Below are 72,089 nucleotides of genomic sequence, written 5' to 3' on the forward strand. Positions count from 1 at the left end.
GTGAAAGATGGAGAAATCACGTTGCTCGCTCCAAACCCATTACTGTAATAACACAATATTGATGACACCAACAAGGTCTTCTCTCTCTCTGTCAGCTCTCCCATAGCGCACCAGCAGTCAGATATGCCTAGATAGGTCAGGGTTCCCCAACTGGCAGAAATCAGCTCCAAGTAATTTAAATTGAAGAAATCTGTTCCCAAGTATTCCCACGCATAAAAGAGAGACGTGATCGTATATATATGTAAGCAAGGTTTGAAACCATTATGTTTTAGTCAAACATATCTATTTGGGCTTCCTGAGGTCAATTTGCAGTCTACAAATGATTTGTAATTGTGTTCCGCCCACCGACCATCCGCTCAAGAAAAAAACAGCCCGCGGCTGTCATGTCCTGACCATAGAAAGCCTTTATTTTCTATGGTAGAGTAGGTCAGGAAGTGACTAGGGGGGTTGGTCTAGTTTATATTGTCTATGTGGGGTTCTAGGTTGTTTTTTCTATGTTGGGGTCTTGGTATGATTTCCAATAAGAGGCAGCTGGCTACCATTGTCTCTAATTGGGGATCATACTTTAAGTAGCATTTTTTTCCACCTGTGGGTTATGGGATATTGTTTATGTTTGGAGTTAGTGCACATAGCACCTCAGTAGTCAGGGTTTGTTTGTTTATTGTTTTGTTAAGTTTCACTAATAATAAAGTATGTGGAACTCATATCGCGCTGCGTCTTGGTCCGACCATTATTACGAACACCGTGACAGCGGCTGAATCTAGTTAATGATCCCTGGGTCTTCTATCAGCCCTGGATCATTGTTGACAGAAAGATAAACGGTACAAATCCCACTGCCTTTGACTCTGGACTTGGCCTCGTTACCTCTCTGCCGCTATTACTGAGGATCGGCTCCTACTTTATGAGCTCTCAATCAATGCACCACTCCAGCTATTTCTGCACAGCCAATGCCAAACACTATCACAGCTTACGGTGGAATAGACACAAATTACTTACAAATTCAAAATTCATGATTGGCACAGGAAGTCCAGTACACAATTTTTGCATGCAATGCATTTCACTCACAGATAAAGACAGTAGGTTACTTAAGGCAGAAACGATAGGGTCTAGGGTCTAGGTCTAACGAAGGTCTAGCAACCCAAACGTTGCATGTTCAAATCAAGCTTTATTTGTCACATACCCCGGACACACCAGGTGTAGAACCTTGCAGTAAAATGCTTACTTATACAAGCCCTTAACCAACAGGGCTTTAAGAAGTTAAGAAGAAAAGCGTGTTAAGTAAAAAAAACATTTTTTTACAATAAGTGTAACAGATAATTAAAGAGCAGCAGTAAAATAACAAGCAAGGCTATATATAGAGTGTACCGGTACAGAGTCAATGTGTGGGGGCACCGGTTAGTCAAGGTAATTGAGGTGATATGTACATGTAGATAGAGTTAAAGTGACCATGCGTAGATAAAAAAAAACAGAGAGTAGCAGCAGCGTAAAAGAGGGGTCTGGGTAGTCATTTGATTAGCTGTTCAGGAGTCTTATGGCTTGGGGGTAGAAGCTGTTAAGAAGCCTCTTGGACCTAGACTTGGCGCTCTGGTACCGCTTGTCTTGGGGTAGCAGAGAGAAAAGTCTATGACTAGGGTGGCTGGAGTCTTTGACCATTTTTAGAGCCTTCCTCTGAAACCGCCTGGTATAGAGGTCCTGGATGGCGGGAAGCTTGGCCCCAGTGATGTACTGGGCCGTACGCACTATCATCTGTAGTGCCTTGCGGTCGGAGGCCGAGCAGTTGCCATACCAGGCAGTGATGCAACCAGTCATGATACTCTCGATGGTGCAGCTGTAGAACCTTTTGAGGACCTGAAGACCCATGCCAAATCTTTTCAGTCTCCTGAGGGGGAATGGGCTTTGTCGTGCCCTCTTCATAGTGTGTTTGGACCATGATAGTTTGTTGGTGATGTGGACACCAAGGAGCTTGAAGTTCTCAACCTGCTCCACTGCAGCGATGGGAATTGGGGGCGTGCTCTGTCCTCCTTTCCCTGTAGTTCAAATCAAATCAAATATGTTTACTGGTCGCGTACACAGTTTAGTAGATGTTCAACTCACATCATGGACAACTTTAGCATTATAGCAAATGAGCAACTTTGCAACTACTTACCAATACTACTTTTTAACTACTTAGCCAGCATGTTAGCTAACCATAACCTTAACTATTTAACTACTTAGGTAGCATGTTCCCTAACCCTAACCTTAACCCATAACCCATAACCCTTAACCACTAACCCTAATTTTAACCCCTTGCCTAGCTAACATTAGCAACCTAGCTAACGTTAGCCACAACAAATTGGAATTTGTAAGACAATTTTGTAATATACACAAATATGTTCTGAAGAAAATTGTGTACTGGACACGAAATCAAATACTTTTTGGTGTGCCTGTCACAAATGTAATTTGTGTCTATTTCACAATAAGCTGTGATAGTGTTTGCAACCCAACTTGTGTTCTGCAGGAGTGGATGGAGGACTTCATTAATCTTGCAATGTTGCTATTTAGATGTGTACTAGTTGAAGAAGGCTGTATTACTAGTATTACTAGTTGAAGAAGGTGTGTTCCTTGTTCTTCATGATGCTCTCTGCGCTTTTAACGGACCTCTGAGACTATCACAGTGCAGGTGCATTTATACAGAGACTTGATTACACACAGGTGGATTGTATTTATCATCATTAGTCATTTAGGTCAACATTGGATCATTCAGAGATCCTCACTGAACTTCTGGAGAGAGTTTGCTGCACTGAAAGTAAAGGGGCTGAATAATTTTGCACACCAAATTTTTCAGTTTTTGATTTGTTAAAAAAGTTTGATATATCCAATAAATGTCGTTCCACTTCATGATTGTGTCCCACTTGTTGTTGATTCTTCACAAAAAAATACAGTTTTATATCTTTATGTTTGAAGCCTGAAATGTGGCAAAAGGTCGCAAAGTTCAAGGGGGCCGAATACTTTCGCAAGGCACTGTACCTACTAGAGCGTGTGCTACAGGTGCGTGCTGCTATGGTGACCAGTGAGCTGAGATAAGGCGGGGCTTTACCTAGCAGAGACTTGTAGATGACCTGGAGCCAGTGGGTTTGGTGACGAGTATGAAGCGAGGGCCAGCCAATGGGAGCATACAGGTCACAGTGGTGGGTAGTATGTGGGGCTTTGGTGACAAAATGGATGGCACTGTGATAGACTGCATCCAATTTGTTGAGTAAAGTGTTGGAGGCTATTTGTAAATGACATCGCCGAAGTCGAGGATCGGTAGGATGGTCAGTTTTACGAGGGTATGTTTGGCAGCATGAATGAAGGATGCTTTGTTGCGAAATAGGAAGCCGATTCTAGATTTAATTTTGGATTGGAGATGATTAATGTGAGTCTGGAAGGAGAGTTTACAGTCTAACCAGACACCTAGGTATTTTTAGTTGTCCACATATTCTAAGTCGGAGCCGTCCAGAGTAGTGATGCTGGACGGGCGGGCAGGTGCGGTTAGCGAAAGGTTGAAGTCAAGCAGAGAAAGATGTTGAATGTTGGCAAGCAAGTCTGTTAGAACACAGAGCTAGCAAGCATCTTAGTTGCTAGCTGTTGCCACCCAAAGCTAGTAGTAGGCCTTGTAATAGTAGTAGAAGTAAAAAGTAGAACAACATTCAGCACTGAACTCTCTCCTTACCTTAGCTTTGAGGTCTTTCCCTATATCATCCATAATGTTTCTGTAGTGCAATTTAAGAGTGTAGCATATGTTATGTTGCTCATGTATTGTTGACCCTCTTTCCCTATGGACTCTGTCCCTGCTTGAATCCTCTTGCACCTGTTATACTGTTGACATGTTACCACCTCAGCCATGTTACCACCTCAGCCATGTTACCACCTCAGCCATGTTCCCACCTCAGCCATGTTCCCACACCAGCCATGTTCCCACCTCAGCCATGTTACCACCTCAGCCATGTTACCACCTCAGCCATGTTACCACCTCAGCCATGTTACCACACCAGCCATGTTACCACCTCAGCCATGTTCCCACCCCAGCCATGTTACCACCTCAGCCATGTTACCACCTCAGCCATGTTACCACCTCAGCCATGTTACCACCTCAGCCATGTTCCCACCTCAGCCATGTTCCCACCTCAGCCATGTTACCACCTCAGCCATGTTCCCACGTTCCCACCTCAGCCATGTTCCCACCTCAGCCATGTTCCCACCTCAGCCATGTTACCACCCCAGCCACGTTACCACCTCAGCCATGTTCCCACGTTACCACCTCAGCCATGTTCCCACGTTCCCACCTCAGCCATGTTCCCACGTTCCCACCTCAGCCATGTTACCACCCCAGCCACGTTACCACCTCAGCCATGTTCCCACGTTACCACCTCAGCCATGTTACCACGTTCCCACTTCAGCCATGTTACCACCTCAGCCATGTTCCCACATTCCCACCTCAGCCATGTTACCACCTCAGCCATGTTCCCACCTCAGCCACGTTACCACCTCAGCCATGTTACCACATTCCCACCTCAGCCATGTTACCACGTTCCCACTTCAGCCATGTTACCACCTCAGCCATGTTACCACATTCCCACCTCAGCCATGTTACCACCCCAGCCACGTTCCCACCCCAGCCATGTTACCACCACAGCCATGTTCCCACCCCAGCCACGTTCCCACCTCAGCCATGTTACCACCACAGCCATGTTCCCACGTTACCACCTCAGCCATGTTACCACGTTCCCACTTCAGCCATGTTACCACCTCAGCCATGTTACCACATTCCCACCTCAGCCATGTTACCACCCCAGCCACGTTCCCACCCCAGCCATGTTACCACCACAGCCATGTTCCCACCCCAGCCACGTTCCCACCTCAGCCATGTTACCACCACAGCCATGTTACCACCACAGCCATGTTACCACGTTCCCACCTCAGCCATGTTCCCACCTCAGCCATGTTCCCACCTCAGCCACGTTCCCACCTCAGCCATGTTCCCACCTCAGCCATGTTACCACCTCAGCCATGTTACCACTTCAGCCATGTTACCACCTCAGCCATGTTACCACTTCAGCCATGTTACCACCTCAGCCATGTTCCCACCTCAGCCATGTTACCACCTCAGCCATGCTCCCACGTTCCCACCTCAGCCATGTTCCCACCTCAGCCATGTTCCCACCTCAGCCATGTTCCCACGTTCCCACCTCAGCCATGTTCCCACCTCAGCCATGTTACCACCTCAGCCATGTTACCACCTCAGCCATGTTCCCACCTCAGCCATGTTACCACCTCAGCCATGTTACCACCTCAGCCATGTTCCCACCTCAGCCATGTTACCACCTCAGGCCATGTTCCCACCTCAGCCATGTTACCACCTCAGCCATGTTACCACCTCAGCCATGTTACCACCTCAGCCATGTTACCACCTCAGCCATGTTACCACCTCAGCCATGTTCCCACCTCAGCCATGTTACCACCTCAGCCATGTTACCACCTCAGCCATGTTACCACATTCCCACCTCAGCCATGTTACCACCTCAGCCATGTTCCCATGTTACCACCTCAGCCATGTTACCACCCCAGCCACGTTACCACCTCAGCCATGTTCCCACGTTCCCACCTCAGCCATGTTCCCACGTTCCCACCTCAGCCATGTTACCACCCCAGCCACGTTACCACCTCAGCCATGTTCCCACGTTACCACCTCAGCCATGTTACCACGTTCCCACTTCAGCCATGTTACCACCTCAGCCATGTTCCCACATTCCCACCTCAGCCATGTTACCACCTCAGCCATGTTCCCACCTCAGCCACGTTACCACCTCAGCCATGTTCCCACCTCAGCCATGTTACCACCTCAGCCATGTTACCACCTCAGCCATGTTACCACCTCAGCCATGTTACCACCTCAGCCATGTTACCACCTCAGCCATGTTCCCACTTCAGCCATGTTACCACCTCAGCCATGTTACCACCTCAGCCATGTTACCACATTCCCACCTCAGCCATGTTACCACCTCAGCCATGTTCCCATGTTACCACCTCAGCCATGTTACCACCCCAGCCACGTTACCACCTCAGCCATGTTCCCACGTTCCCACCTCAGCCATGTTCCCACGTTCCCACCTCAGCCATGTTACCACCCCAGCCACGTTACCACCTCAGCCATGTTCCCACGTTACCACCTCAGCCATGTTACCACGTTCCCACTTCAGCCATGTTACCACCTCAGCCATGTTCCCACATTCCCACCTCAGCCATGTTACCACCTCAGCCATGTTCCCACCTCAGCCACGTTACCACCTCAGCCATGTTCCCACGTTCCCACCTCAGCCATGTTACCACCCCAGCCACGTTACCACCTCAGCCATGTTCCCACGTTACCACCTCAGCCATGTTACCACGTTCCCACTTCAGCCATGTTACCACCTCAGCCATGTTCCCACATTCCCACCTCAGCCATGTTACCACCTCAGCCATGTTCCCACCTCAGCCACGTTACCACCTCAGCCATGTTACCACATTCCCACCTCAGCCATGTTACCACCTCAGCCATGTTACCACCCCAGCCACGTTCCCACCTCAGCCATGTTACCACCACAGCCATGTTCCCACCCCAGCCACGTTCCCACCTCAGCCATGTTACCACCACAGCCATGTTACCACCACAGCCATGTTACCACCCTAGCCATGCTACCACGTTCCCACCTCAGCCATGTTCCCACCTCAGCCATGTTCCCACCTCAGCCACGTTCCCACTTCAGCCATGTTACCACCTCAGCCATGTTCCCACCTCAGCCATGTTACCACCTCAGCCATGCTCCCACGTTCCCACCTCAGCCATGTTCCCACCTCAGCCATGTTCCCACCTCAGCCATGTTCCCACGTTCCCACCTCAGCCATGTTCCCACCTCAGCCATGTTACCACCTCAGCCATGTTCCCACCTCAGCCATGTTCCCACGTTCCCACCTCAGCCATGTTCCCACCTCAGCCATGTTCCCACCTCAGCCATGTTCCCACCTCAGCCATGTTACCACCCCACCATGTTACCACCTCAGCCATGTTACCACCTCAGCCATGATACCACACTCCCCCTCTAACTAGCAGCTTGGCTTGCTAATAGAAGCAATTGCTCACCAATTGACAGCTCCTGCAGTATCTGGCTGCTTTTCATTATATCTTGGGATTTCTTTAACCCTTGAGCCCCTGCAAAGTTAGTATTCTTCACAGCGAAGGCCTTTAGTTAACATTGTCTTCTTGTTGATTTTAAAGCTATTGGAAGACTCATCACATCTCTGTTCCTTCAATTACTTACTTGCAATACTATTTTGGTATAATAACACATAGTTGATCTGTGTTCACTAAGTTATATATTTATATCTAATACAAAACCTCTAATTACCATTATAGGAGATTATTGTGGACTACAGGAAAAGGAGGACCGAGCACGCCCCCCAGTTGCCTGGAATGGCAACTGCTCGGCCTCCGACCGCAAGGCACTGCAGAGGGTAGTGCGTACGGCCCAGTACATCACTGGGGCCAAGCTTCCTGCCATCCAGGACCCCTATAACAGGTGGTGTCAGAAGAAGGCCCTAAAAATTGTCAAAGACTCCAGCCACCATGGGTAATAGACTGTTCTCTCTGCTACCGCATGGCAAGCGGTACCGGAGCACCAAGTCTAGGTCCAAGAGGCGTCTAAACAACTTCTACCCACAAGCCATAAGACTCCTGAACATCTAATCAAATAGCTACCCAGACTATTTGCATTGCCCCACCCCCCTTTTCTACGCTGCTGTTACTCTCTGTTATTATCTATGCATAGTCACTTTAATAACTCTATTTGCTCTGAAAATGATCAAAAACGTATATTTTTTTAAGGTGGTCTTTGAAAACATCAGCTCTTCCTAGCTTCTTTGCTAAAAGTGCAATTTAAACTTCTTGTGACTCCCAAACCCGCATGCGGGAGCGTAATCATCGCCTGAAACTAATTAGTATAATGCAACGGACATAAATATCCCTAGAAAATATTCCTATTCATGAAAATCACAAATGAAATATATTGAGACACGGCTTAGCCTTTTGTTAATCACCCTGTCATCTAAGATTTTCAAAATATGCTTTACAGCCAAAGCTAGACAAGCATTTGTGTACGTTTATCGATAGCCTAGCATAGCATTATGCCCTGCTGGCAGCAGGCAACCTTGTCACGAAAATCAGAAAAGCAATCAAATTAAATCGTTTACCTTTGATGAACTTCGGATGTTTTCACTCACGAGACTCCCAGGTAGATAGCCAAAGTTCATTTTTTTCCCAAAATATTATTTTTGTAGTCGAAATAGCTCCGTTTGTTTTTCACGTTTGGCTGAGAAATCGCCTGGAAATTGAGGTCACAACAACGCCAAAAAATATTCCAAATTAGCTCCATAATATCGACAGAGACATGGCAAACGTTGTTTAGAATCAATCCTCAAGGTGTTTTTCTAATATCTATTCGATAATATATCCTTTGGGACAATTAGTTTTTCAGTAGGACCGATTGGAGTAATGGCTACCTCTGTATTTTACGCGAGAGTCACCCTGGGAGCCATCATGTGACCACTTATGCAATGTAGCCGCCTACGGCTATTCTTCAACATAATTGCGTAAAACTACGTCACAATACTGTAGACACCTTGGGGAATACGTAGAAAGCGTAAGCTCGTTGATAGGACATTCACAGCTCAATAGGGACTCATTGGAACGCAGCGCTTTCAAAATATGGGGCACTTCCGGATTGGATTTTTCTCAGGCTTTTGCCTGCAACATCAGTTCTGTTATACTCACAGACAATATCTTTACAGTTTTGGAAACGTTAGAGTGTTTTCTATCCAAAGCCGTCAATTATATGCATATTCTAGCATCTTGTCTTGACAAAATATCCTGTTTAAAATGGGAACGGTTTTTTTTTCAAAATTGAAAATACTGCCCCTAGAGTCGCAACAGGTTTTAAGAGTGAAGCATAAGCTGTGTAGCTCGTATTATTGTTGACTCTCTTTCCCTATTGACTCTGACCCTGCTTGAATCTTCCAGCACCTGTTATACTGTTGGCATGTTCCCACCTCAGCCATGTTCCCATGTTACCACCCCAGGCATGTTACCACCTCAGCCATGTTCCCACCTCAGCCATGTTACCACCTCAGCCATGTTCCCACCTCAGCCATGTTCCCACCTCAGCCATGTTACCACCTCAGCCATGTTACCACCTCAGCCATGTTACCACCTCAGCCATGTTACCACCTCAGCTATGTTACCATGTTACCACCTCAGCCATGTTCCCATGTTACCACCTCAGCCATGTTCCCATGTTACCACCTCAGCCATGTTCCCATGTTACCACCCCAGCCATGTTACCACCTCAGCCATGTTCCCACCTCAGCCATGTTACCACCTCAGCCATGTTCCCATGTTACCACCTCAGCCATGTTCTCATGTTACCACCTCAGCCATGTTCCCATGTTACCACCCCAGCCATGTTACCACCTCAGCCATGTTACCACCTCAGCCATGTTACCACCTAAGCCATGTTCCCATGTTACCACCTCAGCCATGTTCCCATGTTACCACCCCAGCCATGTTACCACCCCAGCCATGTTACCACCTCAGCCATGTTCCCACCTCAGCCATGTTACCACCTCAGCCATGTTCCCATGTTACCACCTCAGCCATGTTACCACCCCAGCCATGTTCCCATGTTCCCACCCCAGCCATGTTACCACCTCAGCCATGTTCCCACCTCAGCCATGTTACCACCTCAGCCATGTTCCCATGTTACCACCTCAGCCATGTTACCACCCCAGCCATGTTCCCATGTTACCACCCCAGCCATGTTCCCACCTCAGCCATGTTACCACCTCAGCCATGTTCCCATGTTACCACCTCAGCCATGTTACCACCCCAGCCATGTTCCCACGTTACCACCCCAGCCATGTTCCCATGTTACCACCTCAGCCATGTTACCACCTCAGCCATGTTCCCACCTCAGCCATGTTACCACCCCAGCCATGTTACCACTCCAGCCATGTTACCACCTCAGCCATGTTACCACCCCAGCCATGTTACCACCTCAGCCATGTTCCCATGTTACCACCTCAGCCATGTTCCCATGTTACCACCTCAGCCATGTTCCCATGTTACCACCTCAGCCATGTTACCACCTCAGCCATGTTCCCATGTTACCACCTCAGCCATGTTCCCATGTTACCACCTCAGCCATGTTCCCATGTTACCACCCCAGCCATGTTACCACCTCAGCCATGTTCCCATGTTACCACCTCAGCCATGTTACCACCTCAGCCATGTTCCCATGTTACCAACTCAGCCATGTTCCCATGTTACCACCTCAGCCATGTTCCCATGTTACCAACTCAGCCATGTTCCCATGTTACCACCTCAGCCATGTTCCCATGTTACCACCTCAGCCATGTTCCCATGTTACCACCTCAGCCATGTTACCACCTCAGCCATGTTACCACCTCAGCCATGTTCCCATGTTCCCACCTCAGCCATGTTACCACCCCAGCCATGTTCCCATGTTACCACCTCAGCCATGTTACCACCTCAGCCATGTTCCCACCTCAGCCATGTTCCCATGTTACCACCTCAGCCATGTTACCACCTCAGCCATGTTACCACCTCAGCCATGTTACCACCCCAGCCATGTTACCACCTCAGACATGTTCCACACTCCCCCTCTAACTAGCAGTCTGGCTTGCTAGTAGCAGCAATTGCTCACTAATTGACAGCTCCTGCACCCACGGCTTAACCTCCAAGTCTCAGTTGGCCATTTCATCCACAATAATGTTCGTTCTAATTGCAGTGTCTAGTTAAAAATGCTCACGCACCAATGTGTATCTGTCTGCTTTTCTTTATATCTTGGGATTGCTTTAACCTTTGAGCCTCTGCAAAGTCAGAATTCTTCACAGACAGGGCTTATAGTTACAGTAACAATTTCTTCTTGTTCATTTCAAAGCTTTTGAAACACTCATTACATACATTTTCCTTCAATTACTACTATTTTGGTATAATAACACATAGTTGATCTGTGTTCACTAAGTTATATATTTATATCTAATACAAAACCTCTAATATACCAGGACCTCTATTGATTATCATGAGGAGATACGCCATAATGTGTAGATGACCATGAATATTTTAAATATAATGTATTCAACTTATATTATAAGTGGAAGAATACTAATTAAAGGTACATTCCTTAAGATAACATACTGCTAAAGTCATCTGAATAATCTGACACATAGAAGAAGGCTTATGAAAGATGTCAGAACATCTGCCAAAACATTATATTCATGCACATGAACGTTTTTTTTCTCCCACGTTACAATTTAGAATCCAGACACTGTTACGTCCGCCTTCGGGAATGAGACCAAAGCGCAGATTGGTAAGCGTACATCTTTCTTTATTTTAGATGAACACCAAAAAACAACCAAAGATAAACGACCATAACGTTCTGCAGGCTACACAGTAACTGTGGAAAACAGGCTGCCTAAGTATGATCCCCAATCAGAGACAACGATAGACGGCTGCCTCTGATTGGGAACCATACCCGGCCAACAAAGAAATAGAAAACTAGAATGCCCACCCAAATCACACCCTGACCTAACCAAATAGAGAAATAAACAGTCTCTCTAAGGTCAGGGCGTGACAGACACAGAATAAAGATATACTGTATAGTGGATACAGAGCTCTAACATCAGGAGTAAAATCCTGTGTTTGCTCTATAAATTGTACAGCTATCTGCCAGTGCCACCCGACACGTTGTTTCAAACAGGAAACGGTATGGACTGTGCCTTTAAGACCCCATACATGATTTAGCTTGTATTTCTGGCCTGATTTGAAACTGAAAGCTCTTGACTCTACAGGAAGTGAAAGGCCCCTTGTGCAAGTTGCTTTCTATGTCAGAGACTGTGGCCAGAGAAAAAGGAAGGGGAGGGAAAGCAGCACGGTGGTTGATGTCAGAGATCAGTGGAGCGTCTGAAAGTCACCTCCCACACACACACACACACACACACACACACACACACACACACACACACACACACACACACACAGACACATACACACACACACAGACACACACACACACAGACACGCACACACGTACACTCGCACAACACAGCACTTGGAGAGAGCACAGCACCACAGGAACCTCGACTGATTTCTTTTCTCCCACCCGCAGATGCAGAAACGCCAGGTTTTTGAGTCAGACCTCTCATTCAGTCCAGAATAATTAGTGACGGTAGCTAACCACATGGTTGCTAGAGTGCCCGCATCAAAGCGCCATGTGGTGCTATTTGAATAGTGATGATTATCTCCTGTCTGAAACCAGTTTTTTTTTTATCCATACAGATAAAGGGCAGCGATTATTCGTTGTCAACTCCGGTTACAGTCCGTCATCGCCGTCACTTCAATGCGTCATCACCGTCACTGAGCTGACGGTAATGGTAATGACAATGTCACAGAGTGGTTACATCGCATGCATAAGGCCTTACCTTGGGTCTCCCGATCCAGCTCGCTGTGCTCCCCTGGCCTACATCTGGAAATCTGATGCACATATCTGAAGCCTCCTCGTTGTGTGGAGCTAGGCTAGCGTTTCTGTCTCGGGGGGCTTTGTGGCTGGGCTATAATTGGATAGCGGCACGTTTCGTGCTTTGGAGCACTCTGATTTGCAAGGCATTGCTATCAAGTGACTATCTTGTGCTATCATGTGTGCCTGCAAAGGGAGATCCATTTTGTGTGAGGTTGGAAATGATGCGTGCTGCCATTTCCTCCCTGTTGGATGGGTTGTAATTTTACCCAGTGGGGGGTGTCATTCAAGTGTCCCAAGCCACCTGAGTGTTGACGATGCAGGAATGAGTCAGACGATAATGATGCCAGTGCACAGAACAAGGAAAAGACAGATGGTACATTTGGGCACATTGTGGAAGATTAAAATAATGATTGAACACAACTCCTACTGTTGTACACATGAAATAGCTTCGTCTCCATTGTAGTGTTGAGTCGACTCTCTGACCTTGCTGCTACATTTAGTCGATATTCTCTGTTACAAATGTTCTCCTGAGATTGGCGCCCCAAACCTATTGTTGTCCAAGTGTAACAATGTGTCTTCTTAAAAAAACCCGCGGCTGGGAATCTACTAAGCTAACATATGGAATTTGTAAGATGGTCACACCAAGGATCATTTGGCTGTTTGATTTAAATTATTAGGACCCCTGTAGGTATCCCAACATGGAATTTGGCCTTAGAAACACTATGAATAACATATTCATGCATGGCAAAACAGATGAAGAGGGAGCGACTAGTGGTGGCTATTTTCTATATTATTATACTATGTTACTATGATATGTTATTATGCTATGTTATTATACTATATTACTATGCTATGTTATTATGCTATGTTACTATGCTATGTTATCATGCTATGTTATTATGGAATGTTATTATGCTATGTTATTATGCTATGTTACTATGCTATGTTATTATGATATGTTATTATGCTACATTATTATGCTATGTTACTATGCTATGTTATCATGCTATGTTATTATGGTATGTTATTATGCTATGTTATTATGCTATGTTATTATGCTACGTTATTATGCTATGTTATTATTCCATGTTATTATGATATGTTATTATGCTATGTTATTACGTTATCTTATTATGCTATGTTACTATGCTATATTATTATGCTATTAAATGATTATGCTATTATGGTATGCTATTGCCATCTATACAGGTGGTCTGGGGGTAGAAGCTCCCTGATGATCTTCTTGGCCTTCCTGAACACCTGATGTTGTAGGTGTCTTGGAGGGCAGGCAGTGAGCACCCAATGGCTGAGCGTACCACCCTCTGTAATGCCTTACGATGCACAGTGGTGGAGTAGCCATACCAGGCTGTAATGTAGCCCGGCAGGATGCTCTCGATGGTGCTCCTGTAGAACACTGTGAGGGCCCTCGGGGACAGGCTGAATTTCTTTTGCCTCCTGAGGTTGAAGAGTCGCTGTTGTGCCTTCTTAACCCACGGGGTCCGTGTGGTTTGACCATTCAGCTTATCTGAGATGTCAACGACGAATACGTTTTGACCATCTCCACGGCAACCCCGTTGATGAGGATGTGGCGTTCCTCCTGAAGTCCACAATCAGCTCCTTTGTTTTGCCAGCCGTTGAGGGAGAGGTTGTTTTCTTGGCATCACGTGTCAGAGTGCCTACCTCCTCCTGTAGGTCGTCTAGTCGTTCTCGGTAATCAGACCTACCTCACTCTTAGAAAAAATGTTCCAAAAGGGTTCAGCTGTCCCCATAGGAGAACCCTTTTTAGTTCCAGGTAGAACCCTCTGTGAAAATGGTTCTACATTATAACCCAAAAGAGTTCTACCTGGAACCAAAAAAGGGTTCTTCACGCCCTTGTGGGGCCCCCGTGTTGAGGATCAGTGTGGAAGAGGTAATGATGCCTACCTTCACCACCTGGGGGAGGCCTGTCAGAAAGTCCAGGAGCCAGTTGTATTGGGAGGAGTTCAGTCCCAGGGCTGTGTGTGTGTGTGTGTGTGTGTGTGTGTGTGTGTCTGTGTGTCTGTGTGTGTGTGTGTGTGTGTCTGTGTGTCTGTGTGTCTGTACAGCATTCAGCTGTACAAAGTCTAAGACAATGATTGTGTGTTGGCTATTATGCAACCATGGCTTTGAAAGAGTCAATACAAATGATAAAAGTCTTCCACGGGAGGAGGAGGCCATTGTTTTCAAACCAAAACATTTACATTTAAATAAGACAATTACTAGTAAGTTAAACAACTACATATTTCACAGTTAAACCCGGTTTTTACATATTTCACAGTTAAACCCGGTTTTACATATTTCACAATTAAACCCAGTTTTACATATTTCACAATTAAACCCGGTTTTACATATTTCACAATTAAACCCGGTTTTACATATTTCACAGTTAACCCCGGTTTTACATATTTCACAATTAAACCCGGTTTTACATATTTCACAGTTAAACCCGGTTTTACATATTTCACAATTAAACCCGGTTTTACATATTTCACAATTAAACCCAGTTTTACATATTTCACAATTAAACCCGGTTTTACATATTTCACAGTTAAACCCGGTTTTACATATTTCACAATTAAACCCGGTTTTACATATTTCACAATTAAACCCGGTTTTACATATTTCACAGTTAAACCCAGTTTTACATATTTCACAATTAATCCCGGTTTTACATATTTCAAAGTTAAACCCGGTTTTACATATTTCACAGTTAAACTGTACATCACTTTGAGATATCAGCTGATGTAAGAAGGACTTTATAAATTAATTTGATATAATTTGATTTGAAACCGTGGTTTACATATTCCTCAGTTAAACCCGGTTTTACATGTTTCCAATGTAAACACTGTGCCTCCTTCAACCATCTGGAAAATCTCGAGAGCTCACATCCTGTTTTGCTACATGGATCAATAGCTCAGTGGTCATCAGTTCGGTGATACTTTAACTTTTGAATTGTATTTATTGTGCGTACGGTACCTTGACTGTATTTCAGCAACTTGTCTAGCTGATTTCAGCCTTACTGCTTGAGCTGAATTGATATGAGCAGCAGAGGTTAAGAGGGAAGTTACACTACTTTATACAACGCTAGCTAAATATAAAAGGAAGTGATAGTTGATTTCAGTTGATTTGGTCATTTTTCTGCTGGTACCAAGATTAAGTTTGTAAATACTGAACTTCCTCTTTAAGAACTGGTCAACCCTAATGAAATTAGTGCAAGTCAAGTTCGAAAAATATAATAATAATTCACGTATTTTTTTTATTAGTATTTTTCAGGGGTTGCTGCAGCACCCTCAGCACCCCTACTTTCCGCGGTAATGATTGGGCCAATTGACACAGGCAAAAGATCCCAGCAACATAGCCATTAGGCGTGCCATTCTGCTACCGTTGCCTGTTTTCTTTGCTGTTGCATGCTGACTTCTAAAAATAATCTCTGAGAATTAGGGAACTGTCAGCCATGTCAATTTTACCGGCAGTTATGAGTGTTTTATCAGCCTCATCGGGTTACTGACAAATCATTAGTTCAACATTTGGTCTGCGATTCAAACCAGAATCCCAACCTGTACGTGCACACTCATTTAGTGTTAGGATCATGCACAAATGGAGCCATTTATGGAGACCACATTGCCAGAGTAATACTGTAAAATCTTCCAGTCCGTAGACCCCAACCTGCTCCAATTAGGGTTAACCGTTTGGTGGGAGATCGTAACAGGCTTTCCTGGCAAGGTTAAACTTTGCATCCCCATACATCCCCATCCCCATCCTCACGTTTGCACGTGGATATTCTACCCTGTAGGTCTTGAACTACGGACTCGGTGAACACAACATCATGTTATTTCAAAAGAACTCAACACTATATATTATGGCCCAATTGAATTCAAATCTGAGTTTCCAGGGTGATGAAAAATAACACTCGTCTTCCACTGTTTGGATTAATATATGTAATCAAACGATGCTTACTGTGTGAATGCATAAACTCAACAGGACTTATGTTGTCAAAAACACAGCTTGTCGATTTTGATTGGCGAGGGCCCTTAGTCACTGTATAAGTACAACCAATCCCCTGCCTCCGTTTCAGAGTGGAGCGGCTGCAGGTGTGTTGTTTCAAAGAACTTAACGGCCTGCCATAGTCTCTTTGTCTGTGAGAGACTCCATTTAATCCGAGTTTAATAAGGTGAGGTCAATTGCACTCAGTGTGTAAATCACTCATCCATATGCATTACAAAAGTTCCTTGTGTCTTCGTCATAAACGGCCGAGGACCCCAGAGCTAGAGCAAACGGCATCCTGGGAGATTTCGCTTCTGAACCCATGCATATCCTCTCCTCATTTGAAACCACTACAGGGTGGTTGAGGGTGTTCGACATGTGTTCTAATCTATTTTCCCCTGGGTCCCACTTTAAATTAAACTTAACTTTTAAAGCCACTGTCTGGGATTACATAAAAAAATATATACTTTTACAAGTATTGTGTATTTGAGAGGGGTTACATTTTCCCAGCCTCATTCCTTAGCTGTATAACTAAATGGTGATTTGTTGTTTTTTGAATTGCAGACTGTAGCTTTAAGGCATAGTAAAGCCTTTGGAAACTGTTAATAGTATTTACATTTATTTGATTTATTTGACCGTTTAAAAACCTTTTAGAGGATAACACAAAAAGGTTTGAACTTATTTCCATTGTAATAGGGGCCATCAATCATTGTGTCTATCAAATGCAAACATTGCTGTCCCGTTTTCAATCACAGTGAGACAAAGGTGATGTTCCCACTTTACCTGCGATTAGAGACAGCGATTAATCCACTTGCTACTCATTAGATAGCCATAGGTGACATCCATTACGGGACTGCGTGTCTGTGTGCGTGTGTGGTGCTATGCATAAATTACAGAAATGAATGTGCTATTACTTCTAAGTAGACGATAACATATTGTAGTTCATTGTTAGACATTTAACTAGTTTCACCAAATAGCATGTTTCTCTCTAATGTACCATAATAATATAGCATGATAAACTGAAATAAGCCAATTTCTCTCATAGTCGGCCCTTCATTCCAGGATAGTGACCAACCAATCTCAATGGTCGGTCCTTCATTCCAGGATAGTGACCAACCAATCTCAATGGTCGGTCCTTCATTCCAGGACAGTGACCAACCAATCTCAGTGGTCGGTCCTTCATTCCAGGACAGTGACCAACCAATCTCAATGGTCTGGGATTCAGTCGGTGCTTCTTACCTCATTTGCACTCACTGTATATAGACTTTCTATTTTTTATATATATATATTTTTTTATATATTATTTATTTTATTCTACTGTACTATTGACTGTATGTTTGTTTATTCCATGTGTAACTCTGTTGTACTGTTTACATATTAACATGTTAGGAGGTTTAAACATGTTGTACTGTTTACATATTAACATGTTAGGAGGTTTAAACATGTTGTACTGTTTACATATTAACATGTTAGGAGGTTTAAACATGTTGTACTGTTTACATATTAACATGTTAGGAGGTTTAAACATGTTGTACTGTTTACATATTAACATGTTAGGAGGTTTAAACATGTTGTACTGTTTACATATTAACATGTTATGAGGTTTAAACATGTTGTACTGTTTACATATTAACATGTTAGGAGGTTTAAACATGTTGTACTGTTTACATATTAACATGTTAGGAGGTTTAAACATGTTGTACTGTTTACATATTAACATGTTAGGAGGTTTAAACATGTTGTACTGTTTACATATTAACATGTTAGGAGGTTTAAACATGTTGTACTGTTTACATATTAACATGTTAGGAGGTTTAAACATGTTGTACTGTTTACATATTAACATGTTAGGAGGTTTAAACATGTTGTACTGTTTACATATTAACATGTTAGGAGGTTTAAACATGTTGTACTGTTTACATATTAACATGTTAGGAGGTTTAAACATGTTGTACTGTTAACATATTAACATGTTATGAGGTTTAAACATGTTGTACTGTTTACACATTAACATGTTAGGAGGTTTAAACATGTTGTACTGTTAACATATTAACATGTTAGGAGGTTTAAACATGTTGTACTGTTTACATATTAACATGTTAGGAGGTTTAAACATGTTGTACTGTTTACATATTAACATGTTAGGAGGTTTAAACATGTTGTACTGTTTACATATTAACATGTTATGAGGTTTAAACATGTTGTACTGTTTACACATTAACATGTTAGGAGGTTTAAACATGTTGTACTGTTAACATATTAACATGTTAGGAGGTTTAAACATGTTGTACTGTTTACATATTAACATGTTAGGAGGTTTAAACATGTTGTACTGTTAACATATTAACATGTTAGGAGGTTTAAACATGTTGTACTGTTTACATATTAACATGTTAGGAGGTTTAAACATGTTGTACTGTTAACATATTAACATGTTAGGAGGTTTAAACATGTTGTACTGTTTACATATTAACATGTTAGGAGGTTTAAACATGTTGTACTGTTTACATATTAACATGTTAGGAGGTTTAAACATGTTGTACTGTTTACATATTAACATGTTAGGAGGTTTAAACATGTTGTACTGTTTACATATTAACATGTTAGGAGGTTTAAACATGTTGTACTGTTAACATATTAACATGTTATGAGGTTTAAACATGTTGTACTGTTTACACATTAACATGTTAGGAGGTTTAAACATGTTGTACTGTTAACATATTAACATGTTAGGAGGTTTAAACATGTTGTACTGTTTACATATTAACATGTTAGGAGGTTTAAACATGTTGTACTGTTTACATATTAACATGTTAGGAGGTTTAAACATGTTGTACTGTTTACATATTAACATGTTATGAGGTTTAAACATGTTGTACTGTTTACACATTAACATGTTAGGAGGTTTAAACATGTTGTACTGTTAACATATTAACATGTTAGGAGGTTTAAACATGTTGTACTGTTTACATATTAACATGTTAGGAGGTTTAAACATGTTGTACTGTTAACATATTAACATGTTAGGAGGTTTAAACATGTTGTACTGTTTACATATTAACATGTTAGGAGGTTTAAACATGTTGTACTGTTTACATATTAACATGTTAGGAGGTTTAAACATGTTGTACTGTTTACATATTAACATGTTAGGAGGTTTAAACATGTTGTACTGTTTACATATTAACATGTTAGGAGGTTTAAACATGTTGTACTGTTTACACATTAACATGGACATTTGTTACATAATAGTGTGTTTCTATCAAAGACAACGGTAACAAGAACACAGTGGCCATACAGATACACAGTTGTTATGCAAATAGAAGATTTGGTAGCATAGCATCCTTCAGGAAATGTCTGCATGTTATGGAATCTCTTACGTAACCTACAGTAGTGTAGCATATCTCACAACAATCCCCTCAGATATCATCAAGTCAAACTACATTTCTTTCTCTTCACTCTCCATTCAAACTAATTCCGAATTCACCCCCCCCAAAAAAAATCTATGTCAATGGTTGTGTCCCAAATGACACCCTATACGGTGCACTACTTTTAACCAGGGCAGATGGTCAAAAGTAGTACACTATATAGAGAATAGGGTTACATTTGGTACACAGAAATGTCCGGGAACTTGCAGGTGTCTTGTTATGTTCATACAAATCTTTACACATGTTAAGTTTGGTGAAAATAAATGCAGTTGACAGTGAGAGGGCGTTTCTTTACATCGTCTAATAGTAGGCAGACAACAACAGACACATCTTCCTGGGTCAGGGGAACCATCTCCAGATGGTTTTGAAATGGTAATTGACAAATAATCTGCCTCTTGAACACCTGTTGTTTTTTTGCATAAGAGGCCTGTGACATAGATCACTAATTGCCTGGGTGACATCCCTTCACTTCTAGTCTATGAGAAATGGAGTGGCGGAGAGATCTCTGTTTGTATCAATGACTCTCGGGCCACTCGTTGTCCTGACTAACACTTGACCCTAAACCCGATTTGAAGAAAGACTTGGTCTGTTTTGTATACCAGTCAGTGAACATAGGAGAACTATACTGGGTGACGCTTTTACTTAAAGCCGACAGGTATAATCCTTTACTACTTCCTATAAGCATGTATAAGCTGCTATAATGCCTTATAATGAAGCATATTATTTATTGAGCGAAAACTGTGGATAGCTTTTATTTAGTCAGTATAATTGAGATGATTCAGTAATAAGACATTATGAGGGGTTGTAATGCTTATGACAAGTCTTGCAATTCAACATAACCACATCACAATGCATTATATCGATCTGCATTAAGCGTTTCCTTCGTTTGTTTCTGAGAAGGGTCCCTTGAGAACAAATACATGACATCAACATAAACATTTAGAAATGCCGACACGTACAACAGCAAGGTGGTGAATTATTTTACAACCTATCTTACGACACTACGTGGTCAGAAGTATGTGGACAACCCTTCAAATTAGTGGATTTGTCTATTTCAGCCACACCCGTTGATGACAGGTGAATAAAATCGAGCACACAGCCATGCAATCTCCATAGACACACACTGTCAGTAGAATGGCCCATACTGAAGAGCTCAGTGACTTTCAAGGTGGCACCGTCATGGAATGCCACCTTTCCAACAAGTCACTTCGTCAAATGTTTGCCCTGCTAGGGCTGCCCCTGGTCAGCTGTAAGTGCTGTTATTGTGAAGTGGAAACATCTAGGAGCAACAACGGCTCAGCCGCCAAATGGTAGGCCACACAAGCTCACAGCCGAGTGCTGAGGCGTGTTTTGCGTAAAAATCGTCTGTCCTCAGTTGCATCACTCACTATCGAGTTGCAAACGGCCTCTGGAAGCAACTTCAGCACAATAACTGTTCGTCGGGAGCTTCATGAAATCTGTTTCCATGGCCGAGCAGCTGCACACAAGCCTAAGATCACGACTAGCCATGTCAAGCCTCGACTGGAGTGGTGTAATGCTCAGTACCATAATAACTAACATTATAATATGTTATGTGGGGAGGGGGGGGGGGGGGTAGTACCATAATAACTAACATTATAAGATGTTATGGGGGGGGGTTAGTACCATAATAATTAACATTATAAGATGTTATGGGGAGGTTAGTACCATAATAACTAACATTCTAATATGTTATGGGGGGGGGGGGGTAGTACCATAATAATTAACATTATAAGATGTTATGGGGGGGTTAGTACCATAATAACTAACATTATAAGATGTTATGGGGGGATAGTACCATAATAATTAACATTATAATATGTTATGGGGGGGTTAGTACCATAATAACTAACATTCTAAGATGTTATGGGGGGGTAGTACCATAATAATTAACATTATAATATGATATGGGGGGGTTAGTACCATAATAACTAACATTCTAATATGTTATGGGGGGGGGGGGGGGTAGTACCATAATAACTAACATTATAATATGTTACCCCCCCATAACATATTATAATGTTAGTTATTATGGTACTACCCCCCCCCCCCCCCATAACATATTAGAATGTTAGTTATTTTGGTACTAACCCCCCCATAACATATTATAATGTTAGTTATTATGGCACTAACCCCCCCCCCCCCCCCCATAACATATTATAATGTTAATTATTATTGTACTAACCCCCCCATAACATATTATAATGTGAGTTATTATGGTACTAACCCCCCCCCCCATAACATATTATAATGTTAGTTATCATGGTACTAACCCCCCCATAACATCTTATAATGTTAATTATTACGTACTAACCCTCCCCCCCATAACATCTTATAATGTTAGTTATTATGGTACTACCCCCCCATAACCCCTCCCCTCGCTCTCCCTTTCTCTCCATCTCTCCCCCCTCACTTGCTCTCCCCTTTCTCTTTCTCTCCCCGCTCTCTTCCCTCTCTCTCCCCTCTCTTCCTCCTCTCTCTCCTTTCTCTTCCCCCTCTCTCTTTGTCTCCTCTCTCCCCTCTCTCCCCCCTCCCTCCCCTTTCTCTCCCCTCTCTCTTCTCTCTCTGCCCTTTCTCTCCCCTCTCTCTTCTCTCTCTTCCCTCCCTCCCCTCGCTCTCCCTTTCTCTCCATATTTCCCCCCCTCACTTGCTCTCGCCTTTCTCTCCCCTCTCTCCACCCTTTCTCTTTCTCTCCCCTCTCTCCACCCTTTCTCTTTCTCTCCCCTCTCTCTCCCCTTTCTCTTTCTTCACCCTTTCTCTTTCTCTTTCTCTTCCCTCTCTCTTCCCTCTCTCTTCCTTCTCTCTCCCCTTTCTCTTTCTCCACCCTTTCTCTTTCTCTCCCCTTTCTCTTTCTCCACCCTTTCTCTTTCTCCACCCTTTCTCTTTCTCCACCCTTTCTCGTTCTCCACCCTTTCTCTTTCTCCACCCTTTCTATTTCTCTCCCCTTTCTCTTTCTCTCCCCTTTCTCTTTCTCTCCCCTTTCTCTTTCTCCACCCTTTCTCTTTCTCTCCCCTTTCTCTTTCTCTCCCCTTTCTCTTTCTCCACCCTTTCTCTTTCTCCACCCTTTCTCTTTCTCCACCCTTTCTTTTTCTCTCCCCTTTCTCTTTCTCCACCCTCTCTCTTCCATTTCTCTCCCCGCTCTCTTCCATCTCTCTCTCCCATTTATCTCCCATTTCTCTCCCCGCTCTCTTCCCTCCCTCTTCCCTCTCTCTTCCCTCTTTCCCCGCTCTTCCCTCTCTCTTCCCTCTCTCTTTCTCTCCCATCTCTTCCCTCTCTCCCCTTTCTCTTTCTCTCCCCCATCTCTTCCCCCTCTCTCTTTCTCTCCCCTCTCGTCCCTTCTCTCCTCTTTCTATCCCACTTTCTCTTCCCTCTCTCTTCCTTTCTCTCCTCTCTCTTCCCTCTCTCCCCTTTCTCTTTCTCTCCCCTCTCTCTTCCCCCTCTCTCTCCTTTCTCTTTCTCTCCCCTCTCTCTTCCCTTCTCTCCTCTTTCTATCCTACTTTCTCTTCCCTCTCTCTTCCTTTCTCTCCTCTCTCTTCCCTCTCCCTCCCTCCCCTCTCTCTTTCTCGCTCCAGTATGTCTTTGCCCAGTCCTCATCTTGATGTAGACAGATGGGAATTTACTGCAAATCCCGCAGTGATAAGAGGCCACATGACCCGTGTGCAGGAAGTGTGACGTCTGTCAGTTGCCATTTCTCTGCTTTTATCTAGCTGTCCCTGCTCTGATGGCTAGGGGAAATGATGCAGAGTGGCTGCCGTTGAACAGCCTCTTCCTCGCAGAAGAAATACATTTCGTGTGGTTCACTTCAGATGAACAAAATTAGTCCCCGAAAGTGATATGTCAGCCTATGAATGACAGGCATGCTAAATGCTCCACCAATGGGAGAGAGGGGTCTGACTGCACAATAGGCTGGGAGAAAGTGCAGTGTATAGGTTTCCTTACTTGGGGTCTAAGATTTACTGTAGTCCTATATAAACAGGTCAGAAAGGACTTAATAATTATCTCCTGATCCTGGCAGCTCTGAGCTGAGCCCCAGACTGTTAGCTTATGTGTGCGACCAGATGCAATGCTTTCAGAGACACAAGACATGATTTCAGAAGCAGTCATGTGGAACGTTCCTCAATTTATTTCTGTCTATCACGAAACCCCAGTATAAATCTGATCCAGACAGCCTCTTTGTCTGTCTATCGATTTATCAGGAAACCTCAGTATAAATCTGATCCAGACAGATGCACAACCTCTCTGTCTGTCTGTCTGTCTGTCTGGCTGTCTGTCTGTCTCAATGTCTGTCTGTCTCAATGTCTGTCTCAATGTCTGTCTCAATGTCTGTCTGTCTGTCTGTCTGTCTCAATGTCTGTCTGTCTCAATATCTGTCTCAATGTCTGTCTCAATGTCTGTCTCAATGTCTGTCTGTCTCAATGTCTGTCTTTCTGTCTGTCTCAATGTCTTCCGTCTGTCTACCTGTCTGTCTGTATCTGTCTATCTATCTTCTGTATGTCTAGCTGTCTGTCTATCTGACTAGCTGTCTGTCTATCTGTCTCCTGTCTGTCTCTCTCACTGTCATCTGTCTGTCTATCTGTCTCCTGTCTGTCTCTCTCACTGTCTTCTGTCTGTCTATCTGTCCATCTGTATCTGTCTATCTATCTTCTGTCTGTCTATCTGACTAGCTGTCTGTCTATCTGTCTCCTGTCTGTCATCTCTCTGTCTATCTGACTAGCTGTCTGTCTATCTGTCTCCTGTCTGTCAATCTGTCTCCTGTCTGTCTCTCTCACTGTCTTCTGTCTGTCTATCTGTCTGTCTCTCTCACTGTCTATCTGACTAGCTGTCTGTCTGTCTCTTTCTTTTTTTTGTCTCTCTCTCTCTTTCTCTCGCTCACTCCCTGTCACTCTCTCTCACAGGTTGACATTTATTGTCATGAGTCTTGTCCTGGAAGCAGAACTGAGTGATTTCCCCTTAGGTAGGCCAACTGCAAAGTCAACATTGACTATATTGTAAAAAGTAATGAAAGCAAAACTTGTTTTTTGATCTTAATTTAAGATTAGGGTTAGGCAGTAAGGTTAGCAGTGTGATTAACGTTAGGGTTAAAATCCGATTTCATGACTGTGTGGCTGTACCAGCTGGTGACCACTCTGCAGAGCTGCCTCCAGAACAACATTCAGGACAAAAAAAACACTAACTTGCCCCTCCCCCCATCTCTCTTTTGTTGGCAGTCCCAGGTGATGCAGCTATGCCAGCAGTGCTCCAGATGGGGCGGGTGTGTGGGTTTTTAGCCGCGGTGCCCCCCACTCAGACTGGCTGGTTGCTCCCCCCCCACCCCACTTATGTAGGCCGGCTCCATTAGGAGCTGAGAGCCCACGGCCATTTACCAGGGGTCTAGATTAAGAAAACACACGTGGATGGCCTGGATGATGAATTATTTCTAGTCCAGCCTGTATGCTGAGCAAACAGGCCTTTCCTATTTATACAATGGACACATGCGCACACACACACACACACACACACATGCACATCTTCATGCAAGTAGACACAAACATACAGACATAGAGTAGGGCATGTGTAGCCTTGACAAAGACTTTGGTATGTCTCTATGCATCCTCTCCTACTCCACTCTCAGTGATTAGAGATATTTATAATGTCACCTACTAATATGATGTACATTATAATGTCTTGTCTTGAAAAAATATTCTTTCCTTTTTCTGCATGAGAAACAAATGAACACACCAAAAACCGAACACACTAACTACCACTAGTTAGCAACTAGCATACTAACTACCACTAGTTAACACCTAACATGCTAACTACCACTAGTCAACACCTAACATACTAACTACCACTAGTCAACACCTAGCATGCTAACTACCAATAGTTAACACCTACCATACCAACTACCACTAGTTAACACCTAGCATACTAACTAATGCTAGTTAACAGCTAACATACTAAGTAATGCTAGTTAACAGCTAACATACAAACTAATGCTAGTTAACACCTAACATACTAACTACTAACTACCACTAGTTAACACTGAACATACTAACTACCGCTAGTTAACACCTTGATACTAACTACCACTAGGAAACACCTAACATACTAACTACCACTAGTTAACACCTAGCATACTAACTACCACTATTTAACACCTAACATATTAACTACCGCTAGTTAACACCTAGCATACTAACTACCACTAGTTAACACCTAACATACTAACTACCACTAGCTAGTCATACTAACTAGTCATACAGTCAAATCCAAAAGAGAAAGTCTGAGCACCTGGTTGTTGTGGTCATTAGCAACAGAGAATGGTCTTAGCACCTGGTTGTTGTAGTCATTAGCAACAGAGAAAGGTCTTAGCACCTGGTTGTTGTGGTCCTTAGCAACAGAGAAAGGTCTGAGCACCTGGTTGTTGTAGTCATTAGCAACAGAGAAGGGTCTAAGCACCTGGTTGTTGTAGTCATTAGCAACAGAGAGGGGTCTGAGCACCTGGTTGTTGTAGTTATCAGAAAGCTCCCCACATTTCTCATTCTTAGATTAGTCCAGTCAGGCTAGAACACACAGTGTGTTTGTGTTTCCATTCCACTGTGACGAGAGATGACTGGGGGGGAATCAGGAGATGCCGCATGTGTGTTGTATGGGATGGGATGGGGCGATTTATCGGACGGTCAGTTCTCAGAATTCCTTGATTTATGTCGCCATCTGCTGGACTAAAGAAAGAACTACATCCTTGGACAACAAACGCATACAGCCATTGGTGTTATTGCTTTTGTAGGTCTACTTTTACTTGCCTGATCCACCATCTTAATCACTGCGCTCTTTTCTGAGTAACAGAATGTAAGCTACCGTGTATAGGATAGTGTAATGAGGCTATACTTATACTAATTCTAATGTTTTTTTTAATTGTTTTTATTGTGTCAACCCACCACTTGTTTTGGTAAACAACAGCAGAGGGATGTGTTTGCAGAAATGTGACAATTTTCACATTTTTAAACAGAGCTATGGATGCAAGGACTTACCATCCATGAAATCAAAATTATATTTTGTTTTGAAGATATACAGTTGATCTAATATCATAATGCATTTAAAAAGTGATATTCATCAAGAATCAAGGGCTTTTACCATGCATTTAAAAGTCCAATCCAGGATAGCCCCTTTAAATGCACGGAATATACAGTTTGATTTAGTATGTCATTTTGTTTTATAAAATGAGGACCTGATAATGTGGCCTCCAGTTTTGTATCATATATAGTTGTGTTCCAATTTGAACAACTGTAATAACTGTGTACAGTTCATGTTTCATCATTGTTAAATAAACATGGATCGCAATAGCTACGCTGCATTTTGGTCCGACTCTACTTCAACCGAAGAAAGCCGTTACAGAATCACCCAACCCCAACAGGACCAAGCGGCGTGGTAACGGGCAACAGCAGCGAAAGGAGGAAAGGACATGGGAGGACGTTATGGACAGCAAGAGTATGGACTATACTACTTGGGAGGAGATAGACAGGTGGGCGGTCGACCCAGGGAGAGTGCCGGAGCCCGCCTGGGATTCGATGGAGCAGTGCGCGGAAGGTTATCGGAGAATGGAGTTGGCGAAGGAGCACGGTGACGGGGATGGAAGCCGGAGAGTCAGCCCCAAAAATGTCTTGGGGGGGGCTAACAGGGAGTATGGCTACGGCAGGTAGGAGACCTGCGCAAACTCCCTGTGCTTACCGGGGGGCTAGAGAGACCGGGTAGGCACCGTGTTATGCTGTGGTGCCCACGGTGTCTCCAGTGCTGGTGCATAGCCAGTCCAGCTCCGTGTATTGGCTGGGCTAGAGTGAGCATCGAGCCAAGTGCAGTTGGAGCCTTCCTCCTCTCCAGCGCTGCCGGAGTCTCCCGCCTGTTTAGCGCTGCCAGAGCCTTCCGTCTCTACAGCGCTGCCGGAGTCTCCAGTCTGCATAGAGCTGCCAGTCTGCAAGGAGCTGCCAGTCTGCAAGGAGCTGCCAGTCTGCAAAGAGCTGCCAGTCTGCATAGAGCTGCCAGTCTGCATAGAGCTGCCAGTCTGCATAGAGCTGCCAGAGCTGTCAGTCTGCAAGGAGCCGCCAGAGCTGCCAGGCTGCAAGGAGCCGCCAGAGCTGCCAGTCTGCAAGGAGCCGCCAGAGCTGCCAGTCTGTATGGAGCAGCCAGAGCTGCCAGTCTATATGGAGCAGCCAGAGCCGCCAGTCAGCATGGAGCAGCCAGGGCCGCCAGTCAGCATGGAGCAGCCAGGGCCGCCAGTCAGCATGGAGCAGCCAGGGCCGCCAGTCAGCATGGAGCAGCCAGGGCCGCCAGTCAGCATGGAGCAGCCAGGGCCGCCAGTCAGCATGGAGCAGCCAGGGCCGCCAGTCAGCATGGAGCAGCCAGGGCCGCCAGTCAGCATGGAGCAGCCAGGGCCGCCAGTCAGCATGGAGCAGCCAGAGCTGCCAGTCAGCATGGAGCAGCCAGAGCTGTCAGTCAGCCAGACTCTTCCAGATCCGCCAGTCAGCCAGACTCTTCCAGATCCGCCAGTCAGCCAGACTTCTCCAGATCTGCCAGTCAGCCAGACTCTTCCAGATCCGCCAGGATCTGCCAGAACCACCAGCCAGCCAGGATCTGCAGGATCCAACTACCTGCCTGAGCTTCCTCTCAGTGCTGAGCTTCCTCTCAGTGCTGGGCTTCCTCTAAGTGCTGGGCTTCCTCTCAGTGCTGGGCTTCCCCTCAGTGCTGGGCTTCCCCTCAGTGCTGGGCTTCGCCTCAGTGCTGAGCTTCCCCTCAGTGCTGTGCTACCCCTCAGTCCCGAGCTGCCTCGTCCCGAGCTGCCTCAGTCCCGAGCTGCCCCTCAGTCCAGAGCTGCCCCTCAGTCCAGTGGGATTCTGGGTGAGGACTACTAGGCCATGGTCGGCGGCGAGGGTGGACTATCCAGGGACGCGAGGAGGAGGGACTAAGACATTGATAGAGTGGGGTCCACGTCCCGCGCCGGAGCCGCCACCATGGACAGGCGCCCACCCGGACCCTCCCTATTGTTTTGATGTGCGTCCGGGAGTCCGCACCTTAGGGGGGGGGGTTCTGTCACGCCTTGGTTGAAGTATTTTGTGTTTATCTTCATGTTTCATCATTGTTAAATAAACATGGATCGCAATAGCCACGCTACACTCTAGGCTTGAATGTTTATGGCCCAAATATATCCAACAGAGAAATGTTTGAGGCAGGTTTTCTCTCCCCACTCACCAGTATTTAAAACCCATTATTCCTTATAAAACGATATTGTTAGCAGGAAGACAAATATAGAATATACCTGTATTGAAAATGTTATTGTATAGTAAGGGCCTTTGGGTTGGATGTAGGCTCTGAGTGAAATTCCATTATTTAGTCAATCAACTCAATTATATTTGAAGAGTTTATTTACAAAAATCTACAGACCAGGTAGAAATTGACTCTACTGACATTTTCAATCTCTCCTTTTCCCAGTCGGTAATCCCAACATGTTTCAAGCTGACCACCATTGTCCATGTTCCCAAGAACTCCCAAGGTAACCTGCCTAAATGACTATCGCCCTGAAGCACTCACATCTGTAATTATGAATTTGAAAGGCTGGTCATGACACACATCAACACCATCATCCCAGACACCATGGACCCACTCCAATTCCCATTACACCCCAACAGATCCACCGGTGACTCCTCCCACTGCCCTCTCCCACCAGGACAAGAGGTGAAATAACTGTCAGAATGCTGTTCATAGAGTTCAGCCTTCAGCACCATAGTACCCTCCAAGCTTATCACCAAGTTGGGGACCCTTGGACCGAACACCTCCCTCTGCAACTGGATCCTGGACTTCCTGACAGGCCGGCCACAGGCGGTGAGGGTAGGCAACAACACCTCCACCACGCTGACCCTCAACACGTGGGCCTCTCAGGGGTGCGTGCTTAGTGCCCTCTTGTACTCCCTGTTCACCCATGACTGCATGGTCACACACAATTCCAACACCATCATCAAGTCTGCTGACGACACGACAGTGGTAGGCCTGATCGCCGATGACAGCCTACAGGGAGGAGGTCAAAGACTTGCCAGTGTGGTGCCAGGACGACAACCTCTCCCTCAACATCAGTTAGACCAAGAAGCTGATCGTGGACTAAAGGAGGAAGAGGGAAGATCAAGCACCCATCCACATTGATGGGACTGTAGTGGAGCGATTTGAAAGCTTCAAGTTACTTGGCGTACACATCACTAAGAACTTAACATAACCTCATCATCGTGATATCTTGACTGGTTGCATCACTGTTTGGTATGGAAAATGCAGCGCCCTCAATCACAAAATGCTACAGAGTGTGATGCGGACAGCCCAGTACATCGCTGGAGCCGAGCTCCCTGCCATCCAGGACTTTTATTTCAGGCGGCGAGGAAGGCCCGAAAAATGACCAAAGACTTCAGCCACCCAAGCAATTGACTGTTCATTCTGCTACAGTCGGTACCAGAGCATCGGCTCTTCGTCCAAAAGGCTCAGTGAAATCTTCTTCCCCCAAGCCATAAGACTGCTAAATGGTTATCCAGACTATCTGCACTGACCCGATGTACACTCACAAGACTATATACTGTATACACACTCACACACATTACACTGACACTACACTTGTGATATAATGGCTGCCGTTTTACGGGCTCCTAACCAACTGTGCTATTTAGTTTTTTTTCTCACATAGTTTATAACTCATTTTGTACATAAAGTTTCTGCTACCGTCTCTTATAACCGAAAAGAGCTTCTGGATATCAGAACAGCGACTACTCACCTCGAACTGGACAAAGATTTTTTATTTTTTATGATTCTGACGCGAAGGATATACTTCTTCCTAAAGACCAGGCCGAAATCACCGTCATTTGCGTGAAGAAAAGACGGAGATAAAGGGGGAGAAGATTGGGGTGCCTTGTGAGGATTCGTAGGCGAGGGATAAAATCACCACTACCATCGGTTCTATTGGCCAACGTGCAACAGTGAAGAGGTGCCTCCGGGCTGCTGGCCTTCTAGGCAGAGCTGCAAAGAAAAAGCCATATCTCAGACTGGCCAATAAAAATAAAATATTAAGATGGGCAAAAGAACACAGACACTGGACAGAGGAACTCTGCCTAGAAGGCCAGCATCCCGGAGGCGCCTCTTCACTGTTGATGTGGAGACTGGTGTTTTGCGGGAAAATTATAAGTGACCCCAAACTTTTGAATGGTAGTGTATGTTTAGAACTCAGTTATACACTGGTGAGCTCTGCAATGGCTACAAGGCTGCAATAATTTCCTATTTATGTCTGTTGACTTGTCGAGACTGGACTAGAGCCAATCAACGACCTTACCCTCAACTAGCCCTAGTCATGAATCTGACCCCAAAGTTGATGTTTCCCCCATTCAATAACCACCATAAATCTGATTAGTCCTGATCTGTCAGGTTTAAATGAAAAGTTTCAGCTTGTACGTGTGATAGTCCTCTTTTTATTAACGATGTGATTCCGTAGACAAAGGCAACTGAATAGACTTCAGCTTCACACTGACATCACAAGTGGTTCATGAGATTACATGCATTAAGCTGCTTTAGCTGCAGGAATAGAAACGTTAAGAAGTGGAGCCGTCTTAGGTGCACGGGTCATGTGGCGTCTTTGTGAAAGATATGCCCTATATGACTAACGCTCTTCAACTTGACAGACTATTCTATAAGGAAAAAAAATATCCCCTTTCTGGACATATTTATTCAGGGGTAAGTTAGTGCATTTACTTGGTTGTTCATTCAGGGGTAAGTTAGTGCGTTTACTTGGTTGTTCATTGCATCGGAGCCTCTGAGATATAGGTTGTGTATGCCAGGAATGCAGATAGATCACCTGAGAAGGTAACGGAAGGCATTGAAAATGTTCACGGAGAATAAAATGGAGTGTATTGGGAATCTGGGATTCTAGAGGAAATGTGTTTCTTACCATTAAAATGACTAACTGATTCAGTAAAGCATGTTAAATGTTACCGTGTATAAGGGTTGGGGTCAATTGTAATTTAATTTGAAATTCCAATTCAATTCGTGAATTTGAATTTGTGGAATTGTTGGGGATAATTTCAATATTTGGAATTGACCTAACATTGGAATTCAGAAGAATGAACTTATATCTGAATTCAAAGACTGACCTGGAATTGAATTCAATGGAATTTACAGGGAGAGAGAATTGAATTTGTGGAATTGACCCAATTCCAGGTCTTTTGGAAATGGTGATAATATATATTTCCAGGTAAGTATGAAATGTGCATATGGGTGGCGAAGGCTATCTGTTCTTTCCTGGTGTTGGGTAATTCTACTCAATGGATTACATTTAATTAAATTCTTGTTTAATCTGAAAATGAGTCAATATTTTATGTGCATTTTTGGCTGTATCACTATCGACATTACATCCTTATCTAATGCTGACATTACACGAGGTGAGATGACAATACATTACATTACATTCATGTCAAGCAGTTTGGCCTAAATTAAGCCAATTTATCTTAAAACATTTTTTATAAATGTATGGTACATCAATTCTTTGCATCCATTGTGATGCTTTTTAAAATTCTGGGCTCATTCAGTGGTTGAATAAATCTGTCATTTTGGACCTGAGCATAATCAGGGAGATAGATACCTATTTCCTATGCCAGCACGAGAGAGTGGACATTAAGCCTCAATTTAAGATGACAGTAGGATTTCACACCAACTATCACATATATGCAACATGATCACATCAGAAAACTGTTTTCTGTCCGTTTCCTACTGCTTTATAATAATCTATTGGAGTGGAAATTTTCGGACTACCATTTTATCAATAACAGTACCAAGGCTACAGTTGCTGTAGATGTGCCACTGTTTTTTGAGAGACAATTCTAATCAAACACTCAGAGATTGGTATGTTGCATGCATCATAATCAATATTTTGGTTTTGATTTGCAATCTTAACCAAACACCTAGCGAGCTTGTCAATCTGTTCAGATTTTTGTTTTGAATAATGGCTACGGTGTGGCTTGACAGCCTACTGGATCTGGGTTGGACTCCCGTTCAGGGCTACCCCCAGAATTCACTACAGTATATAAACACTGTTCATTCTGATATTACTTTTAACCCTATCAGTCTTGAGAGCCCCAGCAAAAATGGCCTTTTTCATTTATTTGACTTAAATGTATATTTTATATAGCCCTTATATTTAGCCTTACAATGAAGTGTTTTTACCATTTCATTTTCAGAACTACCTTAAAAAATAAGGTCAGCCAAAGCAAACGTGATAGAAAGGCATTCATACGGAAATTGTTTGCTCAGTGGGAAATGAATAGCCAACTAGTCAGTAACAACTGTGTGGAGTTTGGTGATTTGTGACAGCAAATCACCAAAGCTTATTACAGTATTATAGACATTATGTGCTAGGGATTCTATGATCTTCTATGTGTAGAAAAACCCCTTACCTTCTAACGACACTTGTGTAGCTTGTGAGCTTCATAGAGCAAAACATATTACATGTGCCATTTGGACTCCACGGACGATTTTGTAAAACACTGCCCTTGTCTCACAAACACCTCTCCAGCTCAACCCTCTTTAATCACACAGACTAATGGTCGGTACCAACGGAAGCATAAGAAATAGACAAATCCAAAAGGTACAACTCAGAAGTCAAACACACAAAGTCCAAATCACGCCGGCATCATGGTGGGACTAATTGGGTTAAACAGCCAATGAACAATAAAGTTGTTCATGATTTTGTAATTGTCTGTTGCAGTGTATGGGAAATTGAAGGCTGAGGCCTAGGGAAGAATGAGTCGTCGCGGGAGCAGGAGGAGGAACAGTCGGAGGAGGAAGAGCCCCGCCAGCAGTAAACGTGAGTGGAGGTTATTGGGGCGGATCCTTTAGAGAAATGGGGTTAATCCTGTCATGGATGGCTGAGTCACGCCCAGCCCGTGCACCCACACCTTCACTATTAAGCCTGCCACACTGTTTGGCCAATCGGAGCAGGTGAGGATTACTGTGGTCTCGTCTATGTAACCACAGCTAATGGACAAGAGCCAAGAGGCTCCATCTTGGAATGAATCCCACACATTGTGATAAGGTACCATTTTGTCAAATTGAGCTTGAGAGAAATGGTTCACAGAAAAGGGTTAGTACTGTGTGTGAGGATGGCTCAGCAGCCACGAGGCCTTTAAGCTTTACACCAAATGCAAGAGTTGGAACATATTCAACCACAATCCTCACTACAATGTATTAATCAATTCAATCTCAGGGTACATAGAAGGGATCAACCTTTTAGATACCTTTTGAGAGATTTAGTTCCTCAGTCTCACAGCTTGTCTATGGCATTGTGGCCGTACAGTGGTCTTAATAGTTGTTGTTGTAGTTTTTGATGTAGGCTAAATGTTAAGGTGTATTCATTTTTTGTCTTCCTTACAGAGAGTGCCTCTCAATGCGTTTTTCAAAAACAAAACAAAAGTAACAGTTTGGTTTGCCAGGATGATATCACTGAGAAAGGAGAAATTCAATCATTACGCAAAGAAAATATTTTGTCAGACTCTGATGAAGAGGGAAAATACAGTGAGATTCCAAGCAAAGAGAAAAAAGTCAGGCGAGACAGTCAAGGGGAGTCCTCTCGAAACAAAAGGCCACCTAGCATCGCAAAGCAAGAGAACATAGACAGGGGGGTGAAATTCACAACTTTGGTAACCATTGACAATTTGCAACCGTCATCTTCAAAAATCATCTTTCAGCACTCTCGTATTGGCTCGAACATGAAGTTTGAAATTCAAGAAATTCTACACTCCGATAACTCAGGGATCAAGACAGTATATGCGTTCGAAAGTCAACAGGAGGCTACCGGAGAGCCTTGTGTCCAGAGTCAATGTGAGAAGAGACTCGGTCCAAATAATGATTTAATTCAGCAGTCATGGACTCTAAACCCAAATGTAAACATCACAGTCCACAGTCAAAACAGGAAGCACAACTACGAATTTAGCGTTCCAGAAAGCAGCAAGGATGCCGAGTTCACAGAAAGACATAGCATTGCCTCAAGGTGTTGTGGGGAATTGGCCTGCCGCAAAAGCTGCTGTGATGATCAATTTGCTTTTCACCGTTCGCCCAGCAACAATGACACCGACTTCACATTGGCAGGTGGGTCCTCCAGCCCACCCCCTTTGTCTGACTTCTGGAAAAGCACAGATGCACTGTGTGACATTCCCCCACCTTGTGAGTTTTCCGACCATAAATATGAATCCCTGGCAGACCTTACCGAAGACATAGCTTCCTGTCAGATTGGAGCTTGTTGTACTATGGACAAGCAGCAATGGGTATTCAGTCCACCACCCTCCATGAGGCACCATAAAGACTCTGGTTGCCCCTACTCACTTGATGGTGAAGACAGTGCCCATTTGGCATCTTTCTTCGACAGCGTATCGGAATCAGACAACTATGAACCCATGTTCATGAGACCACCATTGTCAGTGAACAGGTCCAGTTACACCAAAGACTTCATCCAAAACCACGAGATGAAGACCCAGATGCGTAACAATAGCATAGCTACCGTAGAATGCAAAACCTGCTTGTCGTCCAGTTATCTACAAAAGCCGACGAAGAGGCGGCGGACTTTCCCCGGGGTGAAAGAAGAACCAAGTCAAATGCAGGAGGGCCTACCTTCGTGGGAGGGAAGAGAGTCTTTTTCGTCTGGCACCATCTCCTCTTACATTATGGAGTCCCTTCCGCTTCAAGCAGAGAGACTAAGCAGACTGACAGCAGACCACCAGGAAGATGAGAGGCTTTGTCCCTTTAGTGCATTGAGACGTAAATCCTCCCAAAGCAGCTACAGTTACAGACCCAGCTCCAGCAATGCAAACAGCCACCTCGAGCCACAGCAACAACTGATCAATCCGTCATATGCATCTATGTCCGAGGAGGCTGTAGAGGAGGTCTTCCAGTTACCAGAGCCAAAGCACCTACCATGTGAAGAATCCAGAGGACCCGACCTGGACTTTGGAGGGAATGCATTGGCGGACATGGCTTTCGGAGTGGAGCAGATCGAGGTGGCAGAGAGCGGCTTTGATGAAGACATGGGGGAAGTGGAGGACCACAGCCTAGATCCCACGATGGAGGAGCTCACTCAGAGGGACCTGCTCATTCAGGTCTTCCCTACCTCCCTTTCCAAACTGTCATCCCAAGAGAATTCAGTTCCCAATCTTCAATCCATGCGGCGAAGAGGATCAGTCATGGCCATAACAACAGGGAGCACTGAGCAAAGGATCTTGCAGAGTGTCTCCAAACTAGCAGAGAGCGCAGCACTGAATAGTCCCCACTTGGACACCTCCAACGTAATCCCAGAGGCACGGTCTGTGTTCCCCGTACTGAACATGGAGATGGACTCAGAAATCGCAAGTAAAGCTACAGAGGAGGTTAGACTAACGCCGAAAAGGTCTCAAACTGTAAGAGCTAGCATCTCCAGCCCTACTCTTTCACAGATCGAGGAGGGGAAAGAACCTCCTCCAAAATACAAGATTGTAGAGGATTCAGGCATGGAAATTGCAGAGGCACCCAGTCCAGATCATGAATCTCAAGACCAAGAGACAGAAAGCAATTGGAATCAATATCAGACAGATTCTACAGCGGTAAAACAAAGTGTGTCCAAATGTGAGTTGTACCAATCTCAGGTTTTTCACTAATCATAGCCTAAGACATTCATTCCAAATCCCCACTTGTCCCAGAGGGACCACAAGATTCAATAATTTGGTTAAGATGATATAAGGGGGTCAGAAAGTGTTCTCATATGGGTATCCTTTATTTATTTTCTGAAGCCTCCTTAGAGGTCAAGGACAACGGCCCCGAGCACTGGGCTAAGAGACGGAATCTCTTCAAGGACAGCAAGCAATGGAGCTCTATAGGAGGAAGCTCCCTAACCAGCAGCATCAATGAGGAGTCAGGTAGGCACCCTAATGTCCCCTAATCTTGAACCAGACACAGCTTTCATTTGTTGGTCTATAACCAGCCACAACACAGATATTGAGTGGTATGCCTTTATTGCTATGACCAGACATAACAAGGCAATCAGAACTGTGTGAACAGGAGATAGAATATGATATAAGTCGTATTTTAGGTGTGTCAGCGATACCAGAGGTTTTCACAATTGGGGCGATTTGGGTGTAGTCATTGTAAACCTATTGTAGGTATTGCAGAAACGGGAAGGCAACGGCATCTCCCATAAATAAGCACAACTACGTTTTTTACCTCATGCTCTTGTTTTATTTCAAAAAAGCTTATGTGTTTTGACTTTCATCAACAGGTGCAATCTGGGAAAAAAAATACAACAATTCCACCTACTTTACAATTTGTTGTTTTTCAGATTGCACCTGCTGACGGAAGGCCTACGTTCCCACAAAGAACGGTGCCCAACACCCCTCCCCCCCACAAAAAAAGCAAGCTTTGACGAAGTCGAAAGTCGAAATGCGCCCACTTTTTAAAAATAAAACAGAACTCCGTGAACTAAACATGTTGTTGTTGTTGTGGTTATTTATGTCAGATGCTATCACTTTGACTTTTCTGGAATACCGGAACCAAATGTATAAGTCATTAACAGAAAACTTGTTTCGGAAAACTAGTAATGGAATGTCATGTCATGTCATTCTATGTGTGCTTATGTCACTGTGTAGGAATTTCAGAAGACAGTCGTTCTGTTGACATGGCAACAAGGGACCTTGGAGATAAGGGTTTCTACACAGAAACCTTCCACTGTGCCTCATGGATTTACAGTGGAGACGAAGTCAGTCCGACTGCTGGGCCAGTTCCTCCTGGTCTCCAACCTCGAACTGTCACAAGTAGGACACCTTTCTACATTTCTTACATCACGGTGTTGGGGCCTTCTCCAATAAAGTCAGTCAATTCAGAGATTAAAAATCAGTTAACAAATTAAAATCTTCTTTAAGAAAATGATCAACGTGCCAGAGTTTGGCGTAGCGTTCTAAGCTCCCAACTCTGGCCGATCACCTGGCGACCAAGGTTTCAGCCCTGTGTCGGCCACCCTATGTCTATGGCCATACTATTTGTCTCCCTCTCTACCTTTCCCGCTGTACTGTCAAGAAAATGTTACTATCTAAGGAGGTCCTGTAAAACAAATACTACTACTATCACTACTACCACTACTACTACTACTACTACCACTACTACTACTACTACCACTACTACTACTACTACTACTACCACTACTGGTGTTACTTCTACATGTACATCATTCTAGTCATTTAGCAGACACTCTTATCCAGAGCGACTTGCAATAGTGAGTGGATACATTTTCATATTTTTACTACTACTACTACTACTACTACTACTACTACTCCTCCTCCTACTACTACTACTACTACTACTACTACTACTACTCCTACTACTACTACTAATACTCCTACTACTACTACTACTACTACTACTACTACTCCTACCACCACCAATGTTCTTAATGTTATCAACAATTTAATAGAACTCTTGAAGGTGAAAACATAGATGGACCATTCTTACTTAATTGCTTCTTCTCTCTGCAGTTCGTGAGAGGACGGTAAAGATTTGGAAAGGAATGGGAGAGTACCCCTGGGGGTTCAGAATACAGTTTTCCAAACCTATTGTGGTCACAGAGGTCGACACAAGTAAGTCCATTTGCGTACCGTATTTGTACTATGTGCATCTTATCACGCTAGTAAATGCACAGCAAAGGTTACTCAGACAATATTTTCAATTGTTTTGTTTGCTTGATAAAGATGCAGTTTGAGCAACAAAGAATTTGCTATCCTTTTAAAAGAGACTGATTAGTATATTTTTCATTTTAAGGCGGACATTTTGTGTCACTGCAGCAATTTGCCAAGCAGTTTGATGTTTTTGACAGATATTATCACTGCTGCAAGTGTCCATTGGCCGTATCTAGCAAACCACACTGCTAGCTCAGCTGTAAGCCAAGCTCCTCCCTTCTGGTTTCAGATGGAGCAGCCGAGGAGGCGGGGCTATTGGTGGGAGATTTCGTCATGGCCGTCAATGGGATCGATGTCACCAGTATCCCCCACTCTGAGGCAGCTGACCTGGCAAGACAAGGTAAGAATAAAATAGGCCAACATGTTAACTGTTAGATCATGGTACTGCACAAGTATGTAGTTAGAATTAGCTATAAAGGATAATGCACCACAGGAGGTTGGTGGTACCTTAATTAGGGAGGACAGGCTCGTGGTAATGGCTGGAGTGGAATCTCTGGAATGGTATGAAATACATCAAACACATGGTTTCCATGTGTTTGATGCCATTCCATTCGCTCCGTTCCAGACATTATTATGAGCCGTCCTCCCCTCAGCAGCCTCCTGTGGAGTGCCCATCAGGTACCTATTCACAAGCCAAAACTGACTTAAAGGACATCATGTCCTGACAAATATTTTGCTATCATGTTTAGTTTTTTTAGTATGTGATTGAGAATGGGATCCCCTTATTATTTGTTATTTGATAGGCCCAGACCTCCTGACTATGACCATTGGCTCAGACATCGGTCGAGGCCCCAACACCCCCAGACCTACCTGCCGAGGCTACCTCCATAAACGCACCCAGTCTGGCCTGATCAAGGGTTGGAGAAGGAGGTGGTTCGTGCTAAGACATGACTGCTGTCTGTACTACTACAGGCATAAAAAGGTGAGCACAGAATCCTGGTAACTCGTCACGTGCCTTTAGAGAAACTACCCTCCTGTGTTTTGGATCTAAAAGGGACATTTCAAATTCAAAGTTTGTCAGACATTTTGCATACCTCATAATTGCTCTTCAGTCAAGCTGTTTTATATTCCACACTATGTATTGTGTAAATGCCCCTCCCCTGTAGGACAACATTACTTATGAGGTGAACTATCCCTACTTTCCTCCACAACAATATTCTCCCAGAAGTTTCATTTAGAAAAGGTGAATTGGGCCTGGAAATCGATTAACAGGAAGTCACGTATGATATTAGTTTTCTTTGAAGGGCCTACAGTAACTATAACATGTGTGGATTGTGGTATTCTCTTTAAGTGGATGAAAGAGTGTCCAGATGAACATGGCTTAACAGTCATACACATGGCACCACTCCTTCCCTCTAAAAGTCATCCTCAAGACACCACTCCTTCACTCAATTAGTCATCCTCAAAACACCACTCCTTCACTCAATTAGTCATCCTCAAGACACCACTCCTTCACTCAATTAGTCATCCTCAAGACACCACTCCTTCACTCAATTAGCCATCCTCAAGACACCACTCCTTCACTCTAACAGTCATCCTCAAGACACCACTCCTTCACTAAATTAGCCATCCTCAAGACACCAATCCTTCACTCTAACAGTCATCCTCAAATCAAATCAAATGTATTTATATAGCCCTTTGTACATCAGCTGATATCTCAAAGTGCTGTACAGAAACCCAGCCTAAAACTCCAAACGGCAAGCAATGCAGGTGTAGAAGCACGGTGGCTAGGAAAAACTTCCTAGAAAGGCCAAAACCTAGGAAGAAACCTAGAGAGGAACCAGGCTATGAGGGGTGGCCAGTCCTCTTCTGGCTGTGCCGGGTGGAGATTATAACAGAACATGGCCAAGATGTTCAAATGTTCATAAATGACCAGCATGGTCAAATAATAATAATCACAGGCAGAACAGTTGAAACTGGACACCAGATAAGACACCAGATAAGACAGGAGAAGCACTCCAGATATAACAAACTGACCCCAGCCCCCCGACAGATAAACTACTGCAGCATAAATACTGGAGGCTGAGACAGGAGGGGAGACACTGTGGCCCCATCCAATGATACCCCCGGACAGGGCAAAACAGGAAGGATATAAGCCCACCCACATGTCCAAAGCACAGCCCCCACACCACGAGAGGGATATCTTCAACCACCAATTTACCATCTTGAGACAAGGCCGAGTATAGCCCACAAAGATCTCCGCCACGGCCCAACCCAAAGGGGGGGCGCCAACCCAGACACGAAGATCACATCAGTGACTCAACCCACTCAAGTGACGCACCCCTCCTAGGGATGGCATGAAAGAGCACCAGTAAGCCAGTGACTCAGCCCCTGTAATAGGGTTAGAGCCAGAGAATCCCAGTGGAAAGAGGGGAACTGGCCAGGCAGAGACAGCAAGGGCGGTTCGTTGCTCCAGAGCCTTTCCGTTCACCTTCACACTCCTGGGCCAGACTACACTCAATCATATGACCCACTGAAGAGATGAGTCTTCAGTAAAGACTTAAAGGTTGAGACCGAGTTTGCGTCTCTCACATGGGTAGGCAGACCATTCCATAAAAATTGAGCTCTATAGGAGAAAGCCCTGCCTCCAGCTGTTTGCTTAGAAATTCTATGGACAATTAGGAGGCCTGCGTCTTGTGATATGTACGGCAGGACCAAATCAGAGAGATATGTAGGAGCAAGCCCATGTAATGCTTTGTAGGTTAGCAGTAAAACCTTGAAATCATCCCTTGCCTTGACAGGAAGCCCGTGTAGGGTGGCTAGCACTGGAGTAATATGATCAAATTTTTTGGTTCTAGTCAGGATTCTAGCAGCCATATTTAGCACTAACTGAAGTTTATTTAGTGCTTTATCTGGGTAGCCGGAAAGTAGAGCATTGCAGTAGTCTAACCGAGAAGTAACAAAAGCATGGATTCATTTTTCTGCATCATTTTTGGACAGAAAGTTTCAGATTTTTGCCATTTTAAGTAGATGGAAAAAAGCTGTCCTTGAAACAGTCTTGATATGTTCATCAAAAGAGAGATCACGGGCCAAAGTAACGTCGAGGTCCTTCACAGTTTTATTTGAGACGACTGTACAACCATTAAGATTAATTGATCAGATTCAACAGAAGATCTCTTTGTTTCTCGGGACCTAGAACAAGCGTCTCTGTTTTGTCCCAGTTTAAATGTAGAGCGTTTGCAGCCATCCACTTCCTTATGTCTGAAACACAGGCTTCAAGCGAGGGCAATTTTGGGGCTTCACCATGTTTCATTGAAATGTACAGCTGTGTGTCGTCCGCATAGCAGTGAAAGTTAACATTATGTTTTCAAATGACATCCCCAAGAGGTAAAATATATAGTGAAAACAATAGTGGTCCTAAAACGGAACCTTGAGGAACACCGACATTTACAGTTGATTTGTCAGAGGACAAACCATTCACAGAGACAAACTGATATCTTTCTGACAAATAAGATCTAAACCAGGCCAGAACTTGTGCGTGTAGACCAATTTGGGTTTCCAATCTCTCAAAAAGAATGGGGTGATCGATGGTATCAATAGCAGCACTAAGGTCTAGGAGCATGAGGACAGATGCAAAGCCTCAGTCTGATGCCATTAAAAGGTAATTTACCACCTTCACAAGTGCAGTCTCAGCGCTATGATGGGGTCTAAAACCAGACTAAAGCATTTCGTATACATTGTTTGTCTTCAGGAAGGCAGTGCGTTGCTGCGCAACAGCATTTTCTAAACATTTTGAAAGGAATGGAAGATTCGATATAGTCCGATAGTGTTTTATTTTTTCTGGGTCAAGGTTTGGTTTTTCAAGAGAGGCTTTATTACTGCCACTTTTAGTGAGTTTGGTACACATCCGGTGGATAGAGAGCCGTTTATTATGTTCAACATAGGAGGGCCAAGCACAGGAAGCAGCTCTTTCAGTAGTTTAGTTGGAATAGGGTCCAGTATGCAGCTTGAAGGTTTAGAGGCCATGATTATTTTCATCATTGTATCAAGAGATATAGTACTAAAACACTTGAGTGTCTCTCTTGATCCTTGGTCCTGGCAGAGTTGTGCAGACTCAGGACAACTGAGCTTTGAAGGAATATGCAGATTTAAAGAGGAGTCCGTAATTTGCTTTCTAATAATCATGATCTTTTCCTCAAAGTGGTTCATGAATTTATTACTGCTGAAGTGAAAGCCATCCTCTCTTGGGGAATGCTGCTTTTTAGTTAGCTTTGCGACAGTATCAAAATTAAATTTCGGATTGTTCTTATTTTCCTCAATTAAGTTGGAAAAATAAGATGATCGAGCAGCAGTAAGGGCTCTTCGATACTGCACGGTACTGTCTTTCCAAGCTAGTCGGAAGACTTCCAGTTTGGTGTGGCGCCATTTCCGTTCCAATTTTCTGGAAGCTTGCTTCAGTGCTCGGGTATTTTCTGTGTACCAGGGAACTAGTTTCTTATGAGAAATGTTTTTAGTTTATAGGGGTGCAACTGCATCTAGGGTATTGCGCGAGGTTAAATTGAGTTCCTGAGTTAGGTGGTTAACAGATTTTTGTCCTCTGACGTCCTTGGGTAGACAGAGGGAGTGTGGAAGGGCATCAAGGAATCTTTGTGTTGTCTGTGAATTTATAGCACGACTTTTGATCCTCCTTGGTTGGGGTCTGAGCAGATTATTTGTTGCAATTGCAAACGTAATAAAATGGTGGTCCGATAGTCCAGGATTATGAGGAAAAACATTAAGATCCACAACATTTATTCCATGGGACAAAACTAGGTCCAGAGTATGACTGTGACAGTGAGTAGGTCCAGAGACATGTTGGACAAAACCCACTGAGTCGATGATGGCTCCGAAAGCCTTTTGGAGTGGGTCTGTGGACTTTTCCATGTGAATATTAAAGTCACCAAAAATTTGAATATTATCTGCTCTGACTACAAGGTCCGATAGGAATTCAGGGAACTCAATGAGAAACGCTGTATATGGCCCAGGAGGCCTGTAAACAGTAGCTATAAAAAGTGATTGAGTAGGCTGCATATATTTCATGACTAGAAGCTCAAAAGATGAAATTTGCTATTGTAAATGTTAGCAACACCTCCTCCTTCGCGAGATGCACGGGGGATATGGTCCACAACAAGACACCACTCCTTCACTCAATTAGTCATCCTCAAGACACCACTCCTTCACTTTAACAGTCATCCTCAAGGCACCACTCCTTCACTTTAACAGTCATCCTCAAGGCACCACTCCTTCACTCTAACAGTCATCCTCAAGGCACCACTCCTTCACTCTAACAGTCATCCTCAAGGCACCACTCCTTCACTTTAACAGTCATCCTCAAGGCACCACTCCTTCACTCTAACAGTCATCCTCAAGGCACCACTCCTTCACTCTAACAGTCATCCTCAAGGCACCACTCCTTCACTCTAACAGTCATCCTCAAGACACCACTCCTTCACTTTATTAGTCATCCTCAAGACACCACTCCTTCACTCTAACAGTCATCCTCAAGGCACCACTCTAACAGTCAAGACACCAACTATTCACTTACAATCTCCACTGACAGCCAGTGTATTTCTGTTGCAGGATGAGGGGAGGAAGCGAGCTCTGTCATCTTTTAAGCTAGAGGGAGCAGATGTTGGAGGGGACCCCTCCCTGGGGAAACCCTTTGTGTTCAAGTGCTGCCCCCTGTCTGCCAACCGAGTGTACTACTTCTCCGCTACATCCAACCTGGAGATGAAAAGGTATCAATAGAGTAGTGGTCCTTGCATAGTGTTTATTGCGTTTTTATGTAGTTTTGTGTATGACCAGACTAATTTCAGATAGAAATGCACGTTATAGATCTATCATTCATTCTCATTAAAATAAAGTATGATAAGGTGCTAGATCTATTCTATGTGCCATATTTCTACGCTTCTTCTCCCATCCTTTTTTGGTTTATTTTTTACATCAGCTACAACAGCTAAAAATACAATATTTGGGGTTATTTCCAATATTTTTCACAGTGGTTTAGATGGTACCATGATTCTCTATGGCTATGCTATACATTGCTTATAGTCACAAACTGAAATGAGATTTGAGACATTTTAGAATTTTAGAAACCAGGAAGTAGCAGAGCACTAAAGTGTGCATACAACACCAATAACAAGTTATTTATTTGAAATAATTATCTGTGATATTGCTCACCTGCTGTTTTTCATTCATTTAGGTGGTTGGATGCCATGGACAGAGCTGTTCATCCTGTAACACAGGTAAGGATTGTTGTCAAACACGGAAAACATGTAGAATTTATATCCAGTTATTCTTACAAGCTAATCTAAAATAAAATATACAATCTTTCTTGAAATTCTGTCTCGCTACAATACACTATTACATTCCATCATGCATATTTTTAACTGTGGAGGATATAATCAAAGGTGGTTTTTGGGGGGAATGATTCAAATAAATGAGGCATGTTGTTGTCCATGCCGAGACTATAGCCTATAGAACTAATCCCTGCCCTGACCTCTCATGTGGCAGAATCACGTGTGGGTGGATGTGACTCGCCACAACGCCAGCCTCCCCCCACTGGCCGTGAAGAACCCAGAGTGTCTGGGCCTGCTTCACCAGATAGACAGGAATAACAAGGACACGTGGGTGCAGCACTACTGTACACTGAAGGACGGGTGCCTATACTTCTACGCAGGCATCCGCTCAACGCACGCTCTGGGTATGTTGTGATGGCGTGCCTCACCTTGATTGTTTAAAAAATACATGTTTTTATTTAACTAGGCAAGTCAGTTAAACATTTTTTTGTTATTTTCAATGACGGCCTAGGAACAGTGGGTTAACTGCCTTGTTCGGGGGTAGAACAGCAGATTTCTAACTTAGCTCGGGGATTCAATCTTGCAACCTTTCGGTTACTAGTCCAATGCTCTAACCACTAGGCTACCCTGCCGCCAAAATGTTGACACTGAGGAGACTGCGTTGTCCATTTAGGAAAATTGATTAGGAGTTATTGATGGTAAATATAAATTATAAATGTATGATTATATGATAAATAGATGACAAACCATATTCTGTTTAACCCATATGTCAATGAATGGAAATCAATGTCAGAGATCCAAATTAGTGTGGTCTTTTTTGTTGTCAATAACTTATTAGCGAGGTTTTGTTTTTTAACCCATTACATTACATTATTTGCACTCCTTGGAGAAGCCTCCTCTGCTAAATACTGTAAAATACCGTATCTGACTGCCTCTAGAAGCCTCCTCTGCTAAATACTGTAATAAATATATGACTCCCTCCAGGGGGGATCTACTTACATGGGTACACTGTGAGGGAACAGTCCTTGGGATCCAAGAAATCCACCATTGAACTGAAACCCCCTTCGGAAGAGTTCAAAACCTTCTATCTCTGTGCTGAAAACCCCATGGAAAACAAACGGTGAGATGTTCACACATTTTACACATGTTGGCACATTTTAAGTAAGCATTTTCACTGTACTGTTTACACCTGTTCCCACTGGGCACAGACAACATTTCAGTGTTCAGTTTTGATTTAGATTTGGTTGATTTGTCAACTAATGTGAATTCAACGTGAAATCGACAAAAAAGCTCACCATGCCATTGGGTTAAAAGTTGGTTGAAGAAAATAAAAAACGTACTTTCATTGAGGACTTTTTGCAAATCCAAACCATTTTCCACTTTGATTCAACGCTTGTTGTTGTTGAAAATGCTTGGAAACAATGTTGATTTAACCCGTTGTTGCCCAGTGGGTTGTATCCTGTGCACGTGACAATTAAACTTTTGACACATTTTACACAAAGTAGATTCTCATTGCATTGATTTAGTTAGGAAGGAATAAAGACACAGCTTTTTAACATGACATAATACTGTATGCTTGGAAATACCTTTGCGATAATTAATCAATTCTGAAGTTCATGTTCACAGATGGATCTTGTCTATAAAAGCATCCGCAAAGAAATGGCTACCATACCATCAGGCCGTTCAGGACTACATGAATCGACCACCAGAGGAGACCAGAATGTGAGCTCGATGGATACTCCTCGCATCACAAACAACCTTTACTGTTCTAGCTTCTGGTTTGGTTTAACCAAAAGCATGTTAAAGGATCACTTTACTCAAAAACTTGTTATGATGCAAAACATATCATCATCATCACAGTTTTTACTCTGTACTGAAAACTTGACTACTGACATGCACAATGGAATTTTGGGGGGATTGTATTAACAATGAACTTATGATCAAAATACTAAAATAGTTTTGGAGTGACCTATCCCTTTAATATTGGTTATGTTTGACGTTCCCTTGAAGGATTCCATGTAAAGCTGAAAATTGAGTATTTCAATGCAGTTTAACTTCAGGTCGCTTTACTCTACCCTGAGTGTCAGTCTGTTTAAGTTATCATGCAAGACGACAAACACACAGATCTGGGACCAGTCTTACCCTTGTTGGACGACCAGCTGTTCAAGGCATTTACAGTATGTTCACTTCAGAAAAATTATTACTGGCACTTTGGGAAAACTACTCTTTAACTAACAGTGTACTTTGAAGATGTCCATAGTCTTTATTTTTTTTTTAAATGGGGGGGGGGGGGGGGGGGAATATTTGTTATTTTAAATAGACCTTGGAGTATTGTAGAGTATGTTGGAAAAGAAAAATATAATGTTTTTCACAGATTCATTCACATTTTGAAATAATTTAATTGTAGAATTCATCTGCTGCTATGCTTTTTCAACAATTTCTCCAGATTCTCACTGAACAGTCTGCAAGTATTTGGTAATTGAATGAGTTTCTGGCATTATGCATTTTATACGCATTTGTAAACACATGATATGGATGGAGTTGTCTGGAGGATTTTGAATTGTTGCTATGGGCTTGTTGTATGTTTTGATACTGTTAGCTTCCTTAGTGATACAGCACTGCACCATTTCAGAGATGATGATGTTGGCTGAATAATAAATACATAATAAATGACATGACAGTTTGACTATAATAAGACAATTCTATCATCTATCATTGCTACACAACACCAACAACAAATAAAACATGAACTTGTTTTATTTTTATGGGTAAGCATGTTGAGCTGTTTACTGATTTGACATGAAGTAATATTATACATTATATATGATTATACATTTGACACAAAAAAAACTGATTATTAGTGATTTACTCTGTATTATAAACTGGGTGGTTCGAACCCTGAATGGTGATTTGGCTGAACGCCGTGGTATACCACAGGTATGACAAAACATTTATTTTTACTTCTCTAATTACGTCGGTAACCAGTTTATAACAGCAATAAGGCACCTCGGGGGTTTGTGGTATATGGCCAATATGCCATGACTAAGGGCTGTATCCAGGCAATCAGCGTTGCGTCGTGCATAAGAACAGCCTTTAGCCGTGGTATATTGGCCATATACCACACCCCCTTGGCCCTTATTGCTTAAATCTAAAATGTATCAATATGTGAAAGTTTACTAGTTAAGGCTGCAGATGCTGATGGATAGTACAGAGTGGATCCATCCTATTAGTTAAGTCTGCTTCAGAATGGTTTGAGAAGTGTTCAGCTGCTCCAGTATGGTCTTAGACCCCGCAGCCAGCCACGTAGGACCTCAGGTCCTGATTCTGACAGTGAAGGCGCCAAGCCACCCTAAAATGTACACACACCATCATGTTGGTATTTGATATATAGACAATACATATCAGATATTAGACAACAGAACATAATGTGGAATTGAAGGATGATAGAAGACTTGGAAACGGTTTACATTACGTAGGCATTAATTCAGGGTCATTTTAAGGGAATATTTAAGTTAGATAATTACCATGTACAGGCAGTTCTTACCATTTAAATTATTCTAAAAGGTGAGAGCTAATTTGTTACAGGTTATCCCATTTATACATAGCCTTGTAGAGTGATATTGGGCTACAGGTAACATAAAGTATGGCTAATTATTTTGTAACTAAAATGTTTTTGTAACATAGTACTTTCAGGGAAACCTGCCACCTTACCATGCCCCGATTCCGTTCGGGTCCAACACCACACGCTTGGCACAACGGATCGCCACTGTGAGGTCAGCAGTTAGCAGCTCTGTCAGAAGTAAGAGGAAGGGAAACCTTTAGTCATAGTACCGTACGGGAAACAGGAGGAACCAAAAGCTTAGAAACACAACAACAACAGCAGATTACTGTACAATGAAACAATAAAGGTAAGTTGGGTCAGGGTTTAGGATAGAGAAGTAGGCCTACCGGGAGCCCCAGTGTCTGTTTATTCTCATTTTGACTGTATTCAAATGTTACATCCGAATTATGTAAGATCAACATTATAGTGCCTTCAGAAAGTATTAATACCCCTTTACCTTTTACACATTTTATTGTGTTTTTTTGTTGTGTGATTTAAGACACACATTTTGTTGTTTGATTTAAGTCAAAACTGTAACTATGTCACTCAGGAAAATGAGTCTTCTTGGTAAGCAACTCCGGTGTATGTTTGGCCTTATGTTTTAGGTTATTGTCCTGCTGAAAGGTATATTTGTCTCCCAGTGTTACTATACGCTGGGAGTCGGAAAGCAGGTGCAGAAGGTGATTTTAATACGGAACAGATACAAAAGAACAAACATGGGAAGCGTACTGAACGTGAGAGACAATCAATAACACCTAAGGACTGATGAACACAGAGGCTAAATAAAGGGGAAGTAATCAGGGATGTGATTAGGATTTTCATTCAGGCTTTTCCCTGTGTTTAGCTCTATTCTGTTTCTTTTTATCCTAAAAAAACTCCCTAGTCCTTGCCAATGACAAGCATACCCATAACATGATGCTGCCATCACCATGCCTGAAAATATGAAGAGTGGTACTCAGTGACGTGTTGTGTTGGACTTGCACCAAACATAACGCTTTGTATTCAGGACATAAAGTGAATTATTTTCCACATTGTAGTATTACTTTAGTGCCTTATTGCAAACAGGATTCATGTTTTAGAATATTTGTATTCTGTACAGACTTCCTTCTTATCATTCTGTCATTTAGGTTTGTATTGTGGAGCAACTACAATGTTGTTGATTCATCCTCAGTTTTCACAGCCATTAAACTCTGTAACTTATTAAAGTCACCATTGGACTCACTGAGCGATTTCCTTCCTATCTGGCAACTGAGTTAGGAAGGACGCCTGTATCTTTGTAGTGAATGGGTGTATTGATATTCAATCCAACATTTAATTAATAACTTCCCCATGTTCAAAGGGATAATCCATGTCTGCTTTTTTTTTTAACCATCTACCAATAGATGCCCTTCTTTGCGAGGCATTGGAAAACCTTCCTGGTGTTTGTGGTTGAATCTGTGTTTGAAATTCGCTGGTCAACTGAAGGACCTTACAGATAATTGTATGTGTGGGGGTACAGAGATGGGGTAGTTATTCAAAAATCACGTTAAACACTATTATTGCACACAATTTATGTTACTTGTTAAGCACATTTGCACTCCAGAAATTGTAAAAATGTCTTAAAACATAACTACACTTTGACATTATGCGGTATTGTGTGTGTAGGCCAGTGACACTAAATCTCTATTTAATCGATTTAAATTCAGGCTGTAACACAACTAAATAAGTGGAATAAGTCAAGGGGTACACTGCCAATAGCCCTCAACCCGGCACATTTCTTGTCAAAAGTAATGCTCTATGTACGCGATGCCATTCGGTAGACAGGCAACTCACGGCTGCAGCGGATACCACAGACGTTCTTAGCCCCCGGGGTACGTCCGTCGTCACACCAGTAGCGGCTGTTGATCTGGAAGATGCCATAGTCGGTGGAGCCGTCGGTGTTGCGGTTGGTGGCCTGGGTATTGTAGCTCGACTCCCATTTTGACAGGCAAACCCCTTAGAGGACATATAGTCACGCGGTGGATTATCCTCAGTGTAAGGTTAGCTATGGTAAGATATTTTTGGAGCTCAGAAACATACAACCATATGCACACACACACACACATCCTCAAAGACCACGATCAAGTATATTATCACTCACAGTTGGGCAGGCTGTTTCCAGCGTAGCCATCCATTCCGGATGCCTTCAGCGCTCTGGCCAGCTCACATCTGTCATACACCTTAGCACTGGCCACAGCCACAAGCAGGAGAACAACAACAGCTCTCATTATGAACACAGACAGCTAGGTCTAATGGTTTGGATGAAAAGAAGGCCTGTGTCTCTAAAAGTGTGAGCAAGTCAACTTCAGCTTTCCTTATAAAGGCTCAGGATGAAAGAGACATTGATATCGCACTTTTTACACAATAGGTATGTGCCAATAGCTTCTGCAAATAGTAGTGGTTGTGAAACTGAGGGTTTTCCCATTTAACCCTTTGTTAGGCAGACTTTTTTTTGCTTATGATTTAGATACAGTAGATACAGTATTAAATGCAGAGTGGGTATTTTTTAAGACAAAGGCTTCAATCACTGTTTAAAAATTGCATATTGAGTATCATCATTATGCCCAGTAGATTAGATTTAAGGTACTGTATTTTTCAATATCATCATTATGCCCAATATATCAAATCAAATACTTTTATTGGTAGCATACACCGATTTGCAGATGTTATTGCAGGTTCAGTGAAATGCTTGTGTTTCTAGCTCCAACAGTGCAGTAATACCTAACAATACACAATATTGAAAAAACAATACACACATAATCCAGAAAAATCATACATTCTGAAATATCAGAATGAGCAATGTCAGAGACCGGAATAGAAATATATGTACACATAATGGCAGGTAGTCTAGCAGTTATGAGTGTTGGGCCAGTAACTGAAAGGTCGCTGGTTCGAATCCCTGAGCCGACTTGGTAAAACATATGTCGAGGTGCCCTTGAGCAAGGCACTTAACTCTAATTGCTCTGGATAAGAGCATCTGTTAAATACAGTATATGAATAGAAAAGGAGGACTTTACAGCGAAAGGACCACAAACAATTATGTTAGGTCACCACCAAGTCACAGAAAAATCCAGCCATTTTTCCAGCCAAAGAGAGGAGTCACAAAAAGCACAAAGAGATAAAATTAATCACTAACCTTTGATGATCTTCATCAGATGACACTCATAGGACTTCATGTTACACAATACATGTATGTTTTGTTCGCTAAAGTGCATATTTATATCAAAAATCTCATTTTACATTGGCGCGTTACGTTCAGTAGTTCTAAAACATGCATTGATTTTGCAGAGAGCCACATCAAGTTACAGAAATACTCATCATAAATGTTGATGAAAATACAAGTGTTACACATGGAATTAGAGATATACTTCTCCTTAATGCAACCGCTGTGTCAGATTTCAAAAAAACTTTACGGAAAAAGCAAACCATGCAATAATCTGAGTACAGCGTTCAGACAACAAAGCAGCCAAAAAGATATCCGCCATATTGGGTAGTCAACATTAGTCAGAACAGTATTATAAATATTCACTTACCTTTGATGATCTTCATCAGAATGCACTCCCAGGAATCCCAGTTCCACCATAAATGTTTGATTTGTTCGATAATGTCCATCATTTATGTCCAAATAGCTTCTTTTGTTAGGGCATTTGGTAAACAAATCCAAACGCGTGTTCAGGTCCAGCCGAACGTCGGACGAAAGGTTAAAAAAGTTATATTACAGGTCGTAGAAACATGCCAAACTAAGTATAGAATCAATCTTTAGGATGTTTTTAACATAAATCTTCAATGATGTTCCAACCGAAGAATTCCATTGTCTGTAAAAAAGCAATGGAACGAGAGCTAACTCTCTCGTGACCGCATGTCATGAGCCCAAGGCACTCTGCAAGACCACTGACTCAAACAGCTGTTATGAGCCCCTCCTTTATAGTAGAATCCTCAAACAAGTTTCTAAAGACGGTTGACATCTAGTGGAAGCCTTAGGAAGTGCAACATAACCAATATCCCACTGTATCTACAATAGGGTCTGAGTTTAAAAAAACTACAAGCCTCAGATTTCCCACTTCCTGGTTGGATTTCTCTCAGGTTTTCACCTGCCATATGAGTTCTGTTATACTCACAGACATCAGTTTTAGAATCTTCAGTGTTTTCTATCCAATACTACTAATGATACGCATATATTAGCATCTGGGACAGAGTAGCAGGCAGTCTACTCTGGGCACCTTATTCATCCAAGCTACTCAATACTGCCCCCATGTAACCAAGACGTTAACAAACAGCTGGTTCTCCAGAAGACGCTGGAGGAATTGTCTGACAAAGGACATGTTCCTGAGCCGAGTGGGAAAACACGAGGATATCATCAAAGTATACAAATACGAATCAGTTCAACATGTCCCGGAGAACGTAATTTACCAGGGCCTGGAACATAGCAGGAGCGTTAGTCAGTCCGAACGGCATCACCAGGTATTCGTAGTTCCCACTAGCCATGTTAAAGACGATCTTTCACTCATCCCCTTCCCGGATCCGTACCAGATGGTAGGCGTTCTGGATGCCCAACTTGGAGAAGATGGTAGCCCCCTGAAGAGGTTCAAAAGCTAAGGCGATGAGTGGAAGCAGGTAACGGTTTTTAACAGTGATGCCATTCAGGCCCCGGTTGTCAATGCATGGACGCAGGGTTTTGACCTTCTTCTCCACAAAGAAGAACCCTACACCGGTGTGGGAGGCAGAAGGACAGATACCCACTGCAGCCAGGGAGTCCTCAATACACGTCTCCATCGCCTTGGTCTCCGGACCTGACAGGGAATAAAGCCGGCCAGTCATAGAGCCGATGCGGAGGAAGCGAGATGGCACGGGCCTTGCTGAAAACCTCCTGGAGGTCCTGGTACTTCGCGGGAACAGAAGAGAGATCCGGGGATTTTCCCAAGCCCACGGGAAGACGTCACGGGGCAGGCAGCGCCGACTTCAGGCAATGCCCATGGTAAAACCCAGGTTAGAACCAGTAGCCCAGATGAGTAGGGGATTGTGCCTCTGGAGCAAGGAAAACCCCAAAACCACGGGTGCATGAGGGGATTCGATAGGCAGGAACTGCATAAACTCACTGTGATTACCTGACACTCTCAGGTTAATGGGACACGTGGTGTGGGTGACTTTGCTCATAAAGCGCCCATCCAACGCTCTGACATCCATGGGAATGGAGAGGGGTTTTGTGGGGATTCCCAGCTTTGACACCAGGATAGCGTCCATAAAGTTCTTGTCAGCTCCAAACTCAATGTGCACCCGGAGAGATTTGGACCGGTCACCCCACAACAGGGTAGCATGGAGAGGGGTACGAGAAATGGAAGACGGGAAACTTCCTGTACGGCTAAACAGCGTACTTGTACCAGTACCTCCTTAATGAGCTTGGTTCCTTAACGGGCAGGTAGATAAAAAATGTCCCATAGCTCCACAATACAGACACCTCTGGGTGTTAAGTCTGCGTGAGCACTCAGCAGGAGACAATCTAGCCCTACCCAGTTGCATGGCCTCCAGAGAAGACAACTCGGATCCACTCGGAAATGTGGACTTCTGTGATTCCCCGGGATTCTTCGGAGGCAAGGTGGAAATCGAGGATGAGCACCAGTGACAGGGACCAGACTCCCTCTCCCTCCTATGTTCCCATAGCCACTCATCGATCTGGCTGGTCAAGGAAATGAAGGAGTCGAGGTCCAGGGGCAGCTCCCGGGCTGCGAGCTCGTCTTTAACTTCATTAGGGTAGGGGGCACTATTTTCACCTCTGGATGAAGAGCGTTCCCAAAGTAAACTGCCTGTTACTCAGGCCCAGAAGCTAGGATATGCACATAATTGGTAGATTTGGATAGAAAACACTCTAAAGTTGATTTATGTTAAATAATGTCTGTGAGTATAACAGAACTGATATGGCAGGTGAAAACCTGAGAAAAATCCATCCAGGAAGTGGGATTTTTTTATGTTTGTAGTTTTCCATTGACTGCCTATACAGATTCCATTGACTTAGGACTCAAATTGCACTTCCTATGGCTTCCACTAGATGTCAACAGTCTTTAGAAATTGTTTCAGGCTTGTATTCTGAAAAATGAGGGAGTAAGACCACTCTAAATGAGTGGACACTGCAGTGTCCCAGAGGTTTTTCATGCGCGCAACCGAGAGTGCACCTTTCTTGTTTTCCTTTTATATTGACTAAGCTTTGTCCGTTTGAAATATTATTGATTATTGAACACATGTTTTATGAATTTATATAATGAGTATTTCTGTTTTCTGAATTTGGCGTTCAGCAATTTCACTGGATGTTGGCCAGGTGGGACGCTACTGTCCCACACTCCTTAGAGAGGTTCATCACCTCCAATAACCCGTGAAGGAAGGCGTTGAACAGGGCTTCTGGTTTCCAGGCACTCTCAGTCGCCAATGTGGAAAAATCCTCCATATAGTCTGCCACACTACCGGAATCCTGAAGTAGTTGGAGCAGCTTATGAGCCGCCTCTCCCGGACAACGGAGAATCGAACACTTTCCATACCTCCGCCACGAACTCCTCCAATCTGAGGCAAACGTTGGATTGTTGTACCAAAACCACCATAGCCCAGGCAAAAGCCCTCCCGGACATCAGCGTTGCCACGTACGCTATCCTCGAGCGATCCGAGGGAAATAAAGAGGGCTGCAGCTCAAAGATGAGAGAACACTGGGAGAGAAACACCAGGTTTCCTGAGAAGTCGGGGTAGATTGGGGAGAAACGCCGCTGGTAGCGGTGTAATTGACAAAAAACTAGGAAACAGAACTTGAGACACAGAAAGATAGGAAAGAACGCTGGTAAGACCTGACAAGACTCACTCACTCACTCACTCACTCTCACACACACACAAAATCTGAGAGGTGCCGGATCATAACCCAGCAGGATCCGGTTCAAATGAACCACTGCCAACACCTTCTGCAAATAACAGTGGTTGTGAAACTTAGTTTTATCATTTAACCCTTTGTTAGGCAGGCTTATTTTGCTTTGTGGTTGCTTGCTTACTTACTTAGAGTGTAACGCCCTGACCGTAGAGAGAGCTTTATATGTCTCTATTTTGTTTTGGTCAGGGTGTGATTTGGGTGGGCATTCTATGTTCCTTTTTCTATGATTTGTATTTCTGTGTGTTTGGCCGGGTGTGGTTCTCAATCAGAGGCAGCTGTCTATCGTTGTCTCTGATTGAGAACCATACTTAGGTAGCCTTTTCCCCACCTGTATTTGTGGGTTGTTGTCCATGTATAGTTGCCTGTGAGCACCACATTGGTGTCATGTTTTCGTTTTGATGTTTATTGTTTTGTTGGCGACATCTTATAATAAAGAAGTATGTACGCTCACAACCCTGCGCTTTGGTCCGCTGTTTCCACCTTAGACGATCGCGACATAGAGGACGTATTGTTTTTGTTAGGACTGTGTGTCCAAATAAGGACCAGTGGCAACCTATGATTTTAAGCCCCAAATTTTAGCAAAAAAAATGGTGGGTTTTCCTGTTTTGCATGTTATTTTGACATTAATACTTGTCACATAACAGCCTAGCTATCAGCCTAGCTCAGAGCTTTCTGTGGTGGTGGGGAAGCCGGCGGAAAATACGGAGCGCAGGGGTTGGTAATGTTCTCTAGTTGTGCCGTGATTGGCTCAGCGTTCTGTCACTCATGGCGAAACTACATCATGGCCAAATCTAAGGGTAGAGCTTAAAAATGTAAAGCCCCTTGGGTGCTGCCATAGAGTTACATTAGAAGTGCCTATCCAAGAAGGCTAAAGGTCATTGGCCACAGATAAAATCACGTCAAATCACGTCAGCTTTGATTGGACATTATACTTTCAAAAAGTCATAATCATGAATCAAGTCGACAATCTACTGGCAAATCGTTTTTAATCAATGTCATATGAAGAGAAACAATTAAGAAAAATTATAGATAAAATGTATCGTGCTCATCGGCCATTGGACATAAACATTACACAACAAGTTGGAAATTGCAAATTCAACAATAAATGGTTTGAAAGGAATCAGCGGCTAACTACAAGCATTGCAAAGCAATCACTAGCCTGCTATTCAGTGGAGTGGCTGTGTGGTCTCAAGTCTGGGTTTAAGGGCTTGTAAGTAAGCATTTCACTGTAATATTATACCTGTTATTTTCGGCGCATGTGACAAATACAATTTGATTTGATCACTCCTTCTTGGTCAAATAGCCCTCACACAGCCTGGAGGTGTGTTTTGTGTCCTTTTCCTGTTGAAAAACAAATTTTAGTTCCACTCAGAGCAACCCAGATGGGATGGCGTATCGCTGCGGAATGCTGTGCTAGCGATGCTGGTTAAGTGTGCCTTGAATTCTAAATAAATCACAGACAGTGTCACCAGCAAAGCACCCTCACACCATCACACCTCCCCCTCCATGCTTCTCGGTGGGAACCACACATGTGGAGATCATCTGTTCACCTACTCTGCGTCTCACAAAAACACAGTGGGGGGAACCAAAAATCTCAAATTTGGACTCATCAGATCAAAGAACAGATTTCCACCGGTCTAATGTCCATCGCTCGTGTTTCTTGGCCCAAGCAAGTATCTTCTTATTGATGTCCTTTAGTAATGATTTCTTTGCAGAAATTCAACCATGTAGGCCTGATTCTCTGAATAGTTGATTTTGAGATGTATCTGTTACTTTAATTTATTTGGGCTGCAATCTGAAACTGGTAACTCTAATGAAATTATCCTCTGCAGCAGAGGTAACTCTGGGACTTCCTTTCCTGTGGCGGTCCTCATAAGAGCCAGTTTCATCATAGCGCTTGATGGTTTTTGTGACTAAACTTGAAGAAACTTTTCAGAGTTGGCTGACCTTCATGTCTTAAAGTAATGATGGACTGTCGTTTCTCTTTGCTTATTTGAGCTGTTCTTTACATAATATGGACTTGGTCTTTAACCAAATAGGGCTATCTTCTGTATACCACCTATACCTTGTCACAACACAACTAATTGGCTCAAACACATTAAGAAGGAAAGAAATTCCACAAATGTACTTTTAACAAGCCACACCTGTTAATTGAAATGCAGCTGGATGAGAGAATGCCAAGAGTGTGCAAAGCTGCCATCAAGGCAAAGGGAGGCTACTTTGAAGAATCTCAAATATAAAATATATTTTACCACTAGCATTTAATGCTGTATCTAAATCACATGTCATGATATTTTGGGACTGTCATATCTGTGAGTGTCCTTATCAGTGGAGATTTTAGTCTTGGTGGGTCAAACAAACAAAAAAATTGGGGGATGCATGCAAGCAAAGCAACTACACAACACTAAACAATATATTAATTGCACTATAACAATGACAAACGGTGCCCACAAACTGTTAGGGCCTACATAAAGCTGTCCCAACAGCAGTCCCAACACCTTTCCACTGCTACACCACGCTATCAGCGGAGCCTTGTCTGGCAGCGAAACAGTTCATTCAGCCTCATTTACTGTCTTTAAAAAAAACATGGCTGATATGGCTGACTTGGTTTCTACTGACAATTGCAATGTATAAACTATGGGATAAGGGGACGACAAGTGGATAAAAGGTAATTCGTAATTTCGAGTAAGACATTAATGAGCGAGCGACGACGGACGTAGTCAATATAGGTATTTGTTCAGCCTTTTTGAAATTTACAGCGACAGAATTCAGAACATGGGTCGTTCTTACAGTATTCTCCCTATACACCAAGTCAGAACCGCAGGACAAATAATGAGGGCATATAAACAGATGATGAAAGCCCTTACAATATTCTATGATTACATTTCTCTAAAACAGGTTATAGACTACATGTGCACCACCAAGTCAGAACAGTAGGAGTGAAATTAAGAGGTGAAAATAGACCAAATTATTAGGGTGAGGCACATGGGCTACTAACACTTTACTACACAACATACACTTAGTTTTACTTTCTTAGCTACAGTATACCCATCTCCCTGGCATATTACATTATTAATGCAGCAGCATACAATACATTTTTGGACTCACATTATTGTGCTGTGCTCACATGACAGGAAGGTGGCGTGGCGGTCCTTTGTGGGCAAATTTTGTCCTCAAACTTTGTCATCAAAGTCTGGCATTTTCTGGATGTATGGTGCTTTCAAGACCTGGAAAAAAACAAGGTCAAATCATGATGACTTTAGTGATCTTCAAGTCGTAGCTCTAGAAAGAGGCCCGAGTTCCCGACTTACAATTCCGAGTTGGATGACCTTTCAAAACGTGTTTTTTTCCCAGTCAGAGCTAGTTGTTTTCAGAGATCCAGTGGTCTTGAACTCCCTGAAGTCAGATTTCCCAGTTCCGAGCTAACAGTTGTTTTGAGCACTGCAGAAATGTTTATCATTTTAAGCTTGGAAAATACATCTTTAACCAACAATGCAGTTTAAGAAAATAGGGAATGGGTTTTGTCATGCCCTCTTCACGACTGTCTTGGTGTACTTGGACCATGTTAGTTTGTTGGTGATGTGGACTCCAAGGAACTTGAATCTCTCATCCTGCTCCACTACAGCCCCGTCGATGAGAATGGGGGTGTGCTCGGTCCTCCTTTTCCTGTAGTCCACAGTCATCTCCTTTGTCTTGATCACGTTGAGGGAGAGGTTGTTGTCCTTGCACCATACGGTCAGGTCTCTGATCTTCTCCCTATAGGCTGTCTCATCGTTGTCGGTAATCAGGCCTACCACTGTTGTGTCGTCAGCAAACTTAATGATGTGTTGGAGTCGTGCCTGGTCGTGCAGTCATGAGTGAACAGGGGGTACAAGAAGGGACTGAGCACGCACCCCTGAGGGGCCCCCGTGTTGAGGATCAGCGTGGCGGGTGTGTTGTTACCTACCCTTACCACCTGGGGCAGCCTGTGAGGAAGTCCAGGATCCAGTTGCAGAGGGAGGTGTTTAGCCCCAGGATCCTTAGCTTAGTGATGAGCAGCATTCTGTGGCACGTCATTTAATTGTCAGGCATTTTTTCTGTTACTGCAAGTTATTTGCTAGTTTGACCACCAGAGGGCATCTTTGAGAAGCATTTGATTGTATTCCGTATTGGCATTACCAGAGAATTTAAAACCTTTTTTGTAATAACATAGTATATGGAATGGAAAATATGGCGCTGTTCAACGTGCCGATCGGGAGTAGGCTACAGGATTTGAGGATTCTAAATTGTTCGCCTTCATTAGACAACTTTTTCCAATATTTCTGTAAAGCAGTGATATTTATTCGCATTGTAATTTGTTATGGATCCATAGCTAAAACAACATGTGCATTTTGAAAGAGTATTTTATCATTATTTTATAAACAAAATGTGTTTATTTGTTTATTAGGCTACTGTGCAGTCAACAATACATACTGTAGTAAACATGGGAAAATGCTTGCTCGCTAGCCTAACTTCCTTTCATGGGAAACATTAGCTAGTTAACATTAGCCTTCTACATCTAGCTACATATTCAACTTCCATCCTCTCAGTCCAGAGGCACAATGTATTTTATTGTTGGATCAAAATCACCTTTATAATCTCCAGTAAGGAGAATTAAGTAAAACCACAAGTCCAAATTCCTATCTCCATCTATGGCTAATTTAGGAAAGGGGCCATTTTTACTAGCTAGCCACCGGAGAACAACACAACAAGAGACTGAAAATATTTGTTATGGGTCCCCAGATCCTCAAAACTTTCTACAGCTGCACCATTGAGAGCATCCTGACCGGTTGCATCACCGCCTGGTATGGCAACAGCTGGCTTCCATTGGCATCTAATTATGAATACACTCCACTGCCTGAATTCAAAATGGCTCCCATTCACACACAATATGCCATAATGGCAAAGTGAAAATATATTTTTTGAAAGTTTTGCACACATCTCATTTACATAAGTATTTACATCCCTTTGCTATGACAGGCAAAAAGGACCTTGGTTGGGGAGGTGACCAAGAAACCAATGACTACTCTGATAGAACTACAGAGTTCTTTGGCTGAGATGGGAGAACCTGCCAGAAGGACAACAGTCTCTACAGCACATCCACCAACTTAGACTTTATGGGAGAGTGGCCAAATGGAAGAGTGGCCAGAAAAAAGCACGTGGCAGCACGCCTGGAGATAGCAAAAAGGCACGTGATTTGGTGGTCTGATGAGACAAATATGTTACACTTTGGCCTGAATGCAAAGAGCTATGTCTGGAGAAAACCAGGCACAGCTCATCACCCATCTAACACCATCCCTACCGTGAAGCATGGTGGTGGTAGCATCATGCTATGGGGATGCTTTTCAGTGGCAGGGACAGGGAGACTGGTAAAGATAGCGGGAACAATGAATGGAGCCAAATAAATAAAAGTCCTTGATGAGAACCTGCTTCAGAGTGCAAACGACCTTAGGCGGGGGGCAAAGATTTACATTCCAACAGGACCCCAAGCATACAGCCAAAGCAACGATGGAATGGCTTCAGAACAAGACTGTGAATGTCCTTGAGTGGCCCAGCCAAAGCCCAGACTTGTATCCCCTAGAAAATCTGTGAAAAAACTTGAAGATTGCTGTTCACTGCCGCTCCCCATCTAATTTAACAGAGCTGATAAAAATCTGCTAGGAAGTATGGGAGAAAATACCAAAATCCAGATGGGCAACGCTGATACTGTCACACCTTGATCTGGTTCACCTGTCTTTGTGCTTGTCTCCCCCCTCCAGGTGTTGCCCATATTCCTCATTATCCACAGTGTATTTATACCCGTGTTCTCTGTTTGTCTGTTGCCGGTTCATTTTGTTTGGTCAAGCCTACCAGCGTTTTTCCCCTTGCTCCTTTCGTTTTCTAGTTCTTCTTTTCTAGCTTTCCTGGTTTTGACCATTCTGCCTGCCCTGACCCCGAGCCTGCCTGCCGTTCTGTACCTTGTCACATCACCATGGATTACTGACCTGTGCCTGCCCTGACCCTGAGCCCGCCTGCCATCCTGTACCTTTCAGGCTATGCTCTGGATTACTGACCTTGACCTGTCGTTGCCTGTCCCCCAGTTTTTGTAATAAACTTGTTACTTTGAAACGTACTGCAGACAGACGGATCTTGTCTATAAAAGCATCCGCAAAAAAATGGCTACCATACCATCAGGCCGTTCAGGACTACATGAATCGACCACCAGAGGAGACCAGAATGTGAGCTCGATGGATACTCCTCGCATCGCAAACAACCTTTACTGTTCTAGCTTCTGGTTTGGTTTAACCAAAAGCATGTTAAAGGATCAATTTACTCAAAAACTTGTTATGATGCAAAACATATAATCATCATCATCATCATCATCACAGTTCCGTGCCACCTCGCTTCCTCCGCATCGGCTCTATAACTGGGCGGCTTTATTCCCTGTCAGGTCCGGAGACCAAGGCGATGGAGACGTGTATTGAGAACTCCCTGGCTGCAGGGGGTATCTGTACTGAAAACTTGACTACTGACATGCATAATGGAATTTTGGGGAGATTGTTTTAACAGTGAACTTATGATCAAAATACTAAAATATTTATTGAGTGACCTATCCCTTTAATATTGGTTGTGTTTGACGTTCCCTTGAAGGATTCCATGTAAAGCTGAAAATGTAATGGGAATTTAAGTATTTCAATGCAGTTTAACTTCAGGTCGCTTTACTCTACCCTGAGTGTCAGTCTGTTTACATTATCATGCAAGACGACAAACACACAGATCTGGGACCAGTCTTACCCTTGTTGGACGACCAGCTGTTCAAGGCATTTACATTATGTTGACTTCAGAAAAATTATTACTGGCACTTTGGGAAAACTACTCTTTAACTAACAGTGTACTTGGAAGATGTCCATAGTCTTTATTTTTTTTTAATTGGGGGGAAAATATTTGTTACTTTAAATAGACCTTGGAGTATTGTAGAGTATGTTGGAAAATAAAAATATAATGTTTTTCACAGATTCATTCACATTTTGAAGTAATTAAATTGTAGAATTCATCTGCTGCTATGCTTTTTCAACAATTTCAACTACACAACACCAACAACAAATAAAACATGAACTTGTTTTATTTTTATGGGTAAGCATGTTGAGCTGTTTACTGATTTGACATGAAGTAATATTATACATTATATATAATTACACATTTGACACAAAAAAACGGATTATTAGTGATTTACTTTGTATTATAAACTGGGTGGTTCGACCCCTGAATGGTGATTGGCTGAAAGCCGTGGTATACCACAGGTATGACGAAACATTTATTTTTACTTCTCTAATTACGTCGGTAACCAGTTTATAACAGCAATAAGGCACCTCGGGGGTTTGTGGTATATGGCCAATATACCATGACTAAGGGCTGTATCCAGGCAATCAGCGTTGCGTCGTGCATAAGAACAGCCTTTAGCCGTGGTATATTGGCCAGATACCACACCCCCTAGGCCCTTATTGCTTAAATCTAAAATGTATCAATATGTGAAAGTTTACTAGTTAAAGCTGCAGATGCTGATGGATAGTACAGAGTGGATCCATCCTATTAGTTAAGTCTGCTTCAGAATGGTTTGAGAAGTGTTCAGCTGCTCCAGTATGGTCTTAGACCCCGCAGCCAGCCACGTAGGACCTCAGGTCCTGATTCTGACAGTGAAGGCGCCAAGCCACCCTAAAATGTACACACACCATCATGTTGGTATTTGATATATAGACAATACATTTCAGATATTAGACAACAGAACATAATGTGGAATTGAAGGATGATAGAAGACTTGGAAACGGATTACATTACGTAGGCATTAATTCAGGGTCATTTTAAGGGAATATTTAAGTTAGATAATTACCATGTACAGGCAGTTCTTACCATTTAAATTCTTCTAAAAGGTGAGAGCTAATTTGTTACAGGTTATCCCATTTATACATAGCCTTCCTTGTAGAGTGATATTGGGCTACAGGTAACATAAAGTATGGCTAATTATTTTGTAACTTAAATGTTTTTGTAACATAGTACTTTCAGGGAAACCTGCCACCTTACCATGCCCCGATTCCGTTCGGGTCAGACACCACACGCTTGGCACAACGGATCGCCACTGTGAGGTCATCAGTTAGCAGCTCTGTCAGAAGTAAGAGGAAGGGAAACCTTTAGTCATAGTACCGTACGGGAAACAGGAGGAACCAAAAGCTTAGAAAAACAACAACAACAACAGCAGATTACTGTACAATGAAACAATAAAGGTAAGTTGGGTCAGGGTTTAGAATAGAGAAGTAGGCCTACCGGGAGCCCCAGTGTCTGTTTATTCTCATTTTGACTGTATTCAAATGTAACATCCGAATTATGTAAGATCAACATTATAGTGCCTTCAGAAAGTATTAATACCCCTTTACCTTTTACACATTTTGTTGTGTTTTTTTGTTGTGTGATTTAAGACACACATATTGTTGTTTGATTTAAGTCAAAACTGTAACTATGTCACTCAGGAAAATGAGTCTTCTTGGTAAGCAACTCCGGTGTATATTTGGCCTTGTGTTTTAGGTTATTGTCCTGCTGAAAGGTATATTTGTCTCCCAGTGTTACGTAAACGCTGGGAGTCGGAAAGCAGGTGCAGAAGGTGAGTTTAATACGAAACAGATTCAAAAGAACAAACATGGGAAGTGTACTGAACGTGAGAGACAATCAATAACACCTAAGGACTGATGAACACAGAGGCTAAATAAAGTGGAAGTAATCAGGGATGTGATTAGGATTTTCCTTCAGGCTTTTTCCTGTGTTTAGCTCTTTTCTGTTTCTTTTTATCCTAAAAAACTCCCTAGTCCTTGCCAATGACAAGCATACCCATAACATGATGCTGCCATCACCATGCTTGAAAATATGAAGAGTGTTACTCAGTGATGTGTTGTGTTGGATTTCCCCCAAACATAATGCTTTGTATTCAGGGCATGAAGTGAATTATTTTCCACATTGTAGTATTACTTTAGTGCCTTATTGCAAACAGGATGCATGTTTTAGAATATTTGGATTCTGTACAGACTTCCTTCTTTTCATTCTGTCATTTAGGTTTGTATTGTGGAGCAACTATAATGTTGTTGATTCATCCTCAGTTTTCACAGCCATTAAACTCTGTAACTTTTTAAAGTCACCATTGGACTCACTGAGCGATTTCCTTCCTCTCTGGCAACTGAGTTAGGAAGGACGCCTGTATCTTTGTAGTGAATGGGTGTATTGATACACAATCCAACGTATAATTAATAACTTCCCCATGTTCAAAGGGATAATCCATGTGTGCTTTTTTTAATTTTTTTTAACCATCTACCATTAGATGCCCTTCTTTGCGAGGCATTGGAAAACCTTCCTGGTGTTTGTGGTTGAATCTGTATTTGAAATTCGCTGGTCAACTGAAGGACCTTACAGATAAAATTGTATGTGTGGGGGGTACAGAGATGAGGTAGTTATTCTAAAATCATGTTAAACACAATTATTGCACACAACTTATGTGACTTGTTAAGCACATTTGCACTCCAGAATTTGTAAACATGTCTTAAAACATAACTACACTTTGACATTATGGGATATTGTGTGTAGGCCAGTGACACTAAATCTCTATTTAATCCATTTAAATGTCAGGCTGTAACACAACTAAATAAGTGGAATAAGTCAAGGGGTACACTGCCAATAGCCCTCAACCCGGCACATTTCTTGTCAAAAGTAATGCTCTATGTAGGCGATGCCATTCGGTAGACAGGCTACTCACGGTTGCAGCGGATACCACAGACGTTCTTAGCCCCCGGGGTACGTCCGTCGTCACACCAGTAGCGGCTGTTGATCTGGAAGATGCCATAGTCGGTGGAGCCGTCCGTGTTGCGGTTGGTGGCCTGGGTATTGTAGCTCGACTCCCATTTAGACAGGCAGACCCCTTAGAGGACATATAGTCACGCGGTGGATTATCCTCAGTGTAAGGTTAGCTATGGTAAGATATTTTTGGAGCTCAGAAACATACAACCATATGCACACACACATCCTCAAAGACCACAATCAAGTATATTATCACTCACAGTTGGGCAGGCTGTTTCCAGCGTAGCCATCCATTCCGGATGCCTTCAGCGCTCTGGCCAGCTCACATCTGTCATACACCTTAGCACTGGCCACAGCCACAAGCAGGAGAACAACAACAGCTCTCATTATGAACAGACAGACAGCTAGGTCTAATGGTTTGGGTGAAAAGAAGGCCTGTGTCTCTAAAAGTGTGAGCAAGTCAACTTCAGCTTTCCTTATAAAGGCTCAGGATGAAAGAGACATTGATATCGCACTATTTACACAATATAAATGTGCCAATAGCTTCTGCAAATAGTAGTGGTTGTGAAACTGAGGGTTTTCCCATTTAACCCTTTGTTAGGCAGACTTTTTTTTGCTTATGATTTAGATACAGTAGATACAGTATTAAATGCAGAGTGTGTATTTTTTAAGACAAAGGCTTCATTCACTGTTTAAAAATGGCATATTGAGTGCCCAGTAGGTTAGATTTAAGGTACTGTATTTTTCAATATCATCATTATGCCCAATATATCAAATCAAATCAACTTTTATTGGTAGCATACACCGATTTGCAGATGTTATTGCAGGTTCAGTGAAATGCTTGTGTTTCTAGCTCCAACAGTGCAGTAATACCTAGCAATACACAATATTGAAAAAACAATACACACATAATCCAGAAAAATCATACATTCTGAAATATCAGAATGAGCAATGTCAGAGACCGGAATAGAAATATATGTACACATAATGGCAGGTAGTCTAGCAGTTATGAGTGTTGGGCCAGTAACTGAAAGGTCGCTGGTTCGAATCCCTGAGCCGACTTGGTAAAACATCTGTCGAGGTGCCCTTGAGCAAGGCACTTAACTCTAATTGCTCTGGATAAGAGAATCTGTTAAATACAGTATATGAATAGAAAAGGAGGACTTTACAGCGAAAGGACCACAAACAATTATGTTAGGTCACCACCAAGTCACAGAAAAATCCAGCCATTTTTCCAGCCAAAGAGAGGAGTCACAAAAAGCACAAAAATGCAACCGCTGTGTCAGATTTCAAAAAAACTTTACGGAAAAAGCAAACCATGCAATAATCTGAGTACAGCGTTCAGACAACAAAGCAGCCAAAAAGATATCCGCCATATTGGGTAGTCAACATTAGTCAGAACAGTATTATAAATATTCACTTACCTTTGATGATCTTCATCAGAATGCACTCCCAGGAATCCCAGTTCCACCATAAATGTCTGATTTGTTCGATAATGTCCATCATTTATGTCCAAATAGCTTCTTTTGTTAGGGCATTTGGTAAACAAATCCAAACGTGTGTTCAGGTTCAGCCGAACGTCGGACGAAAGGTTAAAAAAGTTATATTACAAGTCGTAGAAACATGCCAAACTAAGTATAGAATCAATCTTTAGGATGTTTTTAACATAAATCTTCAATGATGTTCCAACCGAAGAATTCCATTGTCTGTAGAAAAGCAATGGAACGAGAGCTAACTCTCTCGTGACCGCGTGTCATGAGCCCAAGGCACTCTGCAAGACCACTGACTCAAACAGCTGTTATGAGCCCCTCCTTTATAGTAGAATCCTCAAACAAGTTTCTAAAGACGGTTGACATCTAGTGGAAGCCTTAGGAAGTGCAACATAACCACTGTATCTACAATAGGGTCTGAGTTTAAAAAAACTACAAGCCTCAGATTTCCCACTTCCTGGTTGGATTTCTCTCAGGTTTTCACCTGCCATATGAGTTCTGTTATACTCACAGACATCAGTTTTAGAATCTTCAGTGTTTTCTATCCAATACTACTAATGATACGCATATATTAGCATCTGGGACAGAGCAGCAGGCAGTCTACTCTGGGCACCTTATTCATCCAAGCTACTCAATACTGCCCCCATGTAACCAAGACGTTAACAAACAGCTGGTTCTCCAGAAGACGCTGGAGGAATTGTCTGACAATGAGGACATGTTCCTGAGCCGAGTGGGAAAACACAAGGATATCATCAAAGTATACAAATACGAATCAGTTCAACATGTCCCGGAGAACGTAATTTACCAGGGCCTGGAACACAGCAGGAGCGTTAGTCAGTCCGAACGGCATCACCAGGTATTCGTAGTTCCCACTAGCCATGTTAAAGACGGTCTTTCACTCATCCCCTTCCCGGATCCGTACCAGATGGTAGGCGTTCTGGATGTCCAACTTGGAGAAGATGGTAGCCCCCTGGAGAGGTTCAAAAGCCAAGGCGATGAGTGGAAGCAGGTAACGTTTTTTAACAGTGATGCCATTCAGGCCCCGGTTGTCAATGCATGGACGCAGGGTTTTGACCTTCTTCTCCACAAAGAAGAACCCTGCACCGGTGTGGGAGGCAGAAGGACAGATACCCACTGCAGCCAGGGAGTCCTCAATACACGTCTCCATCGCCTTGGTCTCCGGACCTGACAGGGAATAAAGCCGCCCAGTCATAGAGCCGATGCGGAGGAAGCGAGATGGCACGGGCCTTGCTGAAAACCTCCTGGAGGTCCTGGTACTCCGCGGGAACAGAAGAGAGATCCGGGGATTTTCCCAAGCCCACAGGAAGACGTCACGGGGCAGGCAGCTCCGACTTCTGGCAATGCCCATGGTAAAACCCAGGTTAGAACCAGTAGCCCAGTTGAGTAGGGGATTGTGCTTCTGGAGCAAGGAAAACCCCAAAACCACGGGTGCATGAGGGGATTCGATAGGCAGGAACTGCATAAACTCACTGTGATTACCTGACACTCTCAGGTTAATGGGACACGTGGTGTGGGTGACTTTGCTCATAAAGCGCCCATCCAACGCTCTGACATCCATGGGAATGGAGAGGGGTTTTGTGGGGATTCCCAGCTTTGACACCAGGGTAGCGTCCATAAAGTTCTTGTCAGCTCCAAACTCAATGTGCACCCGGAGAGATTTGGACCGGTCACCCCACAACAGGGTAGCATGGAGAGGGGTACGAGAAATGGAAGACGGGAAACTTCCTGTACGGCTAAACAGCGTACTTGTACCAGTACCTCCTTAATGAGCTTGGTTCCTTAACGGGCAGGTAGATAAAAAATGTCCCATAGCTCCACAATACAGACACCTCTGGGTGTTAAGTCTGCGTGAGCACTCAGCAGGAGACAATCTAGCCCTACCCAGTTGCATGGCCTCCAGAGAAGACAACTCGGATCCACTCGGAAATGTGGACTTCTGTGATTCCCCGGGATTCTTCGGAGGCAAGGTGGAAATCGAGGATGAGCACCAGTGACAGGGACCAGACTCCCTCTCCCTCCTATGTTCCCATAGCCACTCATCGATCTGGCTGGTCAAGGAAATGAAGGAGTCGAGGTCCAGGGGCAGCTCCCGGGCTGCGAGCTCGTCTTTAACTTCATTAGGGTAGGGGGCACTATTTTCACCTCTGGATGAAGAGCGTTCCCAAAGTAAACTGCCTGTTACTCAGGCCCAGAAGCTAGGATATGCACATAATTGGTAGATTTGGATAGAAAACACTCTAAAGTTGATTTATGTTAAATAATGTCTGTGAGTATAACAGAACTGATATGGCAGGTGAAAACCTGAGAAAAATCCATCCAGGAAGTGGGATTTTTTTATGTTTGTAGTTTTCCATTGACTGCCTATACAGATTCCATTGACTTAGGACTCAAATTGCACTTCCTATGGCTTCCACTAGATGTCAACAGTCTTTAGAAATTGTTTCAGGCTTGTATTCTGAAAAATGAGGGAGTAAGACCACTCTAAATGAGTGGACACTGCAGTGTCCCAGAGGTTTTTCATGCGCGCAACCGAGAGTGCACCTTTCTTGTTTTCCTTTTATATTGACTAAGCTTTGTCCGTTTGAAATATTATTGATTATTGAACACATGTTTTATGAATTTATATAATGAGTATTTCTGTTTTCTGAATTTGGCGTTCAGCAATTTCACTGGATGTTGGCCAGGTGGGACGCTACTGTCCCACACTCCTTAGAGAGGTTCATCACCTCCAATAACCCGTGAAGGAAGGCGTTGAACAGGGCTTCTGGTTTCCAGGCACTCTCAGTCGCCAATGTGGAAAAATCCTCCATATAGTCTGCCACACTACCGGAATCCTGAAGTAGTTGGAGCAGCTTATGAGCCGCCTCTCCCGGACAACGGAGAATCGAACACTTTCCATACCTCCGCCACGAACTCCTCCAATCTGAGGCAAACGTTGGATTGTTGTACCAAAACCACCATAGCCCAGGCAAAAGCCCTCCCGGACATCAGCGTTGCCACGTACGCTATCCTCGAGCGATCCGAGGGAAATAAAGAGGGCTGCAGCTCAAAGATGAGAGAACACTGGGAGAGAAACACCAGGTTTCCTGAGAAGTCAGGGTAGATTGGGGAGAAACGCTGGTAGCGGTGTAATTGACAAAAAACTAGGAAACAGAACTTGAGACACAGAAAGATAGGAAAGAACGCTGGTAAGACCTGACAAGACTCACTCACTCACTCACTCACTCTCACACACACACAAAATCTGAGAGGTGCCGGATCATGACCCAGCAGGATCCGGTTCAAATGAACCACTGCCAACACCTTCTGCAAATAACAGTGGTTGTGAAACTTAGTTTTATCATTTAACCCTTTGTTAGGCAGGCTTATTTTGCTTTGTGGTTGCTTGCTTACTTACTTAGAGTGTCACGCCCTGACCGTAGAGAGAGCTTTATATGTCTCTATTTTGTTTTGGTCAGGGTGTGATTTGGGTGGGCATTCTATGTTCCTTTTTCTATGATTTGTATTTCTGTGTGTTTGGCCGGGTCTATCGTTGTCTCTGATTGAGAACCATACTTAGGTAGCCTTTTCCCCACCTGTATTTGTGGGTTGTTGTCCATGTATAGTTGCCTGTGAGCACTACATTGGTGTCATGTTTTCGTTTTGATGTTTATTGTTTTGTTGGCGACATCTTATAATAAAGAAGTATGTACGCTCACAACCCTGCGCTTTGGTCCGCTGTTTCCACCTTAGACGATCGCGACATAGAGGACATATTGTTTTTGTTAGGACTGTGTGTCCATATAAGGACCAGTGGCAACCTATGATTTTAAGCCCCAAATTTTAGCAATAAAATGGTGGGTTTTCCTGTTTTGCATGTTATTTTGACATTAATACTTGTCACATAACAGCCTAGCTCTCAGCCTAGCTCAGAGCTTTCTGTGGTGGTGGGGAAGCCAGCGGAAAATACGGAGCATAGGGGTTGGTAATGTTCTCTAGTTGTGCCGTGATTGGCTCAGCGTTCTGTCACTCATGGCGAAACTACATTATGGCCAAATCTAAGGGTAGAGCTTAAAAATGTAAAGCCCCTTGGGTGCTGCCATAGAGTTACATTAGAAGTGCCTATCCAAGAAGGCTAAAGGCCACAGATAAAATGACGTCAAATCACGTCAGCTTTGATTGGACATTATACTTTCAAAAAGTCATAATCATGAATCAAGTCGACAATCTACTGGCAAATCGTTTTTTAATCAATGTCATATGAAGAGAAACAATTAAGAAAAATTATAGATAAAATGTATCGTGCTCATCGGCCATTGGACATAAACATTACACAACAAGTTGGAAATTGCAAATTCAACAATAAATGGTTTGAAAGGAATCATCGGCTAACTACAAGCATTGCAAAGCAATCACTAGCCTGCTATTCAGTGGAGTGGCTATGTGGTCTCAAGTCTGGGTTTAAGGGCTTGTAAGTAAGCATTTCACTGTAATATTATACCTGTTATTTTCGGCGCATGTGACAAATACAATTTGATTTGATCACTCTCCTTCTTGGTCAAATAGCCCTCACACAGCCTGGAGGTGTGTTTTGTGTCCTTGTCCTATTGAAAAACAAATTTTAGTTCCACTCAGAGCAACCCAGATGGGATGGCGTATCGCTGCGGAATGCTGTGCTAGCGATGCTGGTTAAGTGTGCCTTGAATTCTAAATAAATCACAGACAGTGTCACCAGCAAAGCACCCTCACACCATCACACCTCCCGCTCCATGCTTCTCGGTGGGAACCACACATGTGGAGATCATCTGTTCACCTACTCTGCGTCTCACGAAAACACAGTGGGGGGAACCAAAAATCTCAAATTTGGACTCATCAGATCAAAGAACAGATTTCCACCGGTCTAATGTCCATCGCTCGTGTTTCTTGGCCCAAGCAAGTATCTTCTTCTTATTGATGTCCTTTAGTAATGATTTCTTTGCAGAAATTCAACCATGTAGGCCTGATTCTCTGAATAGTTGATTTTGAGATGTATCTGTTACTTGAACTTATTTGGGCTGCAATCTGAAACTGGTAACTCTAATGAACTTATCCTCTGCAGCAGAGGTAACTCTGGGACTTCCTTTCCTGTGGCGGTCCTCATCAGAGCCAGTTTCATCATAGCGCTTGATGGTTTTTGTGACTAAACTTGAAGA

General features: G+C 43.3%; 3 protein-coding genes and 2 long non-coding RNA genes across 7 annotated transcripts; 1 reads left to right on the plus strand and 4 right to left on the minus strand.

Annotated features, from left to right (window-relative positions):
• Positions 1–31,558: 31,558 nt before the first annotated feature.
• Positions 31,559–47,748, plus strand: pdzph1 (PDZ and pleckstrin homology domains 1). 3 transcript variants are annotated; one of them, XM_021601581.3, is made up of 13 exons: positions 31,559–31,768; positions 33,795–33,893; positions 34,460–36,679; positions 36,844–36,969; positions 37,696–37,860; positions 38,578–38,679; positions 39,008–39,118; positions 39,522–39,700; positions 44,338–44,495; positions 44,960–45,002; positions 45,271–45,460; positions 46,041–46,176; positions 46,683–47,748. In XM_021601581.3, exons 2-13 carry the CDS (start codon positions 33,830–33,832, stop codon positions 46,780–46,782), a joined length of 3,594 nt encoding a protein of 1,197 aa, XP_021457256.2. In that variant the 5' UTR covers positions 31,559–31,768; positions 33,795–33,829; the 3' UTR covers positions 46,783–47,748. The 3 variants fall into 3 exon arrangements, with proteins under 3 accessions (XP_021457256.2, XP_036832608.1, XP_090089773.1); XM_036976713.2 differs by lacking the exon at positions 34,460–36,679; XM_090233647.1 differs by lacking the exons at positions 34,460–36,679; positions 36,844–36,969.
• LOC149983161 (uncharacterized) lies at positions 37,266–44,481 on the minus strand. Its single transcript, XR_016495859.1, has 2 exons — positions 44,303–44,481; positions 37,266–39,105 (listed from the first exon to the last, which is right to left on the minus strand). It is a non-coding gene; the product is annotated as an uncharacterized LOC149983161 (long non-coding RNA).
• LOC149983162 (uncharacterized) lies at positions 44,547–46,352 on the minus strand. The gene is made up of 2 exons (XR_016495858.1): positions 46,056–46,352; positions 44,547–44,991 (listed from the first exon to the last, which is right to left on the minus strand). It is a non-coding gene; the product is annotated as an uncharacterized LOC149983162 (long non-coding RNA).
• A 47-nt stretch (positions 47,749–47,795) lies between the features above and the next one.
• Positions 47,796–50,967, minus strand: LOC110523157 (lysozyme C II). The gene is made up of 4 exons (XM_021601582.3): positions 50,777–50,967; positions 50,470–50,631; positions 48,768–48,846; positions 47,796–48,405 (listed from the first exon to the last, which is right to left on the minus strand). The coding sequence occupies exons 1-4, from the start codon at positions 50,901–50,903 to the stop codon at positions 48,339–48,341; spliced, it is 435 nt and encodes a 144-aa protein (XP_021457257.1). The 5' UTR covers positions 50,904–50,967; the 3' UTR covers positions 47,796–48,338.
• Positions 50,968–62,678: 11,711 nt separating this feature from the next.
• On the minus strand, positions 62,679–66,433 carry LOC118964557 (lysozyme C II). Its single transcript, XM_036976715.2, has 4 exons — positions 65,668–66,433; positions 65,367–65,528; positions 63,653–63,731; positions 62,679–63,286 (listed from the first exon to the last, which is right to left on the minus strand). Exons 1-4 carry the CDS (start codon positions 65,792–65,794, stop codon positions 63,220–63,222), a joined length of 435 nt encoding a protein of 144 aa, XP_036832610.1. The 5' UTR covers positions 65,795–66,433; the 3' UTR covers positions 62,679–63,219.
• Positions 66,434–72,089: the final 5,656 nt, after the last annotated feature.

Source organism: Oncorhynchus mykiss, chromosome 5 (assembly GCF_057628025.1).
Source record: "Oncorhynchus mykiss isolate SJ-2025 chromosome 5, ASM5762802v1, whole genome shotgun sequence".
Taxonomy (NCBI): domain Eukaryota; kingdom Metazoa; phylum Chordata; class Actinopteri; order Salmoniformes; family Salmonidae; genus Oncorhynchus; species Oncorhynchus mykiss.

Excerpts from the sequence above, each read along its gene's own strand:
- LOC110523157 (XM_021601582.3), bottom strand. The coding sequence starts at position 50,903 with ATGAGAGCTGTTGTTGTTCTCCTGCTTGTGGCTGTGGCCAGTGCTAAG. Across the intron at positions 50,632-50,776 it reads TGGAAACAGCCTGCCCAACT|GGGTTTGCCTGTCAAAATGG; the intron begins GTGAGTGATAAT and ends ATGTCCTCTAAG. Across the intron at positions 48,847-50,469 it reads CTGTGGTATCCGCTGCAGCC|AGCTGCTAACTGCTGACCTC; the intron begins GTGAGTTGCCTG and ends TACTTCTGACAG.
- LOC118964557 (XM_036976715.2), bottom strand. The coding sequence starts at position 65,794 with ATGAGAGCTGTTGTTGTTCTCCTGCTTGTGGCTGTGGCCAGTGCTAAG. Across the intron at positions 63,732-65,366 it reads CTGTGGTATCCGCTGCAACC|AGCTGCTAACTGATGACCTC; the intron begins GTGAGTAGCCTG and ends TACTTCTGACAG. Across the intron at positions 63,287-63,652 it reads CCGAACGGAATCGGGGCATG|GGTGGCTTGGCGCCTTCACT; the intron begins GTAAGGTGGCAG and ends TGTACATTTTAG.
- pdzph1 (XM_021601581.3), top strand. The coding sequence starts at position 33,830 with ATGAGTCGTCGCGGGAGCAGGAGGAGGAACAGTCGGAGGAGGAAGAGC. Across the intron at positions 33,894-34,459 it reads GAGCCCCGCCAGCAGTAAAC|AGAGTGCCTCTCAATGCGTT; the intron begins GTGAGTGGAGGT and ends TCTTCCTTACAG. Across the intron at positions 44,496-44,959 it reads TCCAACCTGGAGATGAAAAG|GTGGTTGGATGCCATGGACA; the intron begins GTATCAATAGAG and ends TCATTCATTTAG.